The 72,089-nt window shown below is 37.2% G+C and overlaps 3 protein-coding genes across 5 annotated transcripts; all 3 read left to right on the plus strand.

The window, feature by feature from the left end:
• The first annotated feature begins 37,619 nt into the window (after window positions 1-37,619).
• Window positions 37,620-41,456, plus strand: LOC132034455 (probable WRKY transcription factor 48). Of its 3 annotated transcripts, none has more exons than XM_059424811.1 (4): window positions 37,620-38,228; window positions 38,450-38,593; window positions 38,826-39,313; window positions 40,427-41,456. In XM_059424811.1, the coding sequence occupies exons 1-3, from the start codon at window positions 37,786-37,788 to the stop codon at window positions 39,277-39,279; spliced, it is 1,041 nt and encodes a 346-aa protein (XP_059280794.1). In that variant the 5' UTR covers window positions 37,620-37,785; the 3' UTR covers window positions 39,280-39,313; window positions 40,427-41,456. The 3 variants fall into 3 exon arrangements, with proteins under 3 accessions (XP_059280794.1, XP_059280793.1, XP_059280792.1); XM_059424810.1 differs by lacking the exon at window positions 40,427-41,456 and adding an exon at window positions 39,708-40,411; XM_059424809.1 differs by lacking the exon at window positions 40,427-41,456 and having other exon boundaries at window positions 38,826-39,546.
• A 6,830-nt stretch (window positions 41,457-48,286) lies between these two features.
• LOC132035063 (uncharacterized) lies at window positions 48,287-50,580 on the plus strand. Its single transcript, XM_059425381.1, has 6 exons — window positions 48,287-48,446; window positions 48,541-48,668; window positions 48,852-48,903; window positions 48,980-49,095; window positions 49,763-49,822; window positions 49,905-50,580. The coding sequence occupies exons 1-6, from the start codon at window positions 48,287-48,289 to the stop codon at window positions 50,103-50,105; spliced, it is 717 nt and encodes a 238-aa protein (XP_059281364.1). The 3' UTR covers window positions 50,106-50,580.
• A 97-nt stretch (window positions 50,581-50,677) lies between these two features.
• LOC132034456 (peroxidase 40-like) lies at window positions 50,678-52,129 on the plus strand. Its single transcript, XM_059424812.1, has 4 exons — window positions 50,678-51,011; window positions 51,083-51,274; window positions 51,352-51,517; window positions 51,606-52,129. Exons 1-4 carry the CDS (start codon window positions 50,757-50,759, stop codon window positions 52,001-52,003), a joined length of 1,011 nt encoding a protein of 336 aa, XP_059280795.1. The 5' UTR covers window positions 50,678-50,756; the 3' UTR covers window positions 52,004-52,129.
• The last annotated feature ends 19,960 nt before the right edge of the window (window positions 52,130-72,089 follow it).

Consider the following 72,089-nt stretch of genomic DNA (forward strand, 5'->3'; position numbering starts at 1 on the left):
GATAGCAATTCATAAAGCAAAGCAAGAGAGCTCTCTTGCCATTTGAAATTGTTCCCGCTGGATGTGAATATGTTGTGCAATCTCTCTTAGAGTCTATCGGAAGAAAGCGAGTATTTTGAAATCGAGTAGGTTCCTTTCTCTCCAAACCAATGCCACTAGCATACCAAAAATGCGACAAGTAATGGAGCAAAGGCCATTTGTGTCTAGCAACGTGTGAGATCCATGTGATTTCATCTTGCCAACCCCTATTCTTCTAGTGTACCCCAAACCCATACCAACAATCTGTACCACAATCCTTTTGTGATGGAGCATTCAAAATAAAGATGGGAAAATATTTCTTGTCCGCCTACGTAAGATGGGAAAATATTTCTCGAAGTCTATCAACGATTGCTAATCTACCTTGTATTGCCACCAAAGTGTGAATTTGTATCGGGATGGACATTTGGTTGTAGCATAATACTTTTCCATGTAACTTTGGTATATATGCTTGAAAAAATACATATATATGCTTCAAGGCAAAGTTTGCCCATAAGGCATAAGTATGCCCCCATCGGCATAAGTTTGGTAAATCCTTAACAAGTTTATGCCGATGGGGGCATACTTTTAACGGGCAAACTTTTATGCCGGGATCCGGCATAAACTTATGAAGGAATTATCAAAGTTATGCCGGAACCGGCATACTTATGTCAAGTTCGCCCATAAGGCATAAGTATGCGGTCCGCATAACTTTGCTAATTCCTTCACAATCGTATGCCGATGGGGGCATAGCGAAATTTAAACTTTGCCTTGCGAATTTTTTTTAAAATTTTGTGTGTGGGGGTTCGAACTCGAAACCTATGGGATTTAGCGAAGGGCAAAATTTAAAGATTTCAAATATGAAGGGCAAAATTTAAAGACCACCCCAAAAGAAGGGCAATTCTGCGAATTGCCCATTTTTCTTTCATAAAGTTTTCAAGGCCATTGATCATTTGGACGAGTTTCTACCAAAAGGTTGTAGCAAGATTTGACTGTAAACACCAAGGGTGTGGTGGAATTGTAAAGGTTCCTCTACCCTAATCAGTGTGAACCATTGAAATGGAGTCCCTTTGGTAGGGAGTGCTCTATCTCTCAAATATTGATTAATCGGGCCAGTAAGTTCCGGACATCGGATGGTTAAACCAAAGGAAAATAAATAGACTTTACTGTCAATAGCCTTTCTTGTACCTCTTCCAGATCTGTAAGTAGAAGGGCAAAGCTACCTATTTCCCAGTCATTGAAGTTCTCCTCAAGCTTATGTGCCCCGTGCCAGCCAGAAGGGAGGGAATCAATAGTTACAGTCAAATTCCCTATGCACTTATGAGGTGCCTTGAGAAAAAGTTGCTGGTGCCACATGCTTGATTCTTGGTATGTATGGTTCTTCTTGGCTAGAAATGTTGTCACTGCAACTTTTATTATTAACTGGATTCTGAAACAAATACTCTTATGTATTCTATCGTCAGTTGTTGCTGAATATTCTCTGGCAGGTCTGGTGGTTCAAATTGTCCCAAGTCATCTTCATTGTTAAAAAAGTAGGTGCGTTGATGAATGGCATTAATATGCAAAAGTATTGAGAGTTTCAGACTATGCTCAGCATGTTTCATCTCTATGTAAATTAATTAATGTTTTATTGTACCAAGGCCTAGTAAAGAGCTTAATCCATATATACTAATATAATCCTTATGCAGTAAGTAAAACAATAATCTATTGCAATTGATTCTAATTTGAAGGCTAACAGACAAATTCTTTGACCTGTCATCGTCTCTTGTGTTTCTGGATTTCTTTTCCCCCCTAATCTAATATTATGATACATAATGGCAGCATGTTGTGTGTTTGAGTTCACACACCAAGTCAAGAATATTTTTGCTTTGACACGGATTTATTTGAAGTATGACTTTTCTGCATCATCAGAAACCTGTTTGGTGGTATTGGGGGTTGGGTTGGCAATACAGCTGAAGTAACAGTATGTTTGACATTAGAACTTGACAAGTAGATTAATCAAAAGGTGGTACTTGGCATTTGTGCCCACACATGGAGATGGACCATCTACACTTTCTTTTTATCTTGTACTGCTACTTAACACTCTTTTTTGACTTAGTAGTAGCAACTGTCTACTACTTGGGAGAGTGTGGGGAGGATCTTTGTAGGGCTTCAAAACACCGCGTTGACAAGTTGAATTGTACTACAACAATCCACAAAACAACTTGTTTGTCATAGTATAATAAACTTTGTGGTTTCCCATGAGAGTGCAGATATATTCTTATGTGGTATTTAGATTTGGCTTTGGTTCAACTTTTGAAATCTTTTGGCACCTAAGGTATGGCCTAATGGTCAATCAAATAGGTAAACATCATGGGAAAACAAAATTTAAGTTCCAGTAGAGACAAGAAAATGTTAGGCACTTTTTCTCATCTGTTTGTGTTTGCAGAGTTACAAGTGAGGAGGTAGCAGAATCGTCAAGGTGTGCACAGGCTGACCCAAACACTACCATTATATAAACAAACAAAAAAGACAACAACGATAATGACATACTCAGGAGCCGTTTTGACATGGTTTCAAACCATGTTTGGACATGCAATTTGGATATCTTAAGTTGTATGTTCTCTTATAGACATAAAAACCCCACAAGTTGTGAAAATTAACAAAACATTCCCAATTTTTATACAATCTTACTAAGTGAGCAAGTCATAGTTCATAACAAAATTAATACGCTACTAGAAGGCTTTTCTAAAAAATACAACATTAATTGATCAAACTTTAGTTCAATAAAAATGAAAATTTAACATGAACAAAAGAATGAGGTTGGTAGACATAAATAAAGGTTGGTGGAGGTTAATGAGGTTGGTAAATGATTGGTGGGAGTAATTATTAAAAATATCTACCAACTTATGGGTCTCTTTTTACAAAATATAAACTTATCGGTCAAATTTTATATTTAAATTTTTTGAAACCACGGTTTGAAACCCCAAATCATGCCTTTTTTGATGATTTGGGGTTTGAAATCATGAGATGAAATGCGTGTCCAAACGCTGGTTTCATCTCATGGTTTCAAACCATGATTTCAAACCGCATGTCCAAACGCCTACTTAGTTTAATCCCACGGGTGGGGTCTGAGGAGGGTAGAGCATATGCAACCCTACCTTGTAGAGGTAGAGAGATCCTCGGCTCAAGTAGCGCACATTAAACAGTTGGAAAGAAAATACAAAAGTAAAGAAAACATAGCAAATAATAGGAAAAGCCTTGCATAAAATCCCCCCCCCCCCCCGGAACCAAAAAAAAAATAGTAATTACAACAACAATCATCGACGCACAAGAAACAACAAGTATTAACAGAAATTCAAGGATAAGAAACTACGAGAATACGCTAATACTACTGGCATGAATGGAGAAACAAGTAAAGGCACCACACCACCAAACTACCACCACCACGCCTATCCCGGAGGAAAGCGAGACCACACTCAACTACCTTCTAACCTTCTACCATAATCCGTGACCTCCATACCCTCCTATCTAAACTCATGTCCTGGCTTAGCTAAAGATGCCCCATGTCCTATCTAATCACCTCTCTCCAATACTTCTTCGGCCTATCGATCTTTACCTCTCCGTAAACCCACCATAGTCAACCTCTTATACCATTATCAAAAAAATGTAGTGTCTCGGAAAAATTCTAAAAAGACATTCACAAAAAGGTTGTCTTTGTAATATTTTTTATGAAAAAAAAACTACCTCGACTCGTGTCATTTTTGGTTTTTGGAAAACATTTCGGTTTGATTAAACAGAAAATATAGTTTGTCTTTTAAAAAAAATTTAAAGATGTGTTCAATTACTAGTGAAAAGGACTTACATGCCATGACGCCATGACTGTATGTCCTGCATATCATTTCTATGTAGGTTGCTATTAAAGTTTAAAGGAAGCAAATTAAGGAGAAATTAAATTCAATCTAATCCCTTGGCCGTAGTGGCGAACAAGGATTTTCACTCAGGGGTTCGAAAAAAATAATGAAAGCTAAATATTAAAAATAATGTTGTCAATGGGAATCAAACCTCGGACACTAGAGATAATTTTAAACATCCTGAACCACTTGAGCTAACCTTTTGAATTTGTCTAGGTGTTCAAAAGTTAATATATGTACATAACCACAGAAAATCTACCCTATATATACACTGTAATTTTTTGCCGAGAATGTTCGGGTGAACACCCTGCCACCCACATAGATCCGTCCCTGCTTGGCCGTGGACTTAGACTTACCCCAGTATCTATTTTTGTCATCTAAAAAATTAAATTAAGCTCATAACTATCTTCTTCTTTCACTTTACTAAATCGAAAGTTTCTATATATGTATATGTGCGCGTGTAATATGCGTTATATGAGTCTGTTTGCATGTGTATCAATCAATTATGCCTAAGTTAATTTTAGATTAGTTAGGATTCGGGGTATGAATTTTCTGTATCTCCCACAAATCCAGTTTAGACGTTTCATCACAGTTGGACTATTTTAGATTTTACTTGTTAATTCATAAGAACTCTCCTCAATTATTGGAGCATTCATCTTCTATTTTACCAAAGAACTAAATGTTATGCTATATTATAAACCAAGCAAAAGGTAACTAGAACCAGTATTTACAGGACGGCCTTTTTTGCGTGTTTAAAGATTATGTCCAATAGGAAAAAACACAGAAATTTAGAGTAAAATAACCCAAAGCACTGGCAGATGGAGCTTAGAGTTTATGAATCAATTGAACTAGTATTTTGATGCCAAATATAATACACATGCAAAAATCATTTCTAAACCCGTATTTTTTTTTAAAAATGACTTACAATATAAAAAATTAACTAATTTGAAATTAAGACGTATTTATTGTTATAATCCGTGAGCATATGCAAAATTTCACCTCCCGTATCTTAGCATGCAAATGCAATCATATCATACCCCAAAAAAGGAGTGAGAAAATATTATAGAGAGACGTGCACGCAAAACGAGGCTGATTTTGTCCTCTCATTGGGCCTCCAGCACACCCCTATATCCTCTAAAGCCTCACTTTTTGGGCTGTATATATGTAGGGTGTGTGAGTGTTTTGTTTGTTTTTAAGCTTTTTCATTTTGTCAGCTTGTAAACCTTGACGCGGTTTACGTCCTAAATCAAATGCTACTAAAATACGAAAGAGACAAAATTAAAGCTGTTTGACTTTGATTTCTATCATATATGTAGTGCTCCAGTCCATACAATAGTTTCACAAACTTCCAAAATATACAGTGTCATTATATATGAGATGAGCTCACTTGCCTTGTCACTATTTCTATTTATTTAAAATAAAATTTCCATTAAAATGACTCTTTTTAAAATTAAAAATGGCCGCAATCATCGCTGAGTGTTCTCAAATTGCTTTTGATTCTTTGAGTTTCTAGAGGAGCTACTTTGTCAACGGATTGGCTCTTTCATCTGTAGACTCCCAATTAATATGCACAATTTAATTCTTGTTATAACATAACATTAAAAGTACACGACATAAGTCATATGGCCAAAGAAATTGGGAGAGAGAGAGATTTTTATTGTCTTTCAATTCTATTAACAAACCTCCTATTTATCGGATGAAATACTAGGTGGCCAAGTATATAGGGAAATAACTTGCTGGCCAACTTCCCTTGGTGGCCACATTCCCCCACGTTCCCTTGGTCTCCAAGATGCTTGATGACATCCATCAAATTAACATTTACAACACTCCCTCTTGGATATCCATTAATTAGATGATGTGTCTCGTTAAAGCCTTATTAAGAAAAATCCTGTAGAAAAAAGTCCTAATGAAGGAAAAAGAGTACACATATCTAGTAATAAGCTTTGACAGCTGCCTCATTAAAAATTTTACCAAGAAAATCCAAATGGGACAAAACCTTGGTTAAGGAAAAAAGAGTACAGCGCATATTTACTCCTCCCAATTAAAGCATCACATAATTAATTCTTGAAGATGATATACTCCGATCTTGTATGCCAACTTATCATAGCTTGATGTTGGCAGAGCATTTGTGATCAGATCTTTCAAATGATCACTTGACGAACTGGTTGAAGATCTGCATCTTGCTTTCTTTAGAAAGAGTTGAATCACCGTCATATAGTATTGTTGCAGTCTCGCCAAGTACATTCTTGACTTGCTTTATAAACTGTTGTTATCTTTGTATGATCTGACTGTCAGTAAAATAACATGGTATGACAGTAATCCTTGAAAATAAATAACATATCTGGATCGAACTCTTATGTCGATCATATGAAGACCCTGTATATCCAAAACACTTGATAATATTTGTTCGGATAAACACATTCATATCAGGGCTTTCATTTGTAATATGCAATTGACCTTATTTCAATATCTCTATGTAGGAGAGAAATTACATCATGCTTATAGCAAGACAAATAAATGCATCAATTGCACAAATATATGCTACTTCAGGACTAATCTAATTTTCTCATTTCAACTTCTTTAGCAGATAATCTACTGCTTTCAGCAGATAATCTACTGCTTTCGGAAACTCTTTAAGAGCTCCAATAATATTCAAGTCATCATCAACTTGCACAACAAATGAAAATTTCTGATTATCATATAGAGACGCAGGTAAACATGGTCATATTTGTACCCTTCGTTAATGAATATTCATTAAGGCGATTTCAGTACATCAGCCTTGATTCATTTAATCCATTTAAGGATTATAAACAAGTTTCCCAAGAATTTGTATATGCTTCAGGCATTTTGAATCCTTCGGGAATTTTCATATAAATTCATCAAGTAAGCCATATAGGCTGTGACAACATCAATCGGTATAAATAATGTGATATCTTCTGATGTTTGGACTACATGTCCAATCGCTTACCAAGATGCATCATTTCACTTGGTAATTATTTCAACGTCAACATGCTTTAAGAGACGTAGAATTCAGATCCAACCTTATACAGTATTGTGCGCTATAATGTATCAAAAATATTATCAACGAGCTATCATTTTGTATCGATTCGCAATTCGACATAACTTACTGAGATCACATCTCATTATTTTCAGGTACCTGAACCTGTCATAAGGTTTCATGAAGGGTTATGTTGTAGGCTCTTCAAGAGCATATTGCCTCCTTATTATGATAATTTTGATCATTTGCTCCTCTTTTTTTTCAAGGATTATTACAGTTGGAACCGAGTTGTCTACCATGCTCCATGCATGCTGTAGACTCTATCCTTCAGGGACATTAGAAGCATTTTGCAGATGAAATATGAAATAGTTGGGTCAGCAAATGCTTCCAGCATTTGAGTTGAATTATCTGAGGATCATACTGATAATAATTCACAACATATTTTGTCACGACCCAACCCGATGAGCCGCGACAAGGGGTTTGACCTCTAGCGACCAAACACCCCTAAAATACTAATTTGAAACATGCTGAACATCAATAGCCCATCAATGGCACAAACTAATCTCATAAAGAGGAAACATCCGAACTCTGCACAATCTGCATATATATATATATACCACATGCGGAAGAACAGTGCAAGCCAGCTAGGCTGTTATATATACTGTACACAAAAGAATATAAGCCGACAAGACTACATTGTCTGACTACTACATACAACTGTCTACAGACCTCTACTGGAATGAAAGCTGTAGAAAGGACGGGACAGGGCCCCGTCGTACCCATCTATATACATCTCAAAAGAATGTCCTACCAAAATAGATTGCAACTCCGGATCGAATGGAGTGCACTGATCGCTGCTGGATAAGGGTCCTACTAAGCTAGACCACCTCCCTATCTATCTGTACCTGCGGGCATGAACGCAGCCCCCCGAGCAACGGGGAGTCAGTACGGATAATGTACTGAATATGTAAGGCATAAAGACAACATGCATATATGTATAGAAATCATGAATAAGATGCGAACTCATAAGTTCGAAATGACTATCCGCATAAATCGTATGAACTAGTATCTATCCGCATCCGATCGAATCCGTATGTTAGGAAATATGGACACGCATATATATATATATATATATATATATATATATATATATATATATATATATATATAGTAGGTACACACCTCATTGTCACATCACAAGCCACACCTTCATCCCCTGTTAAGTGTGCCTTTCTCATGTATATACTCCAATATCATAGGTCACTCATGGACCACTCATAGGCCACACCTTCACCCCCTGTCAAGTGCGCCTTTCACTCATACCTCTGAGAATTGGAAGTAAATGCGTAGTACAAGTAAAACTGAACGACAGGATTCTCAAACAATAAAATGATAGTTTGCCTCTCATGGGCCTTACTGAACTCATACTACTAGGACAGGAAATCATAAGATCTGTATATGGGGAAAATACCATAGCCGGGGTACGGGGACATCAAGACTGTATTTCTCTTAGTACTTATAAGAATAGAGTAATATGGAAACTCTCTTACTCATTTATCAGTTCATATCATAGGATCATGCCAAAATGAAAGAAAGGGAAAACCTTAACATACCTTGGCGTATATCAAATCGCCCAACTTCTACTTCTTGAACTTGTAAATCTACAATTAAGATAACATAAGCCTTAATTAGGCTACTTGCTTTGCTTACTAATTATCCCCAAGCACGTATAAAGCTTAACAAATCATAGACGACCATCTCCTTTATAAGCTTACAATGATAGCGCCTATATATATTCAAATACACGTAAATCCGTCCCTAATCATTTCTTTAAAATAGTCTCATGCCACTACCTTACCCTTCGTCAATCTATCACTTCCACAAATACCCTTTCTTTACCTAAAATCACTAAAGCTCTTGATAGCAAACTCAAATACAAGGGTAGAAATCATTTACATACCTTGAAGGGTCAAGAATCCCAAGAGTCACTTCAACTTCAACTCCCTAAGCTTCCCATTCTTAGAGAAACCCTAGAAACAACCTTCTTCTTCACAAGCTCGGGTTTACGGGGTCCGGATCTTGTCAAATCTTCACTACTATGCCATAAATGTTGGGAGAGAAAAATATTAGGGTTTTCTGATCTGGGAATGAGAGAAATATGAAATAAAGTCTTGGACCACGTATTTATACTCAGAGAACTAACTGCTTCAGTGATCCGGTTTGACGAGCGGGTCGACGACCCGTCGGCGTGTCGACGGTCCGTCGACGTGCTCGTCGACCTGCGCCTGCAGAATGCTGGGTTGCAGAACCCTGTCGACGCCGCACAACGGCGGTCCGTCGACAGGTTCGACGACCCGTCAATCATGACTGGTGTCTGCAAACTTTTCCAATTCGGATCAGATCGCGTCGATTCGATTCGTTCATCTTCTAACCCCGTAAATCACCAGGAATTCCTGGTGTTACCATTACACACGGGGTAAGACACTTTCTATCTCCAAAACTAGAGCTCAGGTCTCAATTCCCAAGGCATACCCCACTAGGAAATCATAAGTTCTACCACTATGAAAACGAGGGGTGTAACATATTTCTTAGCTGCTTATTGTCTCCCCTTCATATTAGATAAACTAACATATATCCCCATATTATTTGGGAAAATCCATCTTTGTGCATATACCACACATCAAAAGCTATTAGATGGAATATTTGGTTCTTGACCTTGAACCAATTGATAGGGGAGAATTTATCAAAATTTATTGATCTGAAGCATACAAGTGCTGTTGTATGCAATATATCATATCTCAGACCAACATCTGAAGCTCTGTTCTCATAAGCAATGGTTTAGCTGTATTATGGAGGCATCTAATGCCAAACCAGCTTAGATATAAACCAGCATTATCAAGATGAATTGTCTTGATTACATGTTCTGAAAATTGTGCTTCCAACTCAATTATTTGAGCAAGCAACTTCGTAAATGTCGAACTGCAGGTTGACAAAAAACGCACATGTGACCGTCTCATAGATGCATCTATTTAGGATATCACATTGCAGGTGAACAGGCCCACAATCACCTTTTATATTTTTCAGAATTTAGGGGATTCAGTCCCAACATTAGCTGATGTAATCAACTTATCATGAGAACAAGCAACACATACAAGTTCTTAAAGAATCTTCTAGTTCTTCAATATGTTTTTAATACTCAATTGGCACATCAGATTTAAATCAGGATGATCAAAAGGGTTTTGTCAACTGATAAAATTATCTGTACCTGTAAACTTCAAGTTTACCATGACGAGTGCTATTTATTTTAATAAACTTCTGGTTTCCTATTGCATGAGATTGTATATCAATAAACTTCTGGTTTATCGTGGTATGTGATTTCATCATGCTCGAGTAACATTTTATATGTGTATTTCTTACCCGTAGTAACTTGAAGATATTTAATATTCCGATCATTTGTAGTCTCCATATGATAACCATTTTTATTGTTAGTAAAACTTCAGGTCTACCACAGTTTGTTTTCCGAACATAACAATTACGATCTCGGATAAATGGTGCTATCACATATAACCTCTTCGAGAGACTTCAATTTATCTATCATAATCAGATATTATTTGGACACTGCTAGTGTCATGATACTTGTAAATAAATAATTAGCTGTTCTAGAGCCTTTGATCATTAATTTCTATTACCAAATATTTCTTAAATACTTCTGGTACCATGAAAGCAAATTTCATGACACTACTGGTGTCATGAAATAAACATTGAATTCTAAACTTCAATATTTCAAACATCTCCTTCAGGGAGATTCATCATTAACTGAATATTTTGTATCTAAGCATCAACCACATAATAATCACATCCTTCATAAAGAGATACATTAATTGTTATTTCCTTCAAGGAAATCAATAACAACTAACCATAATGTATCAATGTGGTTATAGTAGAAACATTCTATTTTACTTTTTTTTTTTCTTCTTAAAAAGATACTTTGATAAAATTATTTACGATGTTTCTGCGTACGACAGGTACGTGTTGCTATGTCTTGATTTCATACCACAAAAATGACATGTATATTCCTTGTATTTTATCCCTCTAGGAGATAGGTTGTGGTATTTGTTCATTCACTTCGGGGAACGAAACTTGATTATTTAAATGTGCTTGAAATACGACGTTCATCAATAGCTCGTTATTTTGCTCAAACACAAGAAGACATTGCTTCAGAATATTTCTCAGATATTTTACTAATTCTTTGTTTTACCACTTTGGTAGTAAAGTTTGAAGGTTTACTACTTCGGGAGTAAATTTCAACGTCTTACTGCTTCAGGAGTGAATTTAAAAATATTTTCTAATTCAGGAGTAAATTTCAGAATTCTACTACTTCGGGGGTAGATTTCAGAGTTGTACTATTTCGTGAGTAGAATTAAAAGCCTTACTACTTCAGGAGTAAAATTCAATAGTCTTACTACTTCTGGAGTAGAATTCAGAGTCTTACTATTTCGTGAGTAGAGCTCAAAGTTTTACTGCTTCCAGATCGAGTAGAGTTCAAAGTTTTCTACTCGTGGAGCAAATTTATGAGTTTAGTACAATATTCAGAATATTTCTTCTCAATTATTCTACCTCTTCTGGAGGTGAATCATGATTGTTGACACCCAATTTTGTCCCTCCTTTATTCTAATTTATTTCTTCGGGCTTCTAAATTTATTGACGAGTTAAGTATTTTATTTTCACTACTATTTCTACTACTATTAATATCATTATTTTTATTTTTTTTAACTATTACTAGCATCACTTTATCACAAATTTCAAAAGGGTTCGTCGTCACTTTATTTTCGTTAAATTAATTATACTTTATCAAGTCCTTTATTTTCTACATATTAATCATAATTTACCGTAGTATATATTATACTAGTTATTAAATTAGAAGCACAAAAAAATGATTAAATTAAAGGAGGAAAGACCAGTGTTTTTCAGCCAAATAAATAGCCCAAATAATTACATCACTCCCCTCAACAGACCAGCCCAACAATTCAACTCCTCAGCCCAATACCCGGTCCATTATCCAATTACCCGACCCGGCCCAACTTTCTCTTTAGAATTGTTAGGTTTTCCTTTTCATTTTCCAGCCGCACCTCATCCCTCTTATCTTCTTTCTCTCTCGTCTCCCTGCTCTCTCTCTTCCCTCTTCTAAACCAAGAAACAAAACCCTTTCAACCATGGCAGAGTCAAACAATGCCATTTTCGTGCAATACACAGTCCCTCTCTCTCCTCCCTCTCTCACCTTCAACGAAAATGGAAAAATCTCAGAAGCCCTTTGCGTTCTTACAGACCTTGCGTGGCGTAAATCGGGTAGGATAATTAATAGGTTGTCACGGGTTCAACATTGAAAGAGTGTGTTCATCCTTTTTCTTTTGTTTTCTTGTGTTTGTGTCGATCCGAGTTTTAATGATTTTCACCCATTTGTGAAAAGAGAATCTGCTTTATCAGTCTTCTGATTTCTCGAAGTACAAGTTTTCAAGGGGATTTTGTCTCCATCTTCTTCGTTCCGGGAAAAGTCGGAACAAGCCCAACGTTCGGATTTGAAAGATTCCAACTTTAAATCCCGCTCAAAAACGAGCAAAACCCTAGTCATATTTTACCTATAAATACATCCTTAAGTCTTAGCCGAAAAGGGGTTTTTTTTTTTTGGATGATGAAGTCTTAGGTTTCTTTTATTCGGGTCTTGATTTTCTTTTAAATCAGAAAACACTTCAAAAAAAAAGATTCGAGACTTATTAAGCCTCGAACCGAAACTTTAGTTACTTTCGTCGCGTTCGAGTGTAGATTTGAGACTCGAAGCCTCGAAAGAGGTAAACAATCCCTCTTTTAGTTAGTTTTAATGTCAGTTCTAGTATGTAGCGCGTTTATGCGCTCAGTGTACTGTTAGTTTTAATTGTCGTTAGGATGTGTTTAAATGCTCATATGATGTAGTTGCTGTTTCATTTGATTGTTTGTGGCTGGTTTGCTCTCATTATGCTCTAGTCTAGTTCAAGACATGCTTGATGCTCTTGGTTAATGTTAGTTTGTCCTATACTTATAGCCTGCATTATCTTAGTTCAAGTCTATGATGTAGCTTCAGTGTGATTTAGTCCCTGTTTGCTTCATTCTGGTTCACTCTCTTGCTTTAACACCCGAATTTGTATGATTTAAACGGAAAACCAGATTGTTACACTTGTATGTTTAAAGTTTATGCTCGTTTGGCCAATCTTGATTGATTTCAGTAATATAGGAGATTAAGCTTGAGTTTTCAAGATCTATTAACAGAAAGTGTAAAATCTTTAAGGACTAATGGGAAGTGATCCTAATGTGGTTTGGGATAGCTCCTTGCATACGATTCTTAATTAAAATGTGCGCTAGCTGTTATCAAACTATATCAATGTGATTAAGATGTTATTTAAGACTTCAGCGATCATCAATTTGTTCCTTTGAAGAAGCCTAAAATGCCAAGTAGCCATGATGTGCATATGTGTAATCCAAACCTGATTAAATATAACTCATTAACTGATCCCTGCTCACAGTTTGGTATGACTGTTAATATGCACTAAGTTTCGCGCTTTACTATGCACTGGTCAGCATTAGCTATACATAAATCTGATCGGAACCTTAGGGGGCTGTTCGATTTGAAATATTCGGGAGTATTTAGTCAAGAATGTGCTCCCATAATCTTCATCTTCCTTTTGGTTTTTCTTGTATTACTATTTCATTATGTATGTTTCAACTCTGGTTTGTTCATTTTGGTTTCTTGTTTAGTATAAGGGTTAGTATTTAATGGTATAATTTTACGTTAGCTGTTTAGCGGTTTGCCTTTATGTTGGGTCATGTTTAAGGTAGTTTGAAATGCTGGTTTCATGTATGTTTGGGTGTTGTCCATCATAAAAATACAGTCTATTGACAACCGAGCATTAAAAGGTGATTTAGCTAAAATGTCGACTTATCTACACTTAAGGCAGTCCAGTTTATGACGACTGTATTCAAAACAAGATCAGAATATGTTGCTAACATGTAAGTTATAGTGGAATGCAATAGTTAGGTGTTCGAATGAATTTGAAAGATACCTACTGTAGTTTGGATATTTAGGCTGAGTTTCCAGGATTTAGAACCTGCCCAAAACCGAATATACATTCGATATACATCTGATATACACATCGTGGTGTGTGCATCTTAGGTATATTGTATATAGGATTAAACAGGTAAATAACACATAAGGTCCGATAATGCACATGTGTGCACCATATGCTATTTGGTTTATGAAACATATGTATGTATACACGAGATATACCTAGATATACACAATGTATACATGATCTATTGGTTTGTCTCGAACTTACATTATATATGTTTAACCTTATTTATTGACTGCATACTAACCTTTTTCTTTCATTTTTATGCATGACTATCGTATACGAGTCCCTCGGACTTATCTTCTCCGCATTGTGGCGTTGGGCCAAAAGCCCAACATGACTTCCTCCGTGTCAGCCCCCCTATCCGCAGCAAAGAAGAGGGAAAGAAAATTTTGTGCCGAGCCCAATAGCAGAAACAGTTTACCGCAGCTATTAAAAGAGGATTTCTGGGCCAAGCCCAACAGCGTGCATGAACATAGTAGCACAAAATGGGCTGAGTCCATTTATTTACATTTCTTGTGCCTCTATTTTTATTTTATTGCATTCAACTTGTGTTATTTTGACTACCACTTTATTTTATTTTGTCTCTTAGCTTAGATGAATCATAGGAGAATTTATAGGGACTTAGTGTGATTAGTTTTTAAAAATGATGGGTAGCTAATTTAAGAGGAAACCAATAATTAATGCCACAAGTTTCATTCTCTTCTATTTATGTTTAAACTATTTATAGTATTTACAATATGTATTTTCATTAGAATAATTAATTTCCAAAATAGCATGACTATATCTTTTGAGCTAAAAGAATCAAGATTCACTCTTACTATCGTAGAAATTTAAAACGTTACAAATTCCGCACTAATGTTAGCTTATTTTGAGAAATATAAAACGTTACAAACAACTGTTTTCATTTATTAGTCAACATAGTTCCTTTTCTCCAAATAATTATAAAACATTGTACAGTCTCATGCTTTCGTTATTTTATTTACAGCTAAAGTCTTTAGGGAAATTATTACCTTTTTCAAAAATCTTACTTTAAACAACATTATTATATTTCTATTTATAACCTTAGTAACATTCACAAATTATTTTTCAAATATTATAAAATATCAACTTGCATTCTCAGCCTAATTAATTCACCTAAGTCCGGTCGGTTAACCATTATTAATGGAATTTAGAGGATGCCTAATACCTTCCCTCTAGGTTAGTTGAACCCATACCTAGAATTTTGGTTTCGTAGACTTTAATAAAATCAACCTTAGATAATAACTTTAATCAATCTTAGGTGCCCTAATTCACCATAAATAATTAGGTGGCGACACCTTAATTTTAAATAACCCCGGAATTATCGGGATGTTGTAAACTATTTTGACTCTGGTTAAAATAGGGTATAACAATGATATTTTCACAATCAAATGCATGTTCATATTTATAGGCCTTACTACATACTATCACATTCACTTCAGAGAATGGATCTGTATTTGCAACATTTATCAAAAGTTTTCATTCTTCGGGAATAAAACATAATTATTTGAACGTGCCTTAAGCATATCAAATCGTGATAGCTTATAACCTCTTTTAAGATATTGCTACTTCGGGAGCAAATTGAGGCATACATAGTTAGTCCCAACAATAAGCCCATAAAAATAATCCCACTTCTAGTGGTTATAGACATAAACGAATTTAATCATAATGAGATTTAATAAATATTATCACTTCGAGTGTCTTGTAAAATCTCATTCTTAGTCATTTAAGGGATATAAAATTAAGACCATAATCCCTTATAACAATATTGTTCTTCAGGAACACTTTGAGGCATAAATGGTCCAGAACTAATTAGGTTCTCTCAGATCCGATGAATCCAACAAAGTGATATCATTAGTATAACAAGAGTAAAAACAAGTGGAGTAATAATTTACTCACCTGGCTTTCGGAGCAATTGCTGCTAATATGAAGCACTGTAAGATCTACACTTCTTTGAAATATGAATTAGCACCAAAAGCTCATATGTCTAATGTTAAATATGATTTGATATATTCATCTAAATTAATAGCAAGCACGCTTCTGAAGGATCACAAGTTCTTAGAAATAAAGAACATGGAGTGTACACATATGTTAAATATTTGACTAAAATATGCATGCTTGCAAAATAAGCTAGCAACTGCAGCAACGACCTTACGACAAAGGCAATATTATCAAGCACATATTTGAGGGTGCTAGGTGTCCATACCTCACATGGGTAGTGATTTCTTTAAAAATGCACATACCTTATACCTCTGAGCCTTACAGTTAACAAAGACCATAGCTTCTTTGCTAATATCATAACATCTTGTTGATAATCTTTCACTCCTGTAATTAATTGCACAGCGAGCTAGATAGAAAATTAAACTCAAAATGGCAGAGTCTCGTGCTGATAACGTGTTATAAAATAATATTAAAAGTATACGACACAAGAGATATAGCCAAAGAAGTTGGGAGAGAGAGAGATTTTTGTTATCTTTCAATTCTACTAACAAACCTCCTATTTATAGGATGAAATACTTGGTGGCCAAGTATATAGGGAAATAACTTGCTGGCCAAGTTCCCTTGGTGGCCACGTTCCCCCACGTTCCTTTGGTCTCCAAGATGCTTGATGACATCCATCAAATTAACATTTACAACAATTCTGTTATTTCCCTTTTTTTTTTTTTTTTGGTTCACTTCATTTATGATACCATATCATTCTTCTTAATTTGAAAGAAAATTATGTACATTTCAATTAGGTGATGTATTATTCAAAGGAAAAATGAGCAATCTTTCTTCTCTTTGCTCATTTAAATACAAAATTTTTAAACATTCCGAACGTTAAGAAGAATAATGACCTTTTTCAAACTTACAAACTAGAGCCAAATTAATTTTTTCTATGCAAACACACAGATAAATGTTTAAAGAATTTTTTAATAAAAATAATTTCAAGTTATATGCAATTAATTTCTTTCATCAATCACATTACTAGATACTAGTAGAGTAGTCGGTAGCTCAAAACGCTATCAATTGAACTTCTCCATTAAAGTAATGGTGAATATTCTAAGTAGATAACCAGATTGACCACTAGAAAGAATCGAAATCGAAAAAACAAAACATAAAAGATGTGAAGAGGTCACACCTAGTCCAAAAGAAACAAAATTAATTTTCCGTAAAATCTCATATATTCGCTTAAGATCTTGGAAAGGATTCGTTTCAATTTTAAACAACTAGGTGAAAAGAATAAGCTGGTGGCTATCTAGAATCCAAGTCTACAATTTTTTTCTGTTAAATATAACAATTTATGTCATTTATATAACCGTCCAGTGGAAAGAATGAGGAGTACTAATTAACGGTAATCTAGAAGAGAATCGCCAAGTACAGTCTTCAAAATAATGGCAAACATAACCATACACTAACTTATATCTTATAATCAACAAAGATGCTCCATTCAATGAATCAAGAATTGTAACATTTTAACTTTGAAGAAAAACTGCAAGATAGAGAACATGAATGAAAGACTGAAATCATGTTGAGGACTGATGAAATTTCTGATCTAAAACAGGCTATAGATGTATATGACTATAAATAATCTTATTAAGGATAAAATTTGGAAGTTTAAAGTAAGAATATTCTTATATAAAGAAGTATGACATTCCTTTAAGACAAAATGAAAAGGAAGGTAACACATAGGTTGGGACAACAGGAGTAATATTTATATCTAACATTAGGGTGTTCATTAGGAACATCAATCTAATTTACTTTATTTATTCAATATTTAACAGTAAATGGATAGGATAAAATAGAATTTATAATTAAGGAACTGCCCTAGAGCAGGAAAGTGTTGAAATAACCCATCATTATATTAGAATTCCTCTATAACCAAACCAATATTGTTAGAACAATATATAAGTAAAATATGGAGGGTCAGTCGAATGATCATTAAAAAATTATATGTCTTTTAGAATCTTTCTTTAATTTGCAACGAATTAACTAACATGTAGTTTTATTCTATAAGATGCATTATGAAGGCCATTCCTACAGAAAGCAACCTTTTAAGTTGTAACAATCAAATAGTACTTTTTAAGAGGAATGTGATTGTTTAAATTAACGTTAAGGAGAAAAAAAAGAATAGAGAGGAGAATCTTGGAGATAAGTTTTTTTCTCTCTAAGTATGAAAGGTATTAGAAGATGATTATCACAGGTGGCCACCATACGCGGAATTCTTTTTCTCAAATTGGAGGAATAAATCTGAAAAGAAAAAGGAAACAAGTGTATGTCCAAAAAGATGAATATATAGAATATTTGGAAAAATACTTGTCGTTCTAGTTTTTAAATGAAAACTACATGTAGATTGCTTTTAATTTATTGAAAACATTTTTGTTTTGATACTAGAACTAATAAGATTTTCAGACCAAATGGCTCTGGTTTTGTTTTTTTGTAAAAGATTTTCTAAAGCGAATGGCTTCAGAAAATAAGTTAGGAAGAGCATATATACCTCTCACTATTAGGCAGGCTTTTTGAGGAAAAATTACATGATGCGAAGTATTTATTAATATTCAAACTTTGATTCATAAAATGTAGTTAAATGTTCCCATCAGCTGCTACATGTAGTTAAAGTTCGAATAATATTCAAACTACATGTAGTTAAAGTTCGAATAATATTCAAACTAATTAGTAGGAGTGATTGTTCCTCGACTCTAAAGCTAGCTATTTGTAGGTTCTATCCGACCTATTTACTAACTCTAGTCAATAATTCGTACTCATGATGATATGAGCCTAATGAAAACCTATAGAAGAAAAACAAATAATAGCTATCCATCATATTACAAGAAAAAAAAAATATTCATCATATTACAAGAGTGTTCTTTGATAATAATACATACCCTTATTCCCCTTAAATTTGTTCAAAAACGAATTTTCAAGATTTCAGGATATGGATGCATCAATTGCATCCGTCATTACTTTGCAACAGTGGTTCGCTCTTGAATTTGCGGTGAACATAAGGAATAGGGGTGTACGCACCTTCGAGGTCTCATCTAACAAAATGCTTAGTCGGATAATTTTTATTTATATAATATGTAAAAAAAATAAAAATTAAATAAAACTCCTTTCCTACTGAATAAAGTGATAATAAAATTTTCTAACATTAAGAAAAAGTTATTTTAGCATAATGTAAGCGAATTTGATATTCTATTTTTTTTTTTTTTTAAATGCTATTCTTCTTCTGTGATTTGTCAATTTTTAGACGTATTGACTTACTGTTATTGTTCTTTATTTATTTCTTAAATGTCCATACCATTCAAGAAATTTTCAGGTACACCATTGATAAGGATCATTACACCCTAATAATACGTTACGCCACCCACCCTCATCCTATAAGAAAGGAGTGGTTGGAGGAGGTGTGGGGTAGGGGGTGGGGGATAACTTAAAAAGTAGGGAAAGAATAATGGAAGAAAATAGACATATGCAATGGGTCGTTTATGCATTAGATTTAACCTTTAACAATGGAATTAATTATCTGCTTCTTTTTCTAGAGAATTAGAATTAGAATAGTATTAATAGTAATATAGTAGCAATTTTTAAGTGCTCCTGTGGTTGAACAAACAATATTCAATGTTTCTGACTGTTGACTTTATACGTATTCTAAACCAAGAAAGAATCCATTGATATAAGGAGGACGCAAGACTCCTGGGACCTATTCGTCAACTTTTGTCTTTTCATTATTTATATTAGTCGGTGTTCTATCTATGTTTCCTTATATACCAACTACACGCCTCATCCATAGTGTACAAATATACAATTTCACTATTCACACTTCAAACATAATTTCAGTTCCTTTGTTTTGATTAAAATCTTCCTTCTCTTAACTCAAATTTAAAACAAAACAACTAAAAATGTAACTCGCTTGTTCATTCGATTATTGTTAATGTGGCTCCAAGATTATTCACTCACTTCCCTTCTTACTAAAAAATATCTTATTTTTATGGTAAATTAACTTTTGTTTTATATTCAAACTATTTTTCGAAAGACACTTTTTTTTTTTTTTTTTTTCGTTTCCATCTGGTGTCCAATGCCCATTTCGGAGTTTCGACTATTCCAGAATCACACCACATAAGGCCAATTAAAGGGTGAAGTGCTTCCTATAAGGATTTTTTAATTTATTTTCAGAGCCCAAACCCGAACGTCTAGTTAAGGAAGGGGGATTCTATCTATCAACCACGACCCACGACGGTAGACGACGCTCCGTTATTTAATACTCCACATAGTAGCTGTTTTTTGGTGAAATCGGGTTTAACCAAAAAATCAGTTAGAGATTTGTTTTTATTGAGTTTAAAGACAAGTGGGCACTATCCAACCCCGAGAACTCTTTGGCGAGATCGATTTGGAGTGATGGAGAGCACGAGTGTAAAATAATACGGAATAATAATGCGGTGAAGATAAGAGCTAATAATAATGAACTTCTGTGTATATTGCTTAGAGAAAACAATAGGGTTACAAATGGTGAGAGGAAGGAGATGATCCATTGCTTCTATCCTAAGCTTTCTTATATAAGCCAAAGGGAGACTTTTCTAACCCCAAAGTTCGGGTGATGTGACATGACTGTAGCCCCACATGCGTCTCTGCCATGACACACTGCTCGAGGCCTGCGGACCTGACCCGAGTTGGTGAGGGTGGAGGCCAACTGTGTAGATACGTCGGGCTTTCTGAGCTTCCGGTGGTGAGGACTAGCCCGGATGTGTGTTTTGCCTAATACAAATAGTCTGCCACTTTCTGATTTCTCCATGATCATGGGACCTAGAAGTGGGAGTCTTTTTCAAATTTTAAGCGAAAAACTAGTGAAACGTCCCCCCCCCCCCCACAATGATTAAACGTGTCATCATGAAGACTTTTAATGCATCTATTCATTAATTCGGCAGCACCGTTCAGAGGCTACGATTGGCGGCTACAGGAGCAGGCGTGCCGTTTCGTAAATCGAGACTAATGATCACCTTCCCCTCTATTTATGTTGTCTTCATACCCACTAAGATCTTTCATAATCCTCCCAAAAATACCTCTGTCTCAAACTATCTCCATATTCTTCTAACCAGAGGCAGAGCTAGCCTTTTGGGCGTGGGTTCGGCCGAACCCAGTAGCTTTTGCCCGAACCATATATTTATATTAAATTTTTTATCAAATATGTACAAATTATTAACTTAGAACCCAGTAGCTTTAAAGAATTAGAACCCCGAACCCACAAGCTTCGAATCCTGACTCTGTCTCTGCTTCTAACTTCTCTTCCTTGCGGGGGGGGGGGGGGGTTGGATTGGCTTTTAAAAAGTTGCTTATAAGCTAAAATCCATAAGTTTGGCTTTTGGCTTATTTTGTACTTTCCTGCCAAAAAGTAAGTGCTTTTAAGCACTTTTTATCTTTGCCAAACGCCACAAAAACTAGAAAAGTGCTTAAAAGCCAATGAGCACTTAAAATAAGCCAATCAAAACACCCTCTTATTCTCTCTTACTTTCCTTCATACTAACCAAAAGAAAGTCATGTTTTTATCTTTCTCTCCTTCCCGAAATCAAGCCCTTGTTGCTTCAGAGGAGCCGTTGGATAGAGCTTTTGATGCCTTTTCCGACTGTGGGACCGACTCCTCCTCCTCCGCCGACACCCAAGAAATTGATTTGGAATCCATACTGGAGACATTTTTCCTTCCATTCTTAACTTCTCGAACTATTTTGGTTTAAGCTAGCAACTGAGATCGGTCTTGTGGATACGTTCTCTGATATCTGAGACCTTTCTCCGTTAGGTCCGCCTTAATTTCCAATGGGGTCCTGAGGTGGAAATTTCTCTGGCCTTGGAGAATGCCAGTATTTCTCACCATGCCCCGGGCATGTCGATGGTTTATACCCACCCTTTCACCATAGGCTTTACTTTGCCAGTCCATGAAGTGATCAAGGCGTTCTGTCGCCGTTATCAAGTATGTGTTGCTCAGGTGGCACCTCAAATCTAGAGGATAGTGTGGTGTATCCAATTCCTGGTAGACCAGGCTGGGATTTCCTTTACCATGAATCACTTGATTCATCTGTACTCCCCTCGCCTGTTCCAGGAAGCGATGATACACTTGGCCTCCCGAGGTTCTCGGGCCCTTATCACTAGTGCCGAGAATGACCAGATCGCGTTAGTAAGACCAATTTGTGATGGTGCATACAGACCTTCTACATCCCATATCTGCTGATCCTTTCCCCAAAAAATGGAATCCCGTCCGTACGTATCCCTTCTTTGCACTATTTTGTCTTCTTTTTATCCTGTATTGATAGGTGTTGCCTCTAACCCCCTGTCTCGCATTTCTCAGTGGTCCTGGTTGAACAAGATTTCATGCCCGACCTCTTCAGATGAGTGATGGCCATCCTGCACGCATCCCCCGAGGTTGAGAGGACCTGAAGGAGTATCTCTACCGATTGCTGGAGATGTAAAAACCATGGTAAGTCAAGAAGAAGTTCCTCAATTCTCTTTCGTCCCCCTTTTACCCTTCTTATTTCTCAACAAAACTTCTCTATAGGCCTTCCTATTTGTGGATCATCGTCTTGAAGAGTCCCTTTTCGAGAGGAAGCTCGGACTAATATCGCACTGGCTGATGCCACTACTTCGGGTTCTCGCAAATGGAGATCCTCGCATCTCAGAGGGGATAAGTTCCTGGGTTAAGACTTGCCGCAGGCTTGTCCAATATTGGCAAGAAGCCATGCAGGGGGTGGTCAACTTGGATGTAGATGAAAAAGGGGCGATGACTGGTAAAGGTGCCGGGGGCCTATCTGCTGCTGCTAAGGAGACCTACCATAGGGATGCCAGGGGTGCACCCAGCGATTATGGTGTCGGACTTTTAGTTCGGCCGTCATCTCCCGATGGGCCTCGCCTTGATTTGGAAGCATCCCTTTCTCACTTAGCCGAACTATTTCTTCAGGTACGTAGTTTATCCTCTTTACGTAGGATTCTTTACTGTTTTCTCATGAAGGAATTTTTTTTCACCCGTTGTTTGTGCAGGGTCATGCTAGAATAATTTTCGTCATTGATAGGGTCAGGAGCATGCCTCCCCCCATTAAGGGAGTTAGAGAGAGTGAGGTTTGAGAATTTGCGCCTTCGTGCAGACTTTTTAGGGTTTGCATCTTGCCATATTGCCATTGAAGAGAGGTGACGGGAAGCCAAGAGAGCTTTATCCAATCGAGAGAGGGCTTTCCAGTAACTGACTGTCGCTTATCAAGAGCTCCGGGAGAGGGCGGCTTGAGCCGAAGAAGAAGGGGCCATCGCTCGAGGCAAGGTGCAAACGTTGAAAGCTTCTCGAGCGCAGCTTCAAGCTTGTCTTAACAGATTGCGACTCCTCCGGGCTGCTGATAAGAATTTGGCTAATTTCGCGAAAGACTTTGTTGTTTTGAAAAACCGGGTGGATACTCTCCTGGAAGTTCTCGAGGGCCGCATTACAGATATTTCTTCAGCTCAAACAGAAGCCGAGGTGGAAGTAGTTTCCACCGAGATTGCTCTGGAGGACCACCGTGATGAGGGCCCCTCTGCCTCTAATGTTTGTGACGATTCTTCGGGTGGTGAAGGTGCCCTCTCCTACTTAATTTATGGTGACGTTTTTGCGGGACTGTGTGCCCTTTCAGGATGTTACGGCCTGCGTGCCGCTTTTATATTTTACTTGTTGGATATTCGGGCTGGTGTGCCCTTGGAATGTTTGGCGCTTGAGCCATTGGGCTCTTTTATTTTTTGCTTCCGCAATGAATGATGTTTACATGCTTATTATCATTTCTGTGTTCATTTTTACGCTTTTGACATGCGCTTTGTTTGCAACAATCGTGATTACTAGTAATCTTGTTGGCTTTTATTTTTAACACTTAATCGTCAGGGCATGACCGCTATGCCCGTCTACCAGAACTATGTTCATATCTGGGTATTGGTGTTTAAGTTAAGAACTAATGACCGATGCACGCGTATTTTATTTTAGCGTTTTGTGTTTGAGGTCATCATTCTTAACTCAACATGGGCATGTCACTTCCGGAAATACTTTTTGCGATCAAGAATTAATCATCTGATTCGCAATAAGGGGGGGGGGGGGGAGGAGAAAGGGCCTCTATTTCGATGCTGATGAAGAAGACGTCTCAACCTCATTTAATGGCACAAAGGTTCATGGAACCTGCACGATCGGAGGCTCTAAGGCCGTGTCATGTGTTTGAAGCGGTTTAACGGGGCTATGCGGCCTTCGAGTTCGGTTATGGCCAGAATGTTTTGAGCTCATGAAGTATCTTATCGAGAATAGTTAGGAAATAAGTGTAGATTCTTATTCCATTCTTGAGTATAGGATGAGTTGGTCATCCTATTTATACATGAGCTTTTTTACAAAATCTTAATAAGAGCATAAAGGACGGAGCGTTCTTTGCCACTCGCCATCAGTCCCAGTCATTCTGTCTTTAAGGAAAATTTGTGCTTTAGTGACCTTGCTAATCTACCAGGTATCCCTTTCTCTCCCTCTCCCGGGGCTTGGATGTGTGATGCTGGAGACTTCGAGGATCGGGTCACAGGCATTCCGAAACTTTTCGAAGAATTTGGCACCGACCAAGTTGTGACACGTTTTTGAGCTGTTGCCTCATTAAAAACCTTGCCGGCAAAATCCAATTGGGACAAAACTACAGTCAAGGAAAAGAGTGCAACGCGGGGTCCAAGACTGTGTGCAATAGGTGAATTACAGAATCTGACCCTGCTTCAGTCGCCTAAGTTGAAGACCCCAAGTTAGCTGAGGAGTCTGCCTCTGCGTTCATCTCTCGAGGGACACAGTAGCCTTCCATTGTGAGAAATGAGATGGCAGTGTTACCACTCTACTCAAGTATTCTAGCATCAGCTCGTACTTGCCGAGAATCTGATTTATGACCAACCGAGAGTCACTTTTCAGTTCCATGCTTTTCAGCGCCAAGTTCTCGAACCAACTCTAATCCTGCAATTGCGGCCTCATACTCAACCTCATTGTTAGTCAGGGATTAACATTTAACAGGTTGCCTGATTATAGTTTCTGACGGGGTAATCAGGACGATTCCTAACCCCGCTCCTTTTCTGTTAGCGGCTCTGCCCCCGTACAGGACCCACGCTCCGAAGCGACCTTGGATTCCTGAATCGCTTCCTTTTAAGCGCCAGGTATGAGGCCCGGATTGTAATCAGTGATAAAGTCCTCTAAGACTTATGGCTTAATGTCAGTCTGGCATTGACAAGCAGCATTGTACCCGCATACTTATATTGTCCAGCTCGCTAAACTACCCAAGAGCTCGAGTTAGTGTAAGATAGTTCGCAATGGGAACGTCGTCACTACGTAGATCGGGTAACATTAGAAGTATGGTCTCAACTTTTCGGGTCGTGTCTATTAGAGCCAAGGTCAACTTTTCAAGGTGCGGATAATGCACCTCTGCCTCAGATAAGGCCTTACTAGTATAATAGACAAGTGATTGCGTACCTTTTTCCTCACGCGCCAACACATCACTTACCGCGGCCTCTGAAACTGCAAACTAGATGAGCAAGGGTTTGCCTGCCCCCAGCCTGGTGAGCAATGGTGGATTCGAGAGGTATTTCATAGATCTTTCAAAGCCTGTTAACATTTCGGGGTCCATTCGAAGTCATCCTTCTTTTTTGGATTCGCGAAAAAAACCTCTGGCAACGTTCGGGTGACCTCAATTCCCCTGTTGGTTATGATGAACCCCAAGAATTTGCCGAAGCCTACTCTGAAGACACATTTTTCTGGGTTCAACTTCAGGTCATGGGCACGAAGGATATCAAACGTTTCCTGCAAATGTCTTACATGTTCCTATGTTCCTAGGGATTTGACGATTATTTTATCTAAATAAATATCTATACTCCGACCTATTCGTTTTTCGAACATTTGATTGGTTAATCGATGAAAAGCATTTCCCATATTTTTTTAAGCCAAAGGGCATGATATTATAGCAATCAGTTCTATGTTCCGTAACGAATGAAGTCTTTTCCTAATCCGCCGGGTCCAACTGAATTTGGTCGAACCTTGAGGACACGTCCAGGAAACTGAGCAACTCGTGCCCAGCCACTGACTCGACAACTTTGTCTAGGTGGGGCTTAGAGTACGAGTTTCTCATGCAAGCCCTATTTAAATCTTTCAAGTCTAAGTATATTCTAAAACTGCTGGGTCTCTTAGGGAGCATTACTACATTAGCTAACCAGTCAGGATACTCTACCTCTCGGAACGCTCCCCGTTCGATGGGCCGTACCTATTTTTGATGAATTGGGGGTGTTTTGCTGACACCAGGATAGGCTGGCCATCTAGATTCATGCTCATCTTATGGGAGGCCAATTCTGGAGGAATCCCTGTCATATACAAACCCGACCAACTGAAGTTATTCATGTTAATTGTCAAGAATTTGAGTGATTCTCCCCGGGACTCTAGGTTTAGGCCCGAGACCAGGTATACCTGTTACTTTGGCAGGTCCGGACAACAAGCAGTCAATTCCTGATCCTCCGCCGTAATGCTTCATGTGTCTGCTTCTTCCGGCGTGATGAATCCTCTTGGTATCTTTACCTGCGAATCTCCGCTGGGTGGGCTTTTGCCCTGTCCTCCCTCGGGTTTGACCACGGGGGTACGGGCGCCGGGCGAAATTCTGTAATTGTCAGCAATTTTTGCCCTTTTAACCCTCTTTGGTGGTGGTCAGAATCGCATCCCCTCGAGGGGTTGGAAACTTCAGGATCTAATGGAAAGTGGAAGGAACTACCCCTATGGTACGTAATCAGCGCCTCCCTATTACTAGATTGAAGGGCATCAAACAAAGCCTTCGAGGAGACCCCTTCCATATGCGTACTTAGCTGGATCTATCCTCGGGATGTTAAAGTTAGAGAATTAGAGAGATATTACCAGTGCTTTGGTGTGTTATCCCCTGAAGTCTTTTTCTTTCTGCTTTGCTGATCACGACACAATCTCCCAAATAATCACTCCTAGGGAGGGGAATGTACTCTGCTTGGCAGCCCTTGGGACACCTCACCGATTATTCTCCCTTCGAAAATCACATTGATTGTACCCAAGGGCACCGGTTTTTAGTGCAAAGTCTCGACTTCTTTCCCCCAGGCGCACCCAGACCACCCATTCAAGAATTTTTTTAGGTGCCTCCTTCGCCATAGATCTGCCACATCATAACGCATGTGCTTGCAGTCTTTGGTCGAGTGCCCCGAAATGGCATGATACTCACACCACAGTTCTATGTCGCGCCTATTGAGGTTAGATCGCGTTGCTACTGGGTACCTTTCTTCCTTCATTCTTTTTATTTCCATGACCAGCTCATCATCCTCTATGTTAAAATTATATGATGCCACACTTGGTGGGCCCGAGTCGTTCAGTGAGGTCCTCGGCGGTGCCTCCCTAGCTTTCCCGGGCTGGCCTTCATACCGTGGCCTACGAATTCTTGCGTCGCCCCTTAGGGGAAGGCGGGCTGCATATGGTTCATACCCATTTCTCGGGTTTCGTTGCCTGACGTGAGAAATGTTTATAGGTTTTTCCTGCGGCTTGCTCCTTGTTTCAATTCGGGCACCGGTTCTGAGGATATCCTCTATCCTCATTTCAGCCGCGTATCTATTGTGTACCTCATCCCAGGGTTTGGCTGGGCACTCCTTCAGGCTCTCCTTTAATTTTCTCGACGCACCCAAACCATTGGTGTTCAAACCATCCGTGAATGCCGCTGCGGAGGTGGTTACGTGTTTTTTTGGGTCTGTGGTTCTGTCATATTTGGGTATGTCCAGCATCTTAAATTTCTTTGGAATAGGTGCGTGGGCCGTGCTGAGTTTATATGGGATCTTTCCATATTTCCTTGCTCCTGCCCCTTTCAAAGCAGAAGGGACCTTGTGTACCTGACTCATCCGATCATGGAGCTCCTTTTCCAACTTGGTGATTCTTGTTAAATCTACGCTGTGCCCAACTGGCTCCAACTCCACCTGTTCTGTGTTTGTTCCGGGAGTCCCGGGTGCCTTGAAAATCTTCAGGTTATTCGAAGGGTGGCTGACCGACGCTTTCTCAGTCAGAGAATCCAAAAGCTCCCCTATACGTTCCATCATCACGCTGTTTGACGCTAGGACCGCAACCTACGTCATTTCCGATGAGGGGCCCTCTGCTTTGTACATTCCCTCTACTCTAGAGCAAGGGTGTCTTTTCCTCTTTCCAGAGTAACGTCTTTTGGGAAACATTTCTCTACTTTCCGCCGATCGGTTAGGATGGTCTTCCTTAGTCAGGATCTCGTTGTGAACCTCCATCGGGGGAGGTGCTGCCTCCTCCTTTTCCCCCTGGTTATCCAATCCCGAGTTGTCTTTCACATCAAGGTTTTGTCGGTTCACGACCGCGAGCCCTGCGGATTCCTCGTTTCGGCGGAAGTGCTGCTACTGGACGTGCTACTCACTAATCCAGGCATGGGCAAAAGTGCTCCACTATAACAACTCCAAATGCAAACTGATTTAAGAGTTTCTGCTATGAATCAGGACGACTCCATAACTGTTTATCCCTACAGACGGTGCCAAACTATTTTTCGGTGAAATCGGGTTTAACCAAAAAATCAGTTAGAGATTTATTTTTATTGGATTTAAAGACGAGTGGGTCCTATCCAACCCTGAGAATTCTTTGGCGAGATCGATTTGGAGAGATGTAGAGCACGAGAGTAAAAGAATAAGGAATAATAATGCGGTAAAGATAAAAGCTAATAATAATGAACTTTCGCGTATATTGCTTAGAGAAAATAATAGGGTTACAAATAGTGAGAGGAAGGAGATGATCCATCGCTTCTATCCTGCCATCTCAACAACATTGGGGGGGGGGGGGGGGCTTAAAGCCAAACTTCAGAGATAGGCCCTATTCTTTTTTAAAGGAAAGATCGTCATATGTATTTGTATTTATTGTCAATTTTTCTAGCTTTTCTAGATGTGAAGTCATTAATTACTGTTTTATAATTGATTTGTTCTAACAATTCTTTTTCAATTGATAATATAGCTAATTCATTCAATCTATCTTGAGACATTGTTGATCTTCGATAAGATTTTATCAATTTTAATTTTGAAAAACTTCTTTCGGCTGAGGCTACAGTTATATACTCCATCTATTTCAATTTATGTGAACCTATTTCCTTATTAGTCCGTGCCAAAAAGAATGACCCTTTTCCTATATTTGGAAACAATTTACCTTTATGTAATCATTTATAGCCACACAAAATATATGTGAATCATATAACACCACAAGTTTAAAAGTCTTCTCTCCTTTCTTAAACTCCATGCCCAGTCAAACAAGTTCACATAAATTGAATGGAGGGAGTATATAAAATACATCTTTAAGGAAAAAATGGGACCCCAAAAAAGTTGAGGCCCCACGCGATTGCTTTATTGGCCTTATGGTCGAGCCACCCCTGCTTCCTTATATAAGCCAAAGGGAGACTTTTCTAACCCCAAAGTTCGGGTGATGTGACATGATTGTAACCCCACGTGCGTCTCTGCCATGACACACTGATCGAGGCTTGCGGACATAACCCGAGTTGGTGAGGGTGGAGGCCAACTGTGTAGATACCCTGGTCTTTCTGAGCTTCCGGCGGTGAAGACTAGCCCGGATGCGTGTTTTGCCCGATACAGTAGCGAGTTCGATTTTGACATCATTTGGATTTTTAATATAAAGTTCTAACAGGAGTAGGAGTATTTCGTAATTGTAGAGACCTCTTAAGTGCTTTTTGAAAGATTAACTTGATGACAAGTGAAATGATGCTGATAACGCATATGTTTGGTAAATGAGCTAGAAAATTAAACTAGGAAAACTCCAAAATTTCCTAATATAAGGAGACAAACTCGAAGTTATGGTGTTTTTTTTTTTTTTTTTTTGTTAATTGTTTTTATTAAATAGGAGGTAGGGGAAGGGGAAATGGGGAGCGGATTATAATGTGGGGATTCGAACCCTCACCAACAAGGTGAAAGCTCAGGTAGCCAACCAACTAAGCTACTAGATCCCTACGAAGTTATGTTTTCCGAAATGTAACATAAATAAATTTTCGGAAAAGGCTCAAATATGCCATCCAACTATCGGAAATGGCTCATTTATGTCACTCGTCAATAGTTTGGCTCATTTATGCCATCGAACTATAGGAAATGACTCATTTATGCCATCGAACTATAGGAAATGGCTCATTTATGCCACTCATCAATAGTTTGACTCATTTATGCCATCGCCCGTTAATAAAAATGACTCACCCGTGCCATATTTCATTAAAGCTGGTTTTACAATACCATATATGACAGGTGGCCTCCAACTAGATTATGGTTGTGGGTGGGTAAGGTGTATGGGTCGAATTTTTTTATTAATTTGGTACTTAAAATTGGGCTGGTTTAATTAAACGATGTAGACCTCGAATTGGAGGCCACGTGTCATATCTGGTATTATAAAACCGGCGTTAATAAAAAATGGCATGGATGAGTCATTTTGGTAACGGGCGATGGCATAAATGAGTCAAAATATTGATGAGTGGCATAAATGAGCCATTTCCTAAAGTTCGATGGCATAAATGAGTCATTTCCTATAGTTCGATGGCATAAATGAGCCAAACTATTGATGAGTGGCATAAATGAGCCATTTCCGATAGTTGGATGGCATATTTGAGCCTTTTCCGATAAATTTTTAAAGGGTAAAAAGATAAAACGTCAAAATTTAATGGCACGCGCTATTTCTAGATGGGCTTACGTAAAAGGGAGATAACTGCTGATGTTAAAAAAAAAAAAGTGAATTTTTGTCCGAAGTAAATCACAGTTAACAGCTCAACCTATCTTTTGGGGAAAATCAAGTGTAGTAGGAGTATATCTGATATGATTATTAACATAATCTTTGTTAGGGAAAAGAAAATGTCTGCTCAACGTATTCGGTAAAATGTTACCCCTGGTTTGGTATAGTGGTATTCAATTCAAAGTATTACCATCGTCAGATGGGAAGAGATTTGATGATGCTTTCAAGGAATATTTTAAGAAAATTGTATTTTATTTAAATGGGATTAGATTAGAATTGTCCGTATATTAGTTAGGACAAGTGACATTGAATGATTTTTTTTTTTTCCCGCTTTAAATAGTGATCAAGGTATGTAGTTTATCTGTGGTAGTTTGAAAACACAAGAGACGCATTGATAAATGGTCACAATATATCCGAAGAATATTTGATTTATATCCACTGCGTAAAGATATAATTTGCGTCAATTAACAGGGTAATTGTATTTTACACAATCAGCATAGTCTGATTGATTTTTCAAGGTTATTTAAGAACTTTTCAGATTATACACTCAATCTCGCACAGAAAGTTACCTCAAGTTGCCTTATAGTTAATACAAAATACCCATACATTGTTATAGCTAGATAAATATTTAACTCATCCAAGAGTTGCAGCTTTACACCGTAAATTAACAAAGTATGAAATGTCATGTGCATTTTATTTACTGCAAATTCTCCTTGTCGGCAGTGCCACCAAAAGATTACCATAAAAGCCAGCAATCAACTAACCATATTGCAATTAGAGGAAACAAAGGGGAATAAAAATTAGTCTTATATTAAGAGTAGAATAAAGAAAAGCCTAGTTTATGAACAAAATGATGAAAAAAGAAAAAAACGTGAGGACAGGGATGGAGCAGAGGGGAATAAAAAATTAAGGTAGGAAAATGAAAGAGAACGTAGAATGCAAGTAAAACCTGGAATTAAGAAATCTTACAATATTTGCATGTGCTTTGTCTCTATAAAGATTACACTACAGTAAATATTAGCCGTCTGTTTTGGGACCATGCTCCGTGTATCATGCCTCCTTCTTCTTCTTCTTCTTCTTCTTCTTCTTCTTCTTCTTCTTCTCATTTTTAGACACCATTCACTATTTTCCCTAAAAAACTCCTTATCTAATTGGCCCTTAATTATTCCCTTGTTAACTACTCCCTCCGTTCACTTTTACTTGTCATTTTTGAATTTACACACCTCTTAAAATTTAATAAATAAAGTATATATTTTATCATAATACCATATTAATTAATGTATAGCCTCAGTAGATTTGAAAAATAATTTGAAAATGAGTAATTAATGTTAAGAGTAAAACAAGAAAGAAATCTCTTCTTTCTCTTGATATGCTAAAGTGGATAAGTACAAGTGAAAATTTCTAGTTAGTATAGTGAACAAGTAAAAGTGAACGGAGAAAACATGTAAAAAGAAAAAAAAAAAATAGATACAAGATATATAAAACATAGCATGAAGTAATAGTATCATATATAATATAAACTTAAACATGAAGAGGAGGCATAGATATAAGAAAAAGAGATCCCGCGATCATTTGACATAGAAAACTAAAATATTCTATTTTTCAAGCATGATACTATGGCGATAAAATTAAACAGGGGGATTATGCATGTTAAAGGTCATGTTAGGGTAATCAGCTAGCATAAACCAATTTCATTTTCAATTTGTCTACTAAAGGCAAATCTGTCGCATACTGAGCGGCTGCTTGTTAATAGGTACAACATCACCAGTCAATAAAGGGACATTTTATGTTGTTTTTCTGTTCCCAAACATGACGAGAATTTACTAAAACCTGTGTGGTGACAATATATATATATATATATATATATATATATATATATATATATATATATATATGGCAATTAATGAAATTAAAAGCAAGTGATTATTAAAGAACCATGTTATTATAATTCATTTTTGGCACGAATGTTAGGTGGATTTATGCTAACCATATTGATTGATATTTCTTAGGCTGTTTTTCACTCTACAATACTTCAAACTAATTTAATTTCGACATTGGCTAGTATTTGTAAACAGTGAAATGATATTTGATTCCCAAATGGGTCCTCAGATAAAAGTTATATTCTTGTTATATGTTGTTCCATAATATTATAGCTCTTGACAAATACATTCGATTATATAAAAAGCTATCATATATATTCCTATTAAAAGATCCTTCTCAAAGAAAGATAATCAAAAAGATCGATGGCATCACCAAAGGTTTTGTTAAAATACAACCTAATGATATAAAAATTGAATGAGGTTGGTTGCCGCAATATATTTGTTTATTTCTCTAATTCATCTGTTTGCTTTATATAGCTACATTAGTCTCATCTCGTATATGATTCTCATGAGTTCCTTTGTGTAATTAATTTCAACAATTCTTGAAAGCAAATTGGAGTTCGCTTTTTTTTTTTTTTTCAATTTTCTACGACGAGTGGCAGTAAAAACATTTCACGCATTACGTAGTTATATAGATTCGAAAGCATATATTGTGATCGGCGTACCAAATTTGGGTCCCATAGAGCTATAGCGATTGGAACCTATCAATAACATCATATATATTAGTTAGTAAATGATCATCACTATAAGGACTCTTCTTAATTATGGTGTAGACTATGCAACCATCATAGCTTAAAAAGGCGAGGGCCTTATATCATTCACAAAATAATTCCGATAGACCAACTATAGAAATAACACCAAAGAATGTGACTTTGATTGGGAAAAAATAGGAGGTAAAATAGAAATATATACAAATTCACTATACAAAAGTAGAAATAATAATGATGATAATATTACCGGAGCAGAACACAAACTTAACACATGTGACACATAATTTATATTTCACGCATCTTGTTTGTAGTTCATAAGTAATTAATAATTGGGACGCTATATAATAAATTACCGTGGTTAGAAATGGCACATGTGCCTTCTGATTCGGAAAAAATAGGAGGTAAAATAGAAATATATACCAATTCATTACATAAAAGTGGAAATAATAATGATGATAATATTACTTACTGGAGTATAACATAAATATTACATGTAACACATAATTTATAGTGTACGCGTCTTAGGCCCCATTTGTTTGCACTTAATGGGCATCTGAATCTGAACAATTCAGATCTAAGTCCATTAAGTGCATTTGTTTTTTAAAATTTTTTATCACTTATTAGGTCTGAACACATCTGATTCGCTCAGATCTGGCATGGGGTCTTATTTTCATCCAGACCTCGAACCACGCCTTGTAATTTAAGCTTTCTTCAAAGTTTTAAAGGTTAAAGGCATTTCTTCACAAATCCACCGTTGCTTTCTATTATCTGCAGGATAAACAAAATCTCCATCTCTTCTATTTGTTCTTCTAGTGAAGAGGCCTCTTTTTGCCATTGAAAGTGAAAAATCTCATGAAACACCCATACTTTGTGTCTGGCACCAAAGGACTATGATGAAAATCATGACAAGTAGTGATCGTTAACCTTCAATGAATTTGGATCTCTTCTTCCTTCTATTTATTATCTTATTTCATGGCAAATTTCTGATGGGCCTGTGTGTTAAACCCATCACATAACAGAGAGATGGGGAAGAAATGAGAGGGGGTTGGGGGCTGGGGGATGAAGAGACTTCAAAGATGCACTCATTTGATAATATTTGTTGAATATACGTAATATTTGTACTTTAGATACTTCAATTTTTTATCTAATATAAAATGTTCATTTATATATTTTTTTTATTTTCTAAAGTTTGATCTAATTTTCATATTTATATTTTCTAAAATATTTTATTGATATAATATTTATTACTAGTTTTTTAAAATTTTATAGGCAAAATTCTTAAAACAAAAAATATTATATATATCAGAGGTTGTAAAACAAACAGTCTTAATCATTCAATGTTCAGATCTAGAGACAACATCTTAATAATTCATATATGCATTCAGATGTCTTAATCTTAATGAAAACAAATGCAGCCTTAGTAATTCACAAGTAATTAGTAATTGGTGCGCTGAATGTCATTCTGACTATCTGTATTAAAATTATCTTTAATGATATAATTGATAATGCGCGAGACTCTCAGTTAAAATAGTAACTGCGTTAAAATTCGTATATCGAAAAAGTGAGAAAAAAATTAGGAAGTGTGAGAGGAAATTAGAGAAGAGGGAGGATTGAGAAATCATTTTTACGAGATTTTTATTTTTATACATAAGAGATCTAAAAAGATTATTTTCTTCTATTTAATTTATATAAATGGCTATAAGAGATCATTTCCGCGTATTGAGAAGGGAAGGAGGACATTAACTAGGCGCTTGGCCATAGAAACCAAATACTTTTCACTTTATTTGGTACTTTTGAAGTTGAAGTTGAATGGAGTCATGTTTGGTTATAATTTTTGCAAAGAATATTTCGTTATTGAATGTATTAAAAGGTGTGTTCTAAATTATACTTCAAGTTGTATTTTGAAATTTTTATGATCAAACGCTGATTTCAAATAAAGTGAAAAAGTGAATAATTTCGCATGGCCAAACGAATTCTTTTCCCTCAAGAAAGAGCGATTGCTTTGTAAAGGGGAAAATGGGGAAAGGAAGGGAAGAGCACAAGTGTAAAGTAGCCAAAGTTTCTTTATAGCACTTTACTGTTCACACGTGTAGGATGAGCCCCCATTCACACTCTCCGGTAACCGGTCAACAAAGACGCGTACGAAATCGCCGACTATTTCGCCGCAGCGGTGGTCCTCTTCCTCCTACATTTATTGCAAAAAGCTCCCCTCTAGCTGGAGATATAGTAACGTGCATACTGACACTATATGTTATGAATGGATTAAGCCTTCTATAATCTATAGCTAATATAGCAAGGATTGTTATAAAATATACTCCCTCCGTTTCAATTTATGTGAACCCATTTGACTGGGCACGACATTTAAGAAAGAGTGAAGACTTTTGAAATTTGTGGTTCAGAATAAGTCTTGAATATTTGTGTGGCTGTAAATCATTTCATAAAGTGAATTTGTTTCCATATTAGAAAAGAGATCATTCATTTTGACACGGACTTAGGAAATAAGTTCAAATAAATTGAAATAGAGAGAGCATTTGTTTCAATTTATGTGAACTTATTAACAATATATTAAGTTTGTGAAACATTTTTGGAATTTGTAATTGTAATTTTTAAAAGGTTACTCCCTCCGGTCCATAATAAGTAGTAATTCCTTTGGCTTTTGACACGGCTTTTAAGAAAATACTAATTCTTAGAAAAAAAAATAGATATTTTAACTAACTTATTCTTAATTGAATGATCCCTATTTAATATAGTTTCTTGATTACATAAAAACTCACTTATTTAAATAAGGGTAAATTTTAAAATAAAAACAATTGATACCTTCCTAATTATGTAAAAGAATACTTATTTTGAACCAAAATTAAAGGTCTAAATGATACTATTAAAAGTAAAGGGCTAAAAGTTATGATCTTAAACATGTCATATATTTGTGCGCACTAGAATTGTTTTTTATTGAAAGTAAAATGAAAAGTTCAATTAAATTATTTCTAACTTTTTTTAGAAAATCATAGTAAAAAATAAATATAAATTAAAACGGGTAGTATATGGTGGTTATTATTGTGTTCGGAAATTTCTTTGGATATATAGTACTAGTACGTACTATGAGAATGCAAGTGCAGAAGATAGAAATAGAACTTAAAATCAGAAGTGAAATAGTGAATACAGGCCAGGTAAAAAAGGAAAAAGCATTTGTGCTATCAAAAGCAATAGATGCAAAGAAAAGATAGTTTCTTTAGTAGAATTTGAAGTTTTGAACTCTATTTTTAAGCAGTGGAGAGCAATAACTGCAATTTTAATCTCAGGTTATTATTTTTCAAGTTTAACGCTGTGCAACATTAAACTTCTTAACATTTGTTATGAATATGACAATTGCGAAAAGTTTATAGGTAATTCTATAAATTAAGCAATTTTTTCTCTCATCATGATAAAATTATTTATATTACAAGTTTTCGTAACAAGTGACATTGACAATTTGACATCAGCTCCCATAAAATTTGTTTTAATTAATTTACAGAGTAAATTTCATGAGTGGTCATCTAGCTTTGTGGCTATTAAGCAAATGTCACTATTCCTTTTTTTGTTGCATAAAAAATATTTAATTTTGATCGGATTTGATAAAAATCCTACCTGAAATGTGAGAAAATAACAAAAATATCCCATATGGTTGAGGGTAGGTTCAAAATGATCAGTTAAGTATGTTTTTGAGCAGTTTTGATCTTTTAAATTTGCCAAAAATGAAAATTTACTCCCGCCCCTATTATCCTCTCTCAAATGTCAAAATTTCTTAGCGAGCTTAATTCGGTATCTATTGCCTAAAGAACTAACAAATTCCTCTCAAAAAACATCAATACATACATTGGAATTGGTGATGTGAAATCTAAATAGGGTATTGTACCTTGCGTTTAGAATACACACAATGCACACTGCTGCGGCAGAAAATATTTTAAAGCGGCCATTATTGTCGTTCACATGCATTTACACAATGTTTGAACAATAATCAAATAAATATACTTACCTAGTATTATGTCAAATTGTCAATTAAATAAATCAACTTACTTAGCATGGTCAAAACCAGCAATTATTTTCCATTTGAACACGGTCGTACTCCACCGGCATTTACCGGTCAACTTCAAACTCCTAGGTGAAAAAAAAATACCCCACGCCCCCTCTCCCCTGTCCTCCCTAATAAATAAAGTGCCGAAACAAACAAAAAAGTCTCTTCACTCTTCAAACCAAAAACATAAAGCCTATACAAAAAGTCTATTTCTCTCTCTCTCTCTCTCTCTCACTGCCTTTTGTTGTACAGTGTAACAAGACTAGAGTTTTGAGCAAAGAGATAAAAATAAACCACAAATGAAGAAGAATCTATGCTTTTGATCAAGTCCATGGATGAGAAGGAAAACAACAATCTTAAACCAGAAACAAGTACAGCCTTATTCTCCGATCATCAGATTCCGGCGAGTAATAGTAATTATTCGTTATCAAGCATCTTTGATATGCCACCATGTGAAACAGAAAAGGGTTCTTCTTTAAGTTTAATAGAAACCATGTTTGCTTCTCATGATCAAATTACTACTTCTATATTCGATTTGCTTCAATCTTCACCACCACCACCACCACCACCACAACCCTTATTGATTAATCCATCTCAAGCACATGTAGCCAAGATTCCATCTGAGAATATTGTAAATACTCCTAATTCGTCGTCCATTTCTACGTCATCAAATGAAGCTGCACCTAATGATGATCAACAGAAGACTAAAACAGTAGAACAACAACCTGATGATCATCAAGACAAGAATAAGAAACAGTGAGCCTTAATTAAATTTTGCATCTTTATGGATAAAGACAGTCTTTTTTATGTATTTTATAATAAAAGTTTTTTTTATGCATTAGTCAACAAAATATCCAGGAAGATCTTGGTTTAATGGGGTTTTTTTGTTTTTTACGCAAATGATAATCTGATTATTTGCAAATTAAATTGGGAAAAAAGAATTAATGATTGGTACTGTTTTTGGTGGACTTAATTAGGTTAAAGCCGAAAAAGAAGAAGCAAAAGAGGGAAAGAGAACCAAGATTTGCGTTCATGACGAAGAGTGAAATTGATCATTTGGATGATGGTTTTAGATGGAGAAAGTATGGTCAAAAAGCAGTGAAAAACAGCCCCTTTCCCAGGTATATATTCACACCTACACGCAAACACACGTTTACACACACAACTGCATAGACATAGTAATTACTAATGGTCTTGAATAAATGCTTGTTTATCTCTTAATTAGCTAGCTACAATCTTTATTTCCTCCAGTTCTTTTATAATCATAATGGAATACCTTTCTTGCTTTCTTACTGTTTCAACTTTTTATACCATTTCTGTTCTTGAAATGACATGCAAAATTTTGTGATGAAGGAGCTACTATCGTTGCACCACTCCAACATGTGGTGTGAAGAAGAGAGTGGAAAGGTCATCTGAAGATCCTTCGATAGTTGTTACAACTTATGAAGGTACTCACACACATCCATGCCCAATTACACCACGTGGCAGCATCGGCATTCTGCCAGAAACCACCGGGTACGGTGGCTCAATTGGTGGTGTTGGTAGTACTTCCTCTTTGTTTTTCCCGCAATTTCATTATCAAGTGCAACAACAACAACAACAATCGACCTATTTTCAGACACCAACATTACCTATAAACTTTACTAGTACTACTAGTGATTCCTCCTTGTTTTCGACTACTAATTCATCCCAAGAGAGAATGTTTTCGCCTTCTACGTCTTCTTCTTCCTCTTTGGCTAGAGATCACGGGCTTCTGCAGGATATGGTGCCATCACAAATGAGGAGAGATCCAAAAGAAGATCAGTAGGAACTAAAAAGGGCTTTTTCTTTATGATCAATTGGTATGTTATTTTTCTGAACTGGTGACTAATGATAAGGTTATGATCTTTAGATATGAAACCCCTCAAATTAATTATTAGAGACTTTTCCCCTGATTAATTATTATTATTGTACAAAGACTAGCTTTTCAGCTTATTAATTAACCATAGCAATTAAGTTCTTTTCATTTATGGGGTTAGCTCTTTCATGTAGCAGGATTCTTTGTACTTAATTACTAATATTTCATATTTTTGAAGATTCTGGCCCTTTATCTTTAATTTGTATTCTCTTATCTTGTGCCTCTCTTCTTCATGTAGTTTTCTTTTTTTCGGGCAGGGGTTAATTTCTGTAGCCTTAAAATTACTGAATTGCATGCATGTATATTTGTTCTTGACATCAGCGGAATATATTGTCCAGACATTTAGGGTTTTCTCATTGAGTTAATTTGTCAAGGAAGCCTCAAAGCTAGCTGGTTCGATCGATCGGAATATATACAAAAGCAGGGTAAGAACCCAAAACAACTATGACAGATTTGCTTTATTTGAAACTTCCCCTCTTTTCTTCTTGGATGAAACTCTTCTCTCTATATCTTTTTAACTTTAACCTCTCGCTGGAAAAAATAAGAGATAATTGAAACCCCATATTGTTCCTACTAAAAGTCACTATTTTCCGAGTGGAAAATGTTCGGTGACTATTCCCACAGATATTTTGATTGAATCACTAAGAAGAAAAAATAGTAGTGTTTTCGCACAGAAAAATTAGGAAGTTTCTTAACGTTTCAATGGGAACCTGTTCCCATCATGTGTTTTCCTAGTGAGCTGATTCAGTGGAAATAAGGTGGAAAATCATGTTTTATAGCCAAATTTTCTACTGAATGTCGGTGGGGAAAACCTGAATTTCTAGTAGTGCCATTTCTTATTATCTAATAGTCACTCCAATCAAATGTTATACTGATGACCATATGAAATAAGAAATTATAGTAGATGTTCTCTTATCTAAGGGTATCGATTTCTAACTCTCCACTAAGGTAGCCACCAAGATATGGCTTTAATTAACTTTTTCCTATATATAATCTTAAGGTAATTGCGATTACTAACTTTTGAGCTAGTGTATTTTTTCTTTTTCTGTATAACCAGCTGGTATTCGGTACCCACTGACTCGACTAATCCAAATTCACAGCCACGTAAAGCCCATTGAAGGAGAGAAACATTCACTGCCAGAGGTTTCTACATTCTTAGAGCTCGAATACGGGACCTCTAATTAAGGGTGGACGGGCCTCATCCCACATTCCCACCACACCTAGAAGTAAAGTTGTTATCTTGATCAACTCTATGTATAGCCTTGTACTAGAGCAGCTATATGATATAGTATCAATTAACTTGAACTTCCATTGTACCATGGATCATGTTTCATCACTTCATTATTTAGTGAAGCATTGTAGCTAGCTCAAAAATGATAGTGATGACGGTGGGTTTGCTGGCTCAGTGTTCCATTTTAAGCTAAATCTCAAGGAGCTTTCATCACTAGGAGGGCAAAGGAAAGGATGTATATGATGATCACTAGGAGCATGGCGTCAGATCTTGTTAAAGATTTTTAATTAATGCATAGTTCAAGTACTGGAGTTGGACAGCCATGTCCACATGACAGTCTTTTTGCTCGAAATGTCCACTTCAATTCAATACCATAGGCTAGTTCAGGCCAAACATCATTTCTTGCCTACACTATTCTGATTCCAACTTTGATGCTTAACCGTTCACCAAACTCTTCCTTATATTAATCTCTCCACACGTTCTACTTCCTCTTCCCCATCCTTCCATATTAATTACTACTATATACTTCCCTATATCCAGCAATCTATTTCCAGGCATATATATATATGTTACATGGTGATTCTTCAATTCCCCTTCACGAGATTCTTTTTTATTCATACATATACATATTTGTACAAAATTCTGAGCACGCTCCTATTTTTGTCAGGTCATGTGTTGTGACAAGATCGGGGCAGGGTTTTAGAGGAGAAAACATCATATAATTCATCAATGCCGGATCAGATGAAAATAATTAAACAAAAAATGACTAATTAATGCTGTTATACTTAGTTACATGTAATTTCAATATTTTTTTAACTTTAAAATCTTAAAAGCTAGCACATGATCAGAAATGTTCTCTTTTTGGGAAGGATGTAAAAAGAACCTTTTAGAGAAAGAACTTTCCCATACTAAGGATGTAAAAAGAACCTTTTAGAGAAAGAAGTTTCACATACTTAACGCAATGTTTGTTTAGAGATATGTATATAAGTATATTGCAGATCTTTCATCACTTTTGTGTGATCGAGGTCAAATAAGCTGTGAGTATGCGAATTAATTAACGTTGGCAAATTTGCGCCTCATTAGTCAAATATTGAATTAAAAATACACACAACACCTGCATAGTGCTTTTAATTAATTCCAAAATTAAATTGATTTCTGTCATCTTTAATAGTATATATTTGCATGTTTCATTTTGATTCAAAACTTTTGAATGAATCCAAAAGAACAAAAGCTAAAAAAGCATCGCCATTTTTATTCCTGTATTATTTGTATAGTTTAAAATTGAAGCTTTCCAATTAACCAAAAGTTTGAAACAGCTTAACTGTCGTAATCGAGCTTCATTCGTCTTGTTGACGCAATTTCACATATTAATGCATGAGCTTATCTCTAACTTGATGTACTCTCTCCTTTTAGTTTACCTTAAACTTTTCGATGTACTCAAGGATTTATGTGTGTTTGGTACGTTTCTCGGGAATATTTTCTGTGCTTGATAAATTGTTTCTACATCATTTTCAGTGTTGGTCGGGTATTAGGTAGGTAACTTCAATTAATAATAGAATCTGGAAGATGATCAAGTATGGAAGTGGTCTTATTTGAATGTAAGTTTGACAAAGTTAATGCTTCGTTTAATCAAGTGAATTGACATGGATCAAGAATTAAAATATATAGTTCTAGAGGAAATTATTTAAATGAACATTCTATGTATGTGTTACCGAACACACCCGATTGTATTTTAAGAGAAACACACAGGTTTGTAGCATTTCCAGGAACTATTTGCTTGAGTCAAAATTAAGCAGCTAGCTACTTTAATTTCTTTTTCTTCATAAGGAAATCGGTGATCTTAATTACAGCCAAACAAAAATAACATGATGAATGCGATGGAATCGTACTTAAAGCTGGAGAATTCTACAGAAGGAATCAGAATTCAACAAAAATAATTGGATTTCACTGTAAAGGGACGTGAATTTTCAAATATTCTCTGCAAGACACTACATTGAAATATTCATCGTAGCTGGATATTAATGTATTTTTGCCAATTTATTATTCTTATATCACGTTAGTGGTATTTCCCTGTACCTATATTTCATTATTTAGCCCATAGTTTTTCCCGGATTGGCGATAAGAATGCGTGGAAAAAGGGTCAAGAATGAAAGTTTGCTGAAACTTCTTAATACCTATCCGTATAAAATATACAAATTAGTCAAAAGTAGATCCCTTTAAAATGACTTATAGGAAAGAAGATCATAAAGTGAAGATTTCATGAAATTATTTGACGATAAAAACAAAATACTCACGTATTCATGGTGAATTCTTATACAAGAAACCTCTCTACGGCATTTACATCACTTGAGTAAAGTGATTATACAAAATTAACAAATGATTTATAAAACTTTTTCAGCATAACCAATGAAGATAGGCCAGTTAGCTATCGTTAAGGTTGTATTTTAGGGTGTGTTCGGTATGAAGGAAAATATTTTGTTGGAAAATGTTTTTTAGGAAAATAAATGGGTTTCTTACGTACTTTCTTGTGTTTGCTACGTAAACCAAAAATATTATTCTAAACGCATTTTTATACAATCTAGACAAATACTATGGGAGATGGGGGTGTGGGGTAGTGGGGATGGGGCTAGAGGGGTGGGTATGAGGTATGTCGAAGGGTCGGAGGACTGCAGAACTTTCTTTCCCTACTTTTTCTAAGAAAATCATTTTTAAGTAACGTGTTTTCCAAAAATATTGACCAACCAAATATGGAAACACACCGTTAGTAGTAAGGAATTGAGGTCTTGGACAATAAAATCCGAAACAGCCCAGTAACGCTATTCATTTTTTTGCGCGGATTGCCCTTCTTTTGGGGTGGTCTTTTAATTTTGCCCCTCAAATTTGTGGTCTTTAAATTTTGCCTCTCATATTTGTGGTCTTTAAGTTGTGCCCTTCGCTTGGAAAGGTGGGCGAATACGTGAAGTTACGGGTTCGAACCCCACTCAAGCATAAAATAAAAAATAATTTCGCAAGGCAGATCGGGGAGGAGTGTATGCGGATCCGGCATACAATCTTTAAGGAAAAGCTAAAGTTATGCGGATCCCAAGCATAACTAAAAGTCTGCCCCATAAGGCGAAATTTTCCTAAGACATAGTTTAGTTATGCCTTATGGGCGAATTTTAGTTAAGGCATAACAAAATTATGCCCCATAAGGCAAGAACTTTCCTTAAGGCATAGACTTTGCCTTATAAGGCAAAGTTTAAGTTATGCCTTGTAAGGAAAAGTTTCGCCTTATGGGTATACTTTTAGTTATGTCTTTGGGGCATACTTTTTAGTTAAGGCATAACTAAAAGTTTACCTTGAAAAGTAAATATATATATATATATATATATATATATATATATATATATGCCTCGAAGACAAAGTACGCGTTTTTTTTCCAAGCAGGACTTTTAGTTATGTTTAACTAAAAGTACGCCGGAGGGGGGGCATAGCAAAATTTAAACCTTTTATAAGGCAAACTTTTAGTTATGCCTTAAAAAACTTACGCCTTATGGGGCATACTTTTAGTTATGTTTTATGGGGCACACTTTTAGTTAAGCATTACTAAAAGTTTACCTTGAAAAGTTAAAAAAAAATATATATATATATCTTCAGCGAAGTACGCCCCCTCCGTGACTTTTAGTTATGTTTAACTAAAAGTTTTGGGAGGGATATAAATTTAAACTATAACTTTGCAAATTTTTTTAAAATTTTTGACTGAGAGGGGTTCGAACCCGAAACCTATGGGTTTTAGCCGAAGGGCAAAATTTAAAGACCACAAATATGAGGGGCAAAATTTAAATACCACCCCAAAAGAAGGACAATTCTGCAAATTGCCCAACGCTATTTGGGTTAAACTTGTGTTATAGCCCAGCTGAAAAATCTAATTGGGCCATAGTAGACAAAGTAGAATAACCCCATTGGGCTTTTGTGGAATGTACAATTTGCAGGATTGCTCTTCGCTGGAGGTGGTCTTTAATTTTTACCCCTCAAAATGGTGGTCTTTAAATTCTGCCTGTATTCATGCAAATTCTACCTTAAAGCTTAAATAGGCAGAATTTTGTAACATTTGCCTCGTGAAAATTCTGCCCTGTAATTTTTTTTTACTGAGTTGAAGTTTGAACCTATAACATCACATCAGGGTGTTAGGCGAGGGCAATACTTAAAAGACCACCAATTTGAAGGCAAAAATTAAAGACTCTACCCAAATGAAGGGCAATCCGCGCAAAAAAAAGATGTATTTAGGATTTGGTCCAATGTCTCTACCTCTGAGAAATACATTGTTTCCGGTGGCCAGCTACCTTCTCTCCACAATCGCCGAGGTCAGTTTCACCACTACGGAAATTATTTTGTTTCTTTCTTTATCTTCTTCAAACTCTTACTTTTCGCTGTATAAACTTGACCTCAAAGTTTGTTTTTCCGACATTCTACTTTAAATGCTCTCGTCTCAACTCTAGATCATATTAGAAATGGGTTTAGTTTATGATTTTGTGTTGTGTGATTATTCTTCTAGTTAACATACTTTTACAATTCAAGGTAGGGGTAAGGTGTGTACACACACTACCCTCCCCAGACTCCACTTATGGGATTACACTGGGTTTTTGTTGTAATTCAGATTGAAGTTTCAATGGTAAAAATGGAGAGATATTTTCATAAAGTACCAAAAACAACTTCCACGTCTCAAAATCAACCTAATGAGTCTATTATAAAAAGGGATGTTTACATTGTATAGCTTCCCACCAAAATAGTAGCCAACAAATGTAATATTTTTGTACACTAATGAAGATACTCCCTCCGTTTCAATTTGTTTGGCTGGTTTTGTCTTGGCATGGAGTTTAAGAAAGTAAAGAAGGCTTTTGAATCTTGTGGTATTAAAACTAAAGATATGTAGAATGTACCAAAATGTCCTTTAATCTTGTGGTTTTAAACATGTCATGTGAAAAGTTGAATTAAAGAGTTGCCAAAAAGGAAAGAGGCATTCTTTTTGAAACGGCGTAAAGGGCAAAGTAAGATAAAAAAATTGAAACGAAGGGAGTACATATTTTGTACATAATAGTGTATATTTTTTGTATATTTGGCTAGCGATGTAATTATTTTTTGCCGACCGGCCGAATATGTAACTTTCCCTTATAAGAAAACATTTCAAGAAGTGAAAACTCGTAGAGTACAATTGTAATAATATACTTGAGTTATGCTTTCACCAGTAGAATTTTCTTTTGTTGACTTGTTTATATTAGTTTTACTTTATATGATTGCTAGTTATATTACAAGTATTTTTTTTTATTTAGCTAAATATTACGCAGTTTGATTTTAAAATTACGGTGAAGGCATTCATCGAATTTTTTATTTACTTCTTCAAAGTGTGAACACCCTCAACGAATTCCACCTTCACCACTGCTTGGAAGTATTTGTTACATAATTTATTTATTTTTTTGGTTACATAATAATTTGAATCAATCAATTGAGTGCGTTTCAAGCTAGAGTCGGCTAACTGATGAGATTGAATGGTTTATCAAAATAAAGAATTCTCTAAGATATAGTGGTTTTACGTTATTGTAGGCAAGATGAAGCTTATTCGGGGTGTCTTATGGACTGCCAATGCTTGCCTATCTCGTTCTTCTCGATATCATCCTCAAGTTTTCAGGACCTTTTCTGCCCTTCCAAATTTTGGTAGGTACTATTTATTCGATTCTCTCTCAAAATTCCATAACTGTCATGCCAAGTTGCAATTTTTATAACTACAAATGTGCGAGTTTCGGTTTTCTTGAGTTTATTTTGAATCCTATCATTGTTGTTCAGCGATTTTCTATGGGCCCAATTTGCTTTTCGTGCTTGCGAAGCTAAAAGCTTTTGCTTTAATTACACACTGAAGTTCTTACACACTTTTTGGTTTTAAAATCTGGTTTGGATACTAGTTTTATTTTTTTTAAATGCAAAAAGATAAAAACTTTTAATTGATGTTCAGAATGAAGTATTGCTTGCTAGTCTACATAGTTATAGGACAATGCATTTTTGCAGATTGAATATAATGTGAAGAGGGAAGCTTCTCCGATGTGACCTCCTTTTTCCATTCACTGATAATTTTAGGAGTTGATGGAAACGACAACTTCTTTTTTTTTTCCGACTCAAAACTACACCCCCTGATATTCTTATTAATCTGGTGGCCCACATCAAGATCCATCTTTGAGAAAATAACAAAAACCATGGAAAATCTGGTAACGCTGATGTTAGTACTATTGGTTTTTGGCACCAATCTACTACTGATAAAATTTAGAATCGGTCATGACTTGTAGCAGATATTTGTACCAAGAATGCAAACCTTTTTTCCCAATTAGCATCAAAATCCCAAGTTGCTCCAAATGGGCAAAGTATTTCTTCCATTAAATCAAGATTAGGTGTTTTAATAGATTTCTGGGTTACCTCATCATCGACATCACAAAGGTTGTACAACTTGTTGATCATTGCCGCTAAATAGTCGATAGTCATCCTTCTTTACAATGGATTCATTGGTGCTTTTACTAGGTTATTGTAAAATTCCATCACCAATTCTCTGGTTGTTTTGTAAAATCCTTCCACTTATGGTGCTTATTGATTTTGTTGATGAAGACATCTTATATGTCATCTTTGGAGTTGAAGTCCATCCCCTTTTCATCGAGTGAGGATTTTTTTTGTTTAAAACCATTTATCACCAATAACAAAGGATGAGGATGACTTAAATCAGTATTTTGGAGAGCAAGAAACGGAAAAAAGCGACGAGGCTCTCTTCACCGAAGCAAGAAATCATTAAGATGTCTTCATCAAAGAAATCATTAAGCACCATCAGTGGAAGGATTTTACAAAACAACCAGAGCATTTTTATGTGGATTTGGTCATGAAATTTTACAATAACCTAATAAAAGCACCAACGAATCCATTGTAAGAGGGATGACTATCGACTATTTAGCGGCAACGATCAACAAGCTACAATCTTCCTGATGTCAATGATGAGGTAACCCGAACATTTAACAAAACTCCTAATCTTGATTTAATGGAAGAAATACTTTGCCCCATTTGGAGCAACTTGGGATTTTGATGCAAATTAACCAAAAAGGTTTGCATTCTTGGTATGAATATCTGCTTTAAGTCAAGACCGATTCTAAATTTTGTTAGTAGTAGATTTGTGCCAGACACTAATAGTACTAACGTTAATCGATTTTCCATGATTTTTGTTATTTTGATGGATCTTAATGTGGGCCCCCGGCTTAATAAGAATATTAGGGGGTGTTATTTTTAGTCGAAGAAGTTGTGGTTTCCGTCAACTTACTAAGAATATAGTAAGTTGTGTTAGCTTGAGGAGGATCCAAGAAGCATGATGATACGGATCTTAAATGCTGAAGTAACAAGATAGACACTGGCCACACTGTTCCTTTTGAAAATCGTCTGCCTTTCATGTTGGACAATCCAAACTGAAAGGGCAGTTTGGCACATTCTACATATCTTTAATTTAAGACCACAAGTTTCAAAAGTTTTATTTACTTTCTTAAACTCCGTGCCAAGTCAAAACCAAACAAACTAATTGAAACGGAGGGAGTACTTTTTTATTGTGGAATTATGTGCTTCTTCATCATTGTTCATCATCAACTTTTTCATGTATATCCATTTTCTCTTTTATCTACACCCCTGGTAATGGACGCAACTTTCCTTGTCACTACACAGCCGCTGACGATAAGCAAAGCACCAACTTATTTGAGTCTGCTGAAGACTTTCAAAGATGAATATTCAGTGATAGTACGGGAAACAGGCCAAGTTCAAACTCCTTTTTCAGAAAGCTTGATAGGGCTGAAAAGTCCTATGATAGATCTGGTCCGGGATCCACGTTCAGTTCTGGGAACAGATCTAGTTTACTGGATGGTCTGGTGAAAGTTTTGATACATTATCAGATGGGATGGATAGTAAGTTGAAGGAATCAGCCAGATATTTTGAGTGTGATCCTGATGAAGTAGAGAAAGATGATTATGCTTACACAGCAGATATGGCCTTTTGGCCTGGGAATACTTATGAAATCAAGGTATGAGTAATGAGGTAGCATTTCTTGCATGCTTTTAGCATCTTGAGTATCATTGCCATATGAGGATATGTCTCATTGTGGTTTTTGTATAACTTGCACCCATTGACCTTTCAACAGTTTATATCAAACATTTAGATGTTTGGGCTGTGCTAGAATTGTATACTCAAAGTGCTTATTTCCTAGTACACCTTGTTTTCAAGCTTCGTTCTCTGTGGCAAGAGCAAAATTATGGATGGTTAATTTGTCACCATAACTCAACCTGTCCTCTTTTGCGCTTTTTTCTCTATGGTGCTGTCATGTCCACCTCTAAGCTTTTCATTATTATCTGCAAGATCTTGATCTTAGAAAACCAGGAGTTCGCAAGCCCTTTAAAAGGGATGAATTCGAAACTACGACAGAGGAAGTTCTGCGCAAAGCTGATTTCAGGGTTGGTATTCTTGGTTCTGCATCATTTTGACCATCTGTCTTTAAAATGCAACGACGACATACCCAGTGTAATCCCACAAGTGGGGTCTGGGGAGGTTGCTGTGTACGCAGCCTTACCCTACCTTGTGTAGTTAGAGAGGCTGTTTCCGATAGACCCTCGGCTCAAATAACGCATATCAAAAGTCAAGTATGTAAAGTAAATACAGTAGTGAAGAAGCCAGTCTGGAAACAGTGAAGAAGATAACAGTAGCAACAACCAATAATACGATAAACGAAGTAAATGAAACCACATGTAATAATAAAATCGAAGAATAAGATAGAGGAGAGTAATGATAACAATACTGATAAGGAAACTAGACAACGCTCGACTACCTACTAACCTTCTACCCTAATCCTTGATCTCCATATCTTCGTATCTAGGGTCATGTATGTCTTTAAAGTGTATTCGTAATATCTGCATGTGGAAACACCCTCAAGCACGTAGATTGCTTATTTGATATACTTAGCCTCAAGTTTATCTGCTGATCAGTTTATTGTTACTGAATAACACAGTCCAAGTACTGGAATGTTGCTTACAAACATACAGGTGTCTTCCTCCTGAGAATTGCCTTGTAATTATGGCCTAACGGAGTTATCTTATTTATATGTTTAACAAATTTTCAATCCAGAATGTGAGGTTCCTAGCTAACTTCATAACGGAGGCCGGAATTCTCAACAAGAGAAGCAAGGTTAGTAATCAAATCCATCGACTAATTTTGGTGACTGAATACGGGAAATGTTTCTTATGATTTCTGTTGTGGTCATTTATAGACTGGAATTAGTGCCAAGGCTCAAAGAAAGATTGCCAGGGGGATCAAAACTGCTAGAGCTTTCGGTCTGATGCCGTTCACCACTATGGGAACAAAGCAGTTTGTATTTGGTAGAACAATGGAGGACCTTGACGCAGATTATGAATATGAGATGTACGACCCCAATTTTGTCGACACAGAAGTTGGTCGGGAACCTCTTTAAGATGCTAGTACTAGTTACTATTTGTTTTAATTGACCATGGTTTGTCCTTGAGGACGTGTATGTATTCTCAGTTATGGCGATGAAAAGATGCTCTAGCTGAGATTTTGTTTCAAATTACATATTGCTTCAATGGACTGCCCTACATAATACACATAGGTTTCATTGTATATCAATGATTTAGCTGTTGGAGCTTTCTTTAGTTGTTGTCTTTTGGACATTTTCGTAAACCTATTGGCTCCAAAATGTAGTTCCGATAAGTTGCATAAACAACTAAATAATGAATATCAAATCATTTAGTTTAGCAATCACATGTTGCAATTGCGATAGGATGCCCTAATTTCATCCTTTCTCCCAAGAAGATGAAGATCCAGTTGCCCAAAATATGAGAGCTGGAACTAACCTCATGTAGAGCAGGTGGTATTAGGTGGATTGTTATACACCATGGGACCTCTCATGTGATGTTCATTTTCCAATTTGACTCATTAGCCTTAGACTATGTCTTCCTCTCAACTGCTCTTCCTTTTTCTGTTTGCACTTTGCAGTTAGCATTTCCTCTATTTAAGGCCTCAACTTTCAGTATTAACTTCAAAAACCACAACTTCCAATCGAATTTTCTCATCAAGCTGCTATAAAACCCAAAGAAAAAATTGAATGGCTCCCTTTCTAGCTTCTTTCTGCATAATGGTACTGAGCTTTTCAGTAACATTTGCAAGCGGAAATATTGTTGCCAACAAGTCGGAGGAAACATGCATTGATGCATCCATCGTGTTAAGTTTTGGTTTGTATCAAAACAGCTGCCCAGAAGCTGAAGCTATCATTTTTTCATGGGTGGAAAGTGCAGTGTCCCCAGACCCCAGAATGGCTGCTTCTTTGCTTCGTCTTCATTTCCACGATTGTTTCGTTAATGCAAGTCACACATTTTTTATTTTATTTTGTGTATATTTTTTATGTTCAATAATTATGTAAAAGTGTTTCAGGGATGTGACGCATCAGTACTGCTGGACGATACCCCTAATTTTACCGGAGAGAAAACAGCTGCACCAAACCTGAACTCATTAAGGGGTTTTGAAGTGATTGATTCCATCAAAGCTGATCTAGAATATGCTTGTCCCCAGACTGTATCTTGTGCTGATATTCTTGCTATTGCTGCTAGAGATTCTGTTGTCCTGGTATATATATCCTGTTAAAATGATTCAGTTACAATATTGGAATTTTCTACTAATGCATGCATGTATATATATTGCAGTCAGGAGGTTTGGGGTGGCAAGTGCAAATGGGGAGAAAGGATAGTTTAACAGCTAGCAAAACAGCAGCAAATAACAACATCCCTGGACCAAACTCTAATGTAGCCACTCTTGTTTCCAACTTCGAAAATCTTGGTCTTTCTCTTCAAGACATGGTCACTCTCTCTGGTAAATTTTACACAAGCCATTGGTAATTGTTTTTCTTTTTGTTAATTAAGATATTTCGCTAATGTAAGAGTAATTAACGATATTGAAGGTGCACATACAATTGGGAAGGCTAGATGTGCTACATTTAACTCCAGGCTAAATGGGGGTAACAATCCAGACATGAACTTGGATTTCTTGCAGTCACTGCAACAACTATGCTCAGTTAACACTACACTAGCAAATCTTGATGACATGTCCCCATCAACATTCGACAATCAGTACTACGTTAATCTTCTCTCAGGAAAAGGCTTGCTTGTCTCTGACCAAGTCCTAGCAACTGGAGATGACAATACTAGAGAAATTGTGCAGAATTATGTGGACGATCCATCTGCCTTTCTTGAGGATTTTAAGAACTCCATGCTCAAAATGGGAAGCTTAGCACCACCAACTGGAACAAAAGGCGAAATCCGTGTTAATTGTAGGGTCGTTAATCAATTTAATTATTAGGGAAAAAAAACGTTCTTATTAGACTACTGTATTAATTAAAGTTGGCAGGTATTAGCCGCAATGGCCAAATTTGTAACGTCCCATTACTATTGATATCATTATATATATGTCATGTGTGTTAATTTCTTCTCTTTAAGCACTATTTTGATTTGTTTTGTATACGGTAAGAACCGGGGTAAGAAGTTATGACCTTCCGACGAGAGGTCAGAGCAAAATAGGCACGTGGACTTCAAAATGTGATGTTGGTTCGAGCTCGGTGATTTGGATGAAACGAAGTCTGAGGGGTCGTTAGGCCGAAGTGATGCTGGTTAGCATAAACACGAGAAATTCGTGATGGGTTGGATGTCTCGCCGCCCATCCCACCGTCTGTTACGCTACAGATGTTGTGCCGCCGTTAATAGCAGTAATTAGTATGTTTTACCATATTTGGGGGGAGCATTAGGGTTTTAACTCTTGTACTATAAATAGAGGTAAACCCTCTCATTAGGAGGCATCGGATTTTACTCTCATACTCTTACTTTGTAAAATTTCATACGCAAGTTCAAGTTATATAGCAAATTGGCTCGGGCACATAGCTTCATACTCTGAACCGGACCAATTTCTCAGTTTCAAGCAATACACGATACAGGCCATTTCTGTCTCTATTTGTTACATGCGATTGATTGTTAACTGATTGTTATTCCATATTTCATTACGTATTTCATATTTCGATACGTTAACAATAGATTAAACCACGTATCCTTTAAACTGCGTATAAATTCAATTGTTACCTTTTTAGGGGTAAACAGTTTGGCGCTCACTGTGGGGCTAAGGGTAATAGTGGTGATTTGTTTGCAACCTTACTTTCACTTGATCTCTTGAAGTTGTGATTTCAGGTTAAACACAAAATGTCAAACATCAGCCAATCAATTCACTTGAACAATAATGGTGAACCAGGTCACCACGGACAAAATTAAGGCCATCGAAGATATTGAAGTGGTTGATAATGTGAAAGCAGTGTAAAAGTTAACCGGGAGGATTGCAGCTTTGAGCAGGTTTACCTCTCGGTCTTCAGATAAAAGTCATCGGTTCTTTTCACTGCTGAAAAAGAAGAATGACTTCGTGTGGACACCGGAGTGTCAACAAGCTTTGGAAGAGTTGAAGCAATACTTGTCGAGTCCACCTTTGTTGCATACACCAAAAGCGGACGAACAATTATTTTTGTACCTGGCAGTATCTGAGGTTGCGGTAAGTGGCATTTTGGTTCGGGAAGAAAAAGGTACGCAATTCCCAATTTATTACATAAGCAGAACTTTGGGGGGTGCGGAAACACGATATCCTCATTTAGAAAAATTGGCTTTAGCTTTGTTAAGTGCATCTAGAAAGCTGCAACCTTATTTTCAATGCCATCCTACATGCATAGTAACCACATACCCGTTAAAAAATATCATGCATAAATTGGAATTATGTGGTAGGTTAGCAAAATGGACGGTAGAAATTAGTGGTTATGACATTGAGTATAAACCCAGAACGGCTATAAAGTCTCAAATTTTAGCAGACTTTACACCCGCAATGGTTCCCGTGGTGGAAAAAGAACTTTTGTTAACTTCGGGAAAAACCTCAAGGGTCTGGACCTTACACACAGACGGAGCATCGAATGTGAAAGGGTCCGGACTAGGAATCGTACTTAAGTCTCCCGCAGGTGATATTATCCCCAGTCAATAAGGACTTTAAAATTGACTAACAATGAGGCCGAGTATGAGGCTATGATTACAGGTTTAGAGCTGGCCAAAAGCTTGGGAGCTAAAGTCATCGAAGCAAAAGGTGACTCGCTTCTAGTCGTGAACCAAGTTAACGGGGTTTTTGAAGTAAAAGATGAAAGGATGCAGAGATACTTGGAAAAAATCCAAGTGATTTTGCATCGATTCAAGAAATGGACCATGCAACATGTACCAAGAGAACAAAATAATGAGGCTTATGCATTGGCCAATTTGGGTTCGTCAGTAGGGGCGGAAGAATTTAACTTCGGTACAGTCGTTCAATTGAAGAACTCTGCGGTACAAAACGGCTATGCCAATTTAAACACAACAAGTTTGACTTGGGACTGGCGCAATAAGTATATTGACTATCTTTAAAATGGGAAGCTGCCATCGGATCCTAAGGAGTCCAGAGCTCTTCGGACCAAAGCGGCGAGATTTTGCTTGATCGACGGACAATTATATCGTCGATCTTTCTACGGCCCTTTGGCTAGATGTTTGGGGCCTGGAGAAACAGATTATGTGATGCGCGAAGTCCTCGAGGGGGCTTGTGGCAATCATTCGGAACAAAGTCGTTGATGCAAAAGTTGATCAGGGCCTGTTATTACTGGAATCAGATGGAAAAAGATACAAAGGATTTCGTTCGAAAGTGCGACAAGTGCCAGAGGCACACACCGATGATACACAAACCGAGGGAACTGATTCATCTGGTCCTGTCTCCATGCCCATTCATGAAATGGGGAATGGATATTGTCGGACCTTTGCCTTGGGCTCCTGGTAAGGTACGGTTCATTTTATTTATGACTGACTATTTTTCTAAATGGGTTGAAGCGCAGGCCTTTGAGAAAGTCAGAGAAAAGAAGGTCATTGGCTTCATTTGGGATCATATCATTTGTCGGTTCGGTATTCCCACCAAGATAACATGTGATAATGGCTGACAGTTCATTGGCAATAAGGTTAATAATTTCCTCAAAGATTTGAAACTTAAGAAGATTTTATCAACTCCGTATCACCCAAGTGCGAACGGGCAAGCGAAGTCAACAAATAAAACCATTATTCAAAATCTAAGGAAGCGGTTGAAGGAATCTGAGAGCAATTAGAATGAGGTTTTGCGGAAGTACTTTGGGCGTATAGAACGACCTCAAAATCGAGCACTGGTGAAACACCGTTTTCCCTAGTTTATGGTGCGGAGGCCTTAATTCCTGTGGAAGTTGGGGAGCGGAGCATAAGATTCCAGTATGCAACGAACGAGTTAAATGACGAGGCTATGACTATAAAACTTGACTTAATAGATGAACTTTGCGAGACTGCGTTGGTCCGTTTAGCAGCACAAAAACAAATGGGATGGGAAGATATTATAATCAAAGAACGAACCTTCGGCACTTCCAAGTTGGGACTTTGTACTACGAAAGTTACCCTTCACACCAAAAATACCAACGATGGGAAGTTGGATCCGAATTGGGAATGATCGTGCAGAGTAACCGGGATAACTGGTGAATGTTCATACCAACTAAAATCTGAAGATGGCCAACAGTTGCAAAATAATTGGAACGTGGCACACTTTAAAAGATATTATTGCTAAGGTATGGATCGCTAACCCTTTGTGAATTTCTTAAGTTGTTTGTCAATTGACCCATGCAGGTAAAGACCGGAACAAAGTCCAAAAGGTTAGAATTAGGTCTGAAAACACGTGTTGCACTCTTTTTCCCTTAGCTCGGTTTTGTCCTAAAGCATTTTTCGGCAAGGTTTTTAATGAGGCAACAATGTACAATGTGTTACTTTCATATCGAAGGCCAGCTAAATGCTGGGGACTGGGGACTGCCCAACATTGGCTTATAGTGTTTGACTTCTCCTACTTCGAACACAAACACTAGGGGACTGCTATACCCTCAACAAGTTCGAGGTAGCTCGATGAAGCCTCGACAAGTTCGAGGTAGCTCAATAAAGCCAGATATTTTTTGCACTGTTTGCACTAGGATTTGTTGTAAGGGCCAAACGATCAAATGAGTCATGCCCGGCTAGTTTAGTTGCTACGGCAAAAAAGTTTGAAGGAGTCTTGCATCAGTTGTTTGTACAAAATATGTTTGAAATGAGAAAAATACTTTGGTTAAAATTCGTGTCAATTATACTCTTGCATGAATATTTACGTAAACATTCTTTAGCTATTAATCTTTGAAGCCCACGGGCTACCCTCAACGGGGGACTGTCGTCACAAAATCAACGAAACAAAACGAAGGCATTAAAGCCATAGTGACCTGAGCCTAATTTGTAAAGACTTTAAATAGTCTAAAAGGGGTTAGAAGTATTTAAAATTTCAACCGGTATGCCTGAAGTGATTTGGAGACGTCCGAATTCACAAGCATAAAAGTAATGCCCTTTCATATGTCATCAAGAGACAATCACTAGCAGAAAAAGGCACGGTATAAAATGAACCTAAAACTTTCAAGTTCTTGTAGTTAAGTTGGTTCGAAATTTCGTTAAGGCGAAAACTATTTTAAAGATTTACTCGAGGCCGAGCTTAGTTCATGTTTGGACAGGGTAATGTTAGTAATGTTATCTGATTCAGAAGTCATTCGTTTTAATCTTATTTGGTTAAGTATTGAAAGAAAATGCTCGAAAAGCAAACATCGACGGAATGAAGTCGAACTGAAGCTTCCATTTCATATAAACAAAAGGGTGGAGATTAACCTTGACAAACTTACAAATAAGTCAAAATAAAGGAAAATACAAAGGCTTTCTAAAAACCTATCTAATCCTCCGAAGAGAAATCAGAGCCAGGGCCTTCGGGATCATCCTTCGAGCTATCTTCGAGGAGTGTTTTCTATGCTTTATCCTCGACTGCCCTCGCTTGCTCAATCTTGGCAACAATATCCTCAATGCCACCCTGAGCTTTTTCCAAAGCAAGCCTCCAAGAATTCTATTTCATATGCTCAGCCTTTAGCAAAGACTGAGCCCCAGCTGCGTCAACGTCAGCATGGGCCTGGTCCTGTTCAGCCAAAGCTTGCTATAGTTGGGCCGTCAATTCGGCATTTCTTTGACTTAGGGTGTCGACGGCATGGGTAGAATTTTCAAGCTCACCCCTAAGTTCTTCATTAGCTTTGGCTCGATTTTCTGCCTTTTCCTGGGCCACCCTTAAGATCTCTTTCTCAGAGGCCCTCTCAGCCTTAATCCAGGAAAACCTGTCCCTGATGTTGACAGCTTCAACCTTGAGGGAGTCTACTTCTGACTTCAGTTGGGCGATAGTAGCCTCGTGCTCCTCGAACTGCTTGGCGGAGGAGGCATCCTCAATGAGCTTCTTGATGTCTGCCTCAAGGACGTCATTTTTCTCGGTCATATGCTCGAGGTCATTCTTGACTCGGAGGGTTTATTTTTTAGCCTCATCAAGCTCAACTCTGAGAACCGAAGGATCAACAATTTATTGCAGTTGATCTTCTTTTTGCTGCAGGAGAAATTTAAACTTCTCAATTTCTCGGCCTTGGGCGTCCAATTGGCCCTGCAGATTATCCATCTCCCGCATAGCATGAACAAAGCCTTCGTTCTCAAGTACGATAGGCTATAAAGGGAAAATGAAGCTAAAGATTAACAGGCCTTAAGAATTACTCGAAGCAAATAAAACTTTTAAAAGGGTTAAATGTTTACCCGGTTGGCAGCGTCCATGCTTTCATTGAAGAGACATTTCCAGGAGACTCTCTCCATCTTCTACCTATCGGAGTCCAACACGAGGGGCCGAGGATAGCTGGCTCCCCGACTAGCTGAGATAAGAAACTGGTATCCTCGGGGATGGTGATAGTGGCCGACCTCGTCTTATTTGAATCGACGCTCGGAGTCGGGAAGGTCCCCACGAGCTTTGATCGCGAACCATATTCAAATTCCTTGGGGGACCTCCTCGGCTATTGTGGAATAGCAAGGTGGCCAAACCCAGAGGCACCCACCATCACAGCGGATGTGGTAACGGCCCCTTCATCGGGGAACATACTATCGAAATCTTCCTGCCCGAAGGTACCGGTAGAAAGAGAAAAAGTTGACACGGTTTGTTTGGCCCTCTTGGCTACAGGATCCTGTTTCGAAAATATGCCATCCTCAATGATGACAGTATCCGCTTAAGGTACGATGACCTTTAACTGAGCAGGATTTTGGAAGGTTTCGGCGATGGGGACTGAAATATTGTTAGTCGTGTCATCAACAATGGGTTCGATCGAGCCAGCCATGACATTCTCCTCCAAAACATCGACCGGAGCAGGATCCGCCTAGGTAGCAGCAGTAGTGGAGGCATCGGTCCTGACTTTCGCTACCAAGATATCATTATTCGGGAAGTCTCTTAAACCCTGAACTTGTGAAGGGCCGCCATCAGCTTTGGAACTTTTCGTTATTATTTTGACCCATCAAAGATGACTCCGGGGGCTTGGAGGATTTGGCGTTCTTTTTTACTGCTTGGGGAATGGCATGGATCCCGTGGGGATTATTTTCGCAGTTTTATCCATGACGAAATGTTCCAACCAGTCTTGGTATCTGTTCTTGTCGACGCTGGAAATGATGGGGTATTTCCCTCATTTATAGAGCTTTACAACCCCACCGCGAAAGATCTGCGGACTATATATCTGGATCAAATGGTGTAAATAAACTTCGCTTTGACATTATTCGCCAAAAAGCGGAGACAAGTTACAGTCCGCCAAACGAACAGACCAATTTGTGCGAGGCATATATTGTACGTTTTGCACATATCGAGGATGACTTGATCAATCGGAGAGTCAAGGCTGAGTGTGAAAGGATAGGTGTATACGTTTGAGTATCCGTCCCTAAAGGTGGTAATGTCGTCATCCCGATCTGGAACAACGACCTCGGAAGGTCAGACTGTCCGGCCACAATCAGTTCGGACTCATGGGAGGCCCTTTTCCTTGATCGAGGAGGGGTAACGTCTAACATCATAGCCTCTATCAAAATTTTTTGAGGACTTTTTCGGAGCCACCTTGACCGCAAATTCGGCGTCGAATTGATAAATCGAAGGCAAAATATCTTGGGCTCGGGGTTCATAAAGATCGACCTGAGTGCTAACCTGAAGGCTAGCAACGACGTCGGTTGCCAGAGGTGGAGAAGCAGTCGGTGAAGCGTTTCTGGAAGAAGATCTGGAGTTCATTGCCATTTCTTATGAATATTTGAAGATTAGGATAAAGATTTGAAGATTGGGACGAAGATTTGAAGATTAGGATGAAGATTTGAAGATGGATATGAAGTTTTGAAGGTTGGCAGATAAAGATTTGAATGAAAGCAAGAACAAAGTTGAAGATTCAGAGAAGTTCAAAGAGTAATTGATCGAGTGGTAAAAAGTGAAAAATTGAAGTTTTATAGAAGAAGAGTAATAATGGCGAGACGTTCCAATCTGAGAACCGAAGGGGCGGACCAATCAGGAAGACACTCGTGTCCGAAGTCAGAAAGACATGATGTAAGGGGACGTCTGATTTCCCTCCTGTTTTCGAAAAGAAGCTTACAAGAGAAGATACCGAGGTTATCATTCCACTTTCCATCACTCTGTTAAACTTCAATCAGGGAAGTGTGGGAACCATCTGTATACGGTAAGAACCGGGGTAAAAAGTTATGACATTTCGATGAAAGGTCGAAGCAAAATAGGAACGTGGACTTCAAAATGTGATGTTGGTTCGAGCTTAGTGATTCGGATGAAACGTAGTCCGAGGGGTCGTTAGTCCGTTAGGCTGAAGTGACGCCGGTTAGCATAAACGTGAGAAATTCGTGATGGGTCAAATTTCTCGCCGCCTATCCTGCTGTCCGTTACGCTACAGCTGTTATGGCGCCGTTAATAGCAGTAATTTGTATGTTTTACCATATTTGGAGGGAGCATTAGGGTTTTAACTCTTGTACTATAAGTAGAGGTAAACCCTCTCATTAGGAGGCATCTGATTTTACTCTCATACTCTTACTTTGTAAAATTTCATACGCAAATTCAAGTTATATAGCAAATTGGCTCGGGCACATAGCTTCATACTCTGCACCGGACCAATTTCTCAGTTTCAAGCAATACACGATACAGGCCATTTCTATCTCTGTTTATTACATGCGATTGATTGTTAACTGATTGTTATTTCATATTTCATTACGTTAACAACATTAAACTACGTATACTTTAAACCGCGTATAGATTCAATTGTTACCTTTTTAGGGTAAACATGTTTATTTGGTTTAAATTTAAGATAATGACTACACAATTGGATGACTATTTAATAGTTCCAAGGTCACTTATGACTTAAACAAGAGTATCAATACTTTCCTAATCAAAAGCTATCTGTGATAGTTTCACATACTGCAGGTTCCCAATACCTAAATGACCGCATTTGTTTATGTTCAGTGAGTGCTCCTTAATTATACACCTTCATCCTACTTTTTAATTATGCGCCTTCATTTTCCTTTTCCATTTAATATTTTCACATTTTATACCAAAGTTGTAGATCGACGAGGAATATTGTCACGATCCAAATTAGCTCCGCGTGATCAATACTGAAAGTCTGAACATAATAGTCATAACTCATAAAAACTGTGTAATACTGAAAGTAGGAAGTAATTAGGTGGCAATTGGGGTCGGGCTAGGCAGGGCAAGCCTTGATCCGCGCTGCCCTGCCAAGTTTTCCAAAATTTTGTCCAGCCTCTTCCTGCCCCATTTATACACTTTCATTTTTCTCTATCTCTCTCTTTTTTTTTTTTTTTTGTATTATTCTATTTATATGTTTTAGATTTTTGGTTTACGCTATTTAAATAACATAGGAGAACGTATTGTTTTCCCTGTTAACTACAACCAAAGAATAGCACGCTGTTGAGTATTATCCAGATAATTTTATATTTTCGTGCAGCTCATGCAAGTGTGGAACTTTTTAATAGTAATTTGTTAGTAACAAAGAAGAGATCATTTGTAGACATTGAAAAGAATATGAGTTTCTTGTCATTGCATACCTAAACAATTACTTCTAATGCCCTACACTGTATTTTCAGCCCTGCACTTCATATGAAGTTATTGGTCACTTTGGGTCTTTACACACTTAAATTTTCTTTTAGATTGAGTTTATAACAAAAATATTATCGTTTCTTCTTAAAAAAATATAGCAGTAATTTTAATTTCTTCAATTAGACGCTCAAGCTCAACATGTTAGTGTTAAATAGGCACAGAACAAAAAAAGTTCAACTGAATCATTTGGGCCTGCCCTATTTTTCTATATAACCCACCACCTGCCCTGTCCCATTTAAATTTCTATTAAAATATTTTTTGTCCTCCCATGCCCAGCTCCAATTGCCATCTTTAGGGTAGCCGAGGAAGGGGGCCACAAGGGTGATGTAGTGTCCAGGCCAGCTTGCGGTACCTCAACTAAATTCACGGGATATCTGCTACATCCCACCTGCAACAAGTATGAAGTAACTCTGTCCACCAAGACTTAAACAGATAGGAAAAAAAACACCTAATGTTTTTTGTCTCCTTTGAGATTTAAACCGAAAACTGTTTACCCCAAAAAAGATACAGTTGAATTTGTTAAGCAGTCTAAATGATACGTGAAGTGATTTGTTATAGATAAGAGTAAGGTAATAACATTTAGTAATGAAATCAAGTAAATGTAAAGCAATAATGTTATAAAATAAATTTGGTCCGTAAGAACTCAGAGAAATCTCTTAATGAGAATGACTCCGATTGAACACTCAGCCTTTAAGAACACTTCGAACCCCGAAACAAAAGAATATAGAGAATAAAGTAAGTATGTTGTATTGCTATATGATTTCAAATGATTTACGATAGAATGAGAACCTCTACTGATACTAGAGTTATAGGGTGCATGATCCATAAATCATGCCCCCTTGATTACAAATATTAATGCTGCAATAAAAGGAAATTAAAAGGTGATAAAGGGTTATAAAGCCTAATAAAAGCTAATAAAGGCTGGAGGAATCTTGGAGTCTTTTGTAACGTTTCTATAACGATTACATCTTGAATTACTTCTTATCGGCCATAGGTTTGCATCCGGTGTCATCATGGTTGAGTCGCCACTGATTGGCCATCCTTGCCACGTGTCGCTTCCTAACTCGTCCAAATCTTGAGAACAGGTTTTACTGTATATAGATAATTCCCTCGTTACTCACTAAGATGTGACCGGAAAGTGAAAGATTTTTCCCTTTTTGCCGGAAATTCATGTAATCACCATCGCGACTGCCTTATTAAAAACCTTGTCAAAAATCCAATTGGGACAAAAATCGGGCGAAGGGAAAAAGATTGTAGGACTTAGGGATTCAGATGACAACTCTGCCACTGGTTTTTCTACCGTCAACGGCTGGTTGGTGCCGAAAAAGTACCACCACCGCAGAAAGCTCGATCTCGGGTTTTTAGTGTTCACTGGAACTTTTAATCTCTGACTTTTAACTCTTGGATTTTTAGTTTTACCCAAAACTCTTCTTTGAGTTTTCACTCTTGGGTCTTTAGTTGTATTCGAAACTTTTCTTTGAGTTTTCACTCTTGGGTCTTTAGTTGTACCCGAAACTTTTCTTTGAGTTTTGACTTTTGGGTTTTTAGTTGAACCCGAAACTTTTATACCTCACATCCTCAGAGACCGCGGATGTTAATGACCACAAATTTTCTACTTTTGGTTCTAGTAAAGTCTGAGAATTTAATACATCCAGTTATCTTTATGAGCGGGAAAAAAGGCGTCCGACCTTTAGCCATTTGACTGGATGGCTTTGTAAGAGAGGGCCCTCTTATGTTTATGGTGCTTGTGAGAGGATGTCTCCTGTTCATCTGGCAACAATTGTTCGGATTCGTAATCCTTATTTGATAATAAGTGTGAACAAATTTAAAAGTATACGAGAGTGTTTAGAAGGTGCAAGTTTTTCTTCATTCCGTTTCTTGAACATACACAAGTGTTTACAACTTTGCATATACGATAATTTACAGGAAATGAAATTAAATACATTGCAAGAAAATTGCAGTCGGGCTGACATCTATTGGGTCTAGCTGATTTCTGATTCTGATTCCTTATATATTTCGGGGGCTGATTTGGCAGTCCCAAGTCCTTTTCTTTATTCTGGAGGCAGTTCGTGCATCTCGGGTATCCTATACGGACATGATGCCCTTGGGCACAATGCTTTTTTTGTCGCTGTTCTGAGCCATCTTCAGATGCTTCCGGTACTTATTGTTGCGATTTTCGCTGCTTTGATGCGACAATCCCCATTGTTCGTAGACATTATTATTCTTTATCTAAGTTGTTTTTTAGCGACTCGCTCCGAAAATGCTCCTGCCTCCTATCAATCCGCGATCATGACGGATATAGTTCAAATCGGTGTCTTGAATGCCTTCGATCAAAGTTCAGTTGACCTTGATTCCGGGTTTTAGAAGATGTTGATATAGCTACCTGATCATCTTCTACGCGAATCTTTGACTCATACCTATTGTGAACATCCACCCAAGTTGTCGCGAGGTATTCCAGCAAGTTTTCCTTTAACTTCAGTGAAGCACTTGAGCTTTTTGGGTTCAAACCCGTAGTGAAAGCCTCTGCTTCCTATTCATCTAGCACTGAAGGAAACATTATGCGTTGCTTCTGGAACCTTATCACGAATTTTCGCAACAGTTTTGTGTTCTCCTGGGATATTTTGAATATATCTGCCTTTTTTGCTCATGTATGTGCCTTGATAAAAGCATCTGCAATGTTATATCCCGTATTTTGTACGTTGGAATATTTTAAGTTGGCTGCGACAAGTTATGGACAAGACTTTCAATTTTCGGTTTTGTTGATTTTGTTTTAATGCACAAGTTGCATATTCATCTTTTCATTGGCATGGAGTGTTAAGGGTAAATTTGGAATAAGGAAGATTTGGGGTTAAAAGTGAATTATGAAAAGTTAAGCATTTCATGGAAATTAAGGGCTAGAAGTGAAATAAATATTTCATGAAAATGGCCAAAAGGGGCCATGTGGCCGTGCATGTGGGATGTGGGCCATAGCCCACATGTGTTAATTATATATGGTGAGATAAGATGACAATTTAATCATCTTCATCATTTTACACACCTAGAAAATTCAAGAAGAATGGAGAAAGAGATAGAGAGACCATTCGGCCATGCCTTGGCCGAAATTGGGTCCAAAAATTTGATCAAGAAAAATTATTTTCTCCTTGCTTTTCTACTAATTGGAAGGTCCTCTACAACGTGGAGTAGTTGTTGGAACAAGAAAATCATTCGTTGATGCCGTGTAAGAGGCCTAGCCGAGAGGAGAAGTAGGTGAAAAAGGTAAGATTCAACCTCCTTTTTACATGTCTTATGGATTATTGAACATGTTGTAGTATGTGGAAATGAATGAAGTTCATGAAAATATGGTGTTGTGTGTTGTGGCCGTGTATGTGTGGTGTTGAATAAGAGTGATGAACTAATTTTATTTAGCGTAATTTGGTTGTTGTGTTGTGGATTATGTGATGCAAATGAAAGTTAAGTGGTTCAAATTGAAGTTATAGTCGTTTGTGGTTTGTTATAGAGGCTAATGGAATTTTAATATAGTTTCACGTATTTGTAAGAATAATGTTGCCAATGTGTGAATTGTTGGTATAGTTTGTGAATTTTGAAGGAAGAAATGTGTTGTTGTGGTTCCTATGGAAGTTGGAAGGTTTCGGGTGGCTTGATACCTTGGATGGGTTATTTTGAACAATGTGCGGATTGTTTGGAATGTTCTTGAATCTTGATTAAATGATCTCGGATTAGTACTTGAACTTGCGAGCGTTGATGTTAGCTTGAAAGCATGTAGTTGAATTGAATGTAATTGAATGTCGTCGAATTATGTGGAAGAAGAATTACTAATGTTAGAATGCGTTTCGAATTCATTATTGATGTTGTTGGAATGGTTGTTGGTATTGTTGTTGATAATATTGGCCGAGTTGAATTCTCGGGGTTATTGAACTTATAGGGGAAATGCTGCCCAAATTTCTGTAAATAACAGTGATGGCTTGGGATTGAATCCTTAAGTACTTAAAGCTAATGTTTGGTGTTTAATGACGTTATTGTAGCCCTTGGAGAGCCCGAGACTTAAGTTTGGATTAGCTTAGGAAGCGGACGAGGTATGTAAAGCTTATCCTTCTTTTCTTTTGGCATGTCCTAGACGCAAGTAAGTTATGATATGTTATGAGCTTCGAGGGTAATTCTATTCGTAAAATCCGAGCATGGTCACGATTCCTATTCATTTCATGGTATTGGTATTCTTAATATAGTAGAAATATGGTCCTTATGTCTTTGATATGATTGGATTCAAAATGTGGTATAAACGGTTTTGTTCCGAAAGGATCTTATGTTTAAAAATGTCCGTAACTTTCATAGATAGAACCGGATTGCTTTGATATGCTCGTAAATGATTTCATAATGTATAATGACTTTAACTTTCATAGGCGGGCCCGGATTGGGTTGACGCTCGTCCGTGGGCCCCGCGACTTTCCTTTGTATAGCGCTAACGACTTTTTGAAAGAACTTAATATGACTATCTTTCCGACCCCCGAGTATGATTATGTATTTATCTGTCGAGTCTGGACTGGCGATTTATATGTTATGTATATGTATTCTGGATTATGATCAGTTGATATCAGAGCCGGTGGTGGGGCAAACCCAATGGTGGGGCAAACCCAGTGGTGGGGCAAACCTCAGCAAGCACGTTGAGTCCCAAAGTGAGGGGTGAGTGTAAGGCTGCCTTAGGCGAATCCCACACTGGTTTAGGCGAATCCCACATTGGTTTAAGCGAATCCCACATTGGTTTAGGCGAATCCCACATCGGTTAATGTCACCTCATATGATATGTTATGATGTTATGATGTGATTTTTATGCATATGATTTGATACGTAACTATGATTTCTAAAGCTCTGTCTGATATGTTCCCGAGTGGCATTCGGAAGAAACTTGATTTGGCTAGTGTCTGGTTTGTAAATGATGGTTCGTTTTGATTACTCTATTGAGTCTTTGTGAATGTTTTAAATATGCATATGGTTACCCACGATTCTGCTCGTGCGTATGGTTGTTACATCTTTCACCGAGTCCCGGGCCGGTATGTTATCGTGCGCACTATGCTATATTCCGAAGTATGATGTGATTTCTGAAGTATGATGTGATACGAAGTATGATGTGTTCGGAGGTATACAATATTCTGAAGTATGATGTGTTGTGGCGCCAAAGATGGAGTGGCGACCACGTTCTGTCCGCCGGGTCCCATTATGGACCGCATGTGATATATGATATGATATATGATGATATGATGATATGATAACATGATGATATGATGATTCTGTTCACCGAGTCCCTTACTAGAGGGCCGGGTACGGTATATATGTATATATATATATGATGGCTATGCATGATGATTATATAACCTCATCTACCGAGTCCCTCCTTTGGAGGGCCGGACACGCTATATATGCATATGTACGAGGTGATTATTTACTTATGTCACTCAGTCCCATTATGGGCCGGATATGATACACGACACTGATATGCATGATTTGTATTTCAGGAGCGAGCATTTTGGCATTCTGATTACTATATTTGTCTTCTGTACCTCTTATGTATGATTTGTATCTCAAATGCAAGCATTTTGGTATTCTGGCTATTATGCTCACTTTCTGTATTCCATGCTTTGCATACTCAGTACATATTCCGTACTGACCCCCTTTCTTCGGGGCCGCGTTTCATGCCGCGCGTACCTACGGATGAGTAGAGGACGTTAGCTGAGATATTCCACCGGATTGGCGAGCTCCATTTCCTCCCGGAGTCTTTGCCGAGTCGGAGTATTTATGTTGCGGTATCATGTTTTGTGCTAGAGACTTTGCAGACTGTGTCGTGTGTAGGGGATGTCAGTTTTGTAAGCGGCTATGTAAGCCGATGCATCATTACGCTTATCGGTACAGATTTGTTATGATTACAGATTTCATACGGTATAGGTTTTATTTGATTTGATAAGATGAAAGACCTGTTTGTTTTCGGAAAATTTTTCATTATGTACTTGTGTCATGTTTTGCGGGCCCAGTATGGTCATGAGTATCACGAGAGTCAGCGGGTTCGCTCGGCCTTAAGTAAGGGTCGGGTGCCCATCACACCCTGTCGGAAATTAGGGTGTGACATGCAAGCATTTCAAAAGAGTTAATTGAGTGTTCAGGGAGTAATGAGTAACATGTCATTACCTCCTTGGACAATGTTTTCCCAATTTTTTTTAATAAAACTGATTCAATTTCATCTGGTTGCATATCATTGCCCTTCAAGATGAAAGTATCTGACGTCACGTGATCTTGAGGGTCTTTGGTTTCGTCATATTTGGGCAGATCTTTAGGGATCAATTTTGGTGATGCACTCAATGGGAACGACAACTGGATATATCTCTTCAAATCTGGCCCTTTCAACAATGGTGATGGCCTCGAGATCTAATCTATCCTCGAGTTGAACGCCTTGAGCTCTTTCTCGTTCTGGTCCAATCGGCTATTCAATTCTTTTTCATTCTTTTCCAACCGATTGGAAAAAGATTGAAGGTACTGCATGACTTCCGGTGTTGCATTGTTACCGGAGCAATTACTGCTACCTTCCCTTAGATCCACCACTGTGTTAGCCAAACCTGCACCGGTTCCATCCTTTTTTCCTGGAAAAGCTGCAATCGCCTTTGCTGCTTCCCCAACATGTCAAAGATTTTTGCTAATTCTGATTTGGCAACTCTTACTTCGTCCCCATCATCATCATTGTCATGCAGAGACAAATCGTTCCCAGTGTGTTTGGATCCCTGTGGCCAAATCATGGGCTAATTATTTCTTCCGTCGACTTCTCCTGTAACCGGATCAATCTCTTAAGCAGTTGTGTTGTTCAACACATCATTGACTTGACAGTGTTTGCCATAATTTTTAGTTACGTGATTTCACAAAATTGTAAGTGATTAATAAGGTAATTAGAGCAACAAAATAATATCACAATTATCCTTAGCCCCACGGTGGGCGCCAAATTTTTTACCCAAAAAAGGGTACAATTGAATTTGTTTAGCGGTCTAAAGGATAGGTGAATTGATTTGTTATAGAGAAGAGTAAAGTAATAACAATTAGCAATGAAATCAAATAAATGTAAAGCAATAATGTAATAAAATAAGTCTGGACCGTATGAACTCGGAGAAATCTCTTAATGAGGATGACTCCGATTGAACACTCACCATTAATAACACTTCGAACCCAAAACAAAAGAATCTCTCTCTCTCTATATATATATAATTGCAGGACTTAAGCCCAGTGAGGTGGCAGCCACACAACTCAGGATTCATAGTTATCTTTTTTGTCAGATTTTTGGACTTTTCACCTATTTTTACCAAGCTTACGCTCAGTTAAAAAAATGGAAAAGGGCCAAATATACCCCTCGTTATACTTTGGGTCTAAATATACCCCTAACATTATACTTTGGGTACAAATATACCCCTTCACCCTTAAAGTTGACCAAGGTGGAGCCCAATTCACATGACATTAATATTTTAATAAATAAAATACCATGTGGCATGCCACCTCATAATTAAACTCAATTTTACCCCTCCCCCGCTCCACCCCGTCCTTCCATTTAATCTGTCGCCATTAGCACCCCCACCCCGCCCCTCCTTCCATATCATCTTTCACCATTAGCACCTCCCAAAAACATAAAGGATTGATATACCAGCTTGTGCACTTTAGTTTCTCCATCCAATATAGTTTCCCTTTAATTTGAAGTTTAATAGATGCCATATGATTATGTGTAATAACTATTGATTCTAAATTGAATGTCTATTCTTGCAGGTTTGGGATGTCTTGAGTAATTATGTTGTCGTTTGCTTATTCTTGGACGGAAAGATGGACTTAGAATCTGACAACGAGGCGGAACAATGTTTCTCTTCTACTGCACTTCAGAGTAATGCAAGATGATATGGGTTCAAAGTGTGTGTACGGGGGTGGGAGGGGGGGAGGGTTGGTTGGTAAATTGGGATTTGGTTAGTGAGGTAGAATGCCACATTACATTTACTTCATTAAAATATTAATTCCATGTGGGATTGGGCTCCACTTTGGTCAACTTTAATGGGAGGGGTATATTTGGCCTTTTCTAATAGTACAGGGATATATTTGACCCTATTCCAAAAAAAAAAAAAAAAAACCCACCAGTCACGCCTTACACTCTGTTTGGATAGTTGTTTCTTGTGGTTCATTAATGTACATTATGATATGATACAATATGGTGTTGTATTATATTAATGAACACAATGTTTGGATAGACTGCATCGTTTGTTGTGGTTTAATAACAGTTGTATTGTTTGGTTTGACTGAATGGTACTGTATAATAACTTGTAAGTTTACTTAAATACCCTTAACTCTTAATTAGAAATTAGTTTATATATATATATATATATATATATATATATATATATATATTAATGAAACTCGTAAAGAATAAAATAAAAACTTTAAAAATAAGTAGGAGGTGGAGGGTGGGTCAGGTGGGGGTGAGTGGTTGTGGGTGGTGAGGGGTAGTGCGTGGTGGTGTGAGGTGGGTGGTTGTGGCTGGTTGTGGTATGAGGATGGGAGTAGTGGGTGGTAGGGTGGGGTGGGGTTGGGTGGTGGTGAGGGGTAGTGGGTGGTAGAGTGGGGATGGGTGGCAGACGGGTGAGGTGGTGAGGGTAGGGGTATAATGGAGAAATGAAATACGTAAACATTCAAAAATCACCAAATCCGCGATTATAAAAATTAAACTTTTTCATGGTTATATAACCACGTAATTACAATGGGTTTACAACACCATACAACATAATTTTAAGAACAATGGATAAATATGGTTTCATAGAAAACTATACATTTATGAACCACGGGACAAGGCACCTTTTAACTTTTTGTAACTGATCTCCGTGTACTCCTCTTCCTCTTTTTTTCCCTAGCGTTAACTTTTGGTCTTGCTTTTCCCACAAACGGTATCCATGGCTACCATTTCCAAAGTGAAGAACAGCAAGATGTACTTAACAGATTTTATAAAAAATGGGGCAATACTGCCCTCCTAAAGGATTATTGCGATTCTTAACTCCTATTTAAATTTTGGAGTTTATTGAAATTAAATCCACCATATACATCAAATTCACATGACTGGTGCTTACTAGATTTACACCGACGACCGGATATAGTCGTAGTCTTTGCCTCTGCTTGCCACAAAACGTCCTCTGAACGAATACGGTTACATATACTCCCGTTTTGCCTTTGAAGTGATTAGTTTTTGTTAATTCAGTTTATGTCGTCGTTCTTTTCAGAACTAGCAAAAGCTAGGGTTTGTTCTTTTACTCAGTAGAAACATAATTTTCTTGTGCTTTGCTAGGATATATTTCGTTTACTCAATAGAAGACTTAATTTTGTGAATTTTCTTGTGCTTTGCTGGGAGATATTAGGATAGCAAATGCAGAAAAGAATGATCTTTTAAAGGATATCTGGACAAGTGACAGGAGAAGTGAAAATGCGATTGTTGATATATTCCTTTATAAGTTGATGTCTTTTTTTTTTAAAGTGCTTCTGCAAAGTAAGTTAGTTAAGCGCAAAGATTAGATTTTTAAGGCAAACATGACCATAGAAAGGCTACCCAGTTCATTTTTAAGAGAAAGGATACCCAGTTCATTTTTTAGATTATGGAAATGAGTTTGATCTTTAAGACAAACATGACCATAGAAAAATCACAACTATTTTGAAGCAAAGGTTGCTGTTTAGGACAATGACAATAAAGAGAGATAACATTCATTATCCGTATTCTTGAAATGGGTACTTGTATGAATTTGTGAAGAAAAAAGTTGATTTTAGGCCAAACGTGACTACCTAAAAGATTATGACAGTTCCTTCACCAAAGTATCGAAATAGGTTCTTATGTGATATGGGTTGGCTGAGCAAAGTTTTGGTTTTTAGAGCAAATATGATGATATAAAAAGATTAGAACAGTTTGTTCCCCAGATTCTCCGAATGGGTACTTGTGTTACATAGGGTTGTTAATCAAAGATTGATTGTTAGGCAAACATGGCCATGGAAAAAAATAATGTAGTTCATTTTCAAAATTCTCGAACATGGTAGTTGTGTCACGTGGTTTAGTTCATAAAATTTGTTATTTTCAGGGGGAAAATGGCCAAGAAATAGTACACCAGTTCATGCTCAAATTTTTTAGAAGGGGCATATAACTATGGTTGGCTGTACATGTGTGTTTCCGTGTATCTTACTTTGAAGAAACAGTTTTGTTTTAGTATGATATGATTATTAAGGTGCAGAAGTACAATGCCATAAGCTGATCCATAGACAGAGATTATAGCACATCCCAGTCAGGCACATATCGAAGAAATCTAATAACGCAAAAAGTTGGAAGCTGCTTTGACAAGGAAGCACTTTTTGGACATAGAAAAGCACAGTTTCTTGGATAAGAATGATCAGGAAACTGAATTTTCTGTCGCTGGAAGATCATGTATGGAGACATGCTTCTCATTTCAAGTTTCAGAACCAAAAGCTTATAACCAACCTAGACAATGAGGCTAAATGGGTTATAATTGAATTTATCCATGCCTCTATGATGTTCTTACCTGTAGTGAAAACCCAAATTAAAAATGAAAATTTCAACCCAGGAAAATAAAAATAAAAAATAAAAAGAGGTTGAATATGGATTCAGGGAAGGAAGATGAAGTTGATTTAAGATTTTGTACTTGAACGTGGTATAGCCAAAAATGATAAAGCTAGGCAAGATGCTGAAAGAATTGCAGTTAAATTACTTGCTTCGAGTTTAGAAGTTAAATGACTTATCTCTCTCTATCTGATCGTTATTTATTTAATGTCAACTATTATTAGCTCATTGTATTGATCTAGCTCACAACCTGATTTTTTCAACTGGTGTTGATGACTTTGAGTGGCATACTAAATGGATAAAATATTCATCCCCTTAATTATATATAGTCATACCGCATAAAGCTTTGTGAACATTGATTTCACTTAGAGAAAGATGTGTAAGCATACAGTGAAACTGTTAGACCTTTGTTGATGCACATGAATTCTCTTTCCAGCCATTGATCTAAGAAAAGAGGCCCTTTGATGCAAAGATAGCTACTTTCTGATGCATTTTTTTGAATTGTGCTGAGCACTTTCGGCTGTAGAACTTAAGAAGAAGGTAGCTCTCGGGAAGAAAGTTCACACGCAATGTTGTTAACACTGTAATAACATATTTTCATATCCGGTAAATCGAAACTGGAGTCAAGATGTTTCCATCAAAGTTGTCAACCCTGTCTTTAATAACACAGAAGTATTATTTCAAGACTCGGTTACTCTTTGAGATAATATTTCTGTGTTATTTCAACCT

Source organism: Lycium ferocissimum, chromosome 10, assembly GCF_029784015.1.
Source record: "Lycium ferocissimum isolate CSIRO_LF1 chromosome 10, AGI_CSIRO_Lferr_CH_V1, whole genome shotgun sequence".
NCBI lineage: Eukaryota > Viridiplantae > Streptophyta > Magnoliopsida > Solanales > Solanaceae > Lycium > Lycium ferocissimum.

Bases quoted from the DNA above. Each gene is read 5' to 3' on its own strand.
- LOC132034455 (XM_059424811.1), top strand. From the start codon at position 37,786: ATGCTTTTGATCAAGTCCATGGATGAGAAGGAAAACAACAATCTTAAA. The intron at 38,229-38,449 runs GTGAGCCTTAAT...GGACTTAATTAG, and splicing joins CAAGACAAGAATAAGAAACA to GTTAAAGCCGAAAAAGAAGA. The intron at 38,594-38,825 runs GTATATATTCAC...TTTGTGATGAAG, and splicing joins AAAAACAGCCCCTTTCCCAG to GAGCTACTATCGTTGCACCA.
- LOC132034456 (XM_059424812.1), top strand. From the start codon at position 50,757: ATGGCTCCCTTTCTAGCTTCTTTCTGCATAATGGTACTGAGCTTTTCA. The intron at 51,012-51,082 runs GCAAGTCACACA...AAAGTGTTTCAG, and splicing joins TCCACGATTGTTTCGTTAAT to GGATGTGACGCATCAGTACT. The intron at 51,275-51,351 runs GTATATATATCC...TATATATTGCAG, and splicing joins CTAGAGATTCTGTTGTCCTG to TCAGGAGGTTTGGGGTGGCA.
- LOC132035063 (XM_059425381.1), top strand. From the start codon at position 48,287: ATGGACGCAACTTTCCTTGTCACTACACAGCCGCTGACGATAAGCAAA. The intron at 48,904-48,979 runs GTTAATTTGTCA...TCCACCTCTAAG, and splicing joins CAAGAGCAAAATTATGGATG to CTTTTCATTATTATCTGCAA. The intron at 49,823-49,904 runs GTTAGTAATCAA...GGTCATTTATAG, and splicing joins TTCTCAACAAGAGAAGCAAG to ACTGGAATTAGTGCCAAGGC.